Source organism: Lygodium microphyllum, chromosome 7, assembly GCF_053477565.2.
Source record: "Lygodium microphyllum isolate KBCC chromosome 7, Lygodium_microphyllum_v1.1.10, whole genome shotgun sequence".
NCBI lineage: Eukaryota > Viridiplantae > Streptophyta > Polypodiopsida > Schizaeales > Lygodiaceae > Lygodium > Lygodium microphyllum.
This window is the reverse complement of record NC_141141.1, coordinates 107,596,321-107,668,409: the sequence shown is the minus strand read 5'-3', so window position 1 is coordinate 107,668,409 and position 72,089 is coordinate 107,596,321. Positions and strand designations below refer to the sequence as shown.

Sequence of the window (72,089 nt, the reverse complement as noted above, 5' to 3'; positions counted from 1 at the left end):
TCCCTTCATTTTGGTTCCATTTTCGGGACCGATAGAATCGAGCCTCGAGCGTCGCGCGCATCAAATCGAGTATAGAAGTAGGGTTTGCAGCCCGAACCGGTGCTCGAGATAGTTAGGAGATTAAGGAGGTTTTAATCCTTGGAGCAAGTAAGTATTTTGATTTGTTGTTGAATATTAGAGTAGGACAATCCATCTCCATCTCTGTTTTTTATTTTTGTTGCATTAGGTTAAGATTAGGATAGGAAAAAGAAGGAAAACAGAAAGGATTCTGCTGCTACTGGAAATAGGGACACAAATTCAAATTTCTGGTTGGAAGAGTGTGAGGGATTAGCTTCTGAGGTTACAACAGGCTAGAATGGGGCAATAAGATGCCCAGGGAACCAAGAAAGACCACACTTGACATTCTGCTTTGTGAGAGAGAGTGAGCTTGAGAGCCAGGGCGAGAGAGAGAGAGAGAGAGCTGCAGGGAGATCCTTGGAGTGCCGTTCGATTCGAGCACCATAGTGATTCCAGGTATGTTTGGCATTTCCTTGTAGTGTTTTGCACCTATCTGGAAGGCACTGGATGATTCCATGGAGTAGATGCTGAGCTTGAGTCATCGCGCGCAACCCGCGGGCTGTTGTCTGCACAGTTGAACCAAGTTGTCTGGGTCCGATTTCCAAAATCGGACCACCCGATTTCTGGAGTCGGACCGTCTGACTACGAGGATCAGACCATCCGACTACGAGAATCAGACCATCCTACTACGAGAATCGGACCACCTTGTCTGATCCGATTCCAGTAGTCGAACCCAGTGCCAAAATCGGACCACGTGTCCTAGTCTCAAAATTGGACCAACTGCAAGGATCGGACCACTTTTCCTAGTGTGAGAATTGGACCACTGGTCCTAGCACCACAATCGGACCACTCGTCCTATCGCAGGAGTCGGACCCCTCTGACTGACTAGGGAAATCAAACCAAAGTAGAAATCAAACTGTCCGATTTTCACAATCGAACCATCCTGTCCGAGTCTCAAAATCGGACGAGCCCGTGCGATTCCCAAAATCGGACGGTCCGATTCTGAGAATCAGACCACTTCACCAGAACTTAAAATAGAGGATTTTTAAACCTGTCTGACAGTCTTGGCCACCCTTTTTGCATCTCTGACCCCCTGGAAACCCAATTTAGCCCTTAGAAGCCAGAGACTAGACAGGATAACCGAGGATTCACCCCAAATAGCTAGACACTGAGCAGACCAAATTTAGAACTTGACTTTACTTTCGGTAACCAACCAACCAACCCTGAGCAGAATAGAGAACGCAGCATGGACTTTCAGTAAGACCTTAGATCAGCTAGAACCTGCACTTAGAGCCATATAAAGCTACGAACGTGAGGGGAAGAGTGGAGTTTGCATTGAGCATTTCCTGCATCCGCACCTCACTTTTGATTTTATCACCAAAGGTGCACTATAAGAAAAGAAAAAGCATGTTTTTGCACTGAGCACTAGAAAGCACGAAGCACAACTTGTGAATAAGATTGACAACTGGTTTCAATAACAAGGAACTCATCAGGAGATATAATAACATCAAGGAACCCACTATTAGGAGAAGATCCCAAAACATAATTGGGTGCTTGAGAGCCCCATCAATAGGACCTTAAGAGGACATGAAGATCCAAAAGGCGACAACATAGAGGATTACTTGAATTGATCGATGATCTTGTGGAGCTGGAAGCGAGAGCAATGTCAGGATCACGAGGCGGACAAGGAGAGGACCGACTGGACTTGGGAGAATTCCCAGTCTTAGTACAGGAGTTAGTCAATGAGTATGACTTGTTGACTAGGACAGTAGTTCAGGGCAGACTAGTAGAGGAAGTGGTAGCAAGCCTAGAAGAGGAAAGAAAGGCGATTAGAAAGGCGCTAGAGAGCATAATTGCCTATAACCACGAGAAAAAGGCTAGGAAACTCCAACAAGATATTTGGCTGGTGCGGCCAAACCAGGGCCAAATGCAAAGAGTGAACATGCAGCAGAGGCTGACTTATTGTTGAGTGAACTTGTAGCCAAGCGGCTCATGGATAATACGTCCGTTGAGCAAAGCGCAACAGCCTTAGCCACCGCATTACTCTCAGGATTAGGGGTCACGCAAGGGACAAAGGGGCAATCTAGAATCCCTACTGTAGCAAAGCAACTAGACAAGTATGAACCTATCAATGACCCATATAGCTTTGTGGAGAAATTTGAACAAGTTTGCAAAGCAAACGGTCTCACGGACCTTGAACAACGCTCTCAAGCTTTCAGTCTATGCTTAGGTAATAAGGGGAGAATTTGGTACACTAGTCTAGATGCAGCTTAGCGCACGAACTTTGCCCGTCTTAAGGACCTCTTTATCAAGAGATTCTCTGAGGCAGGGTACTCTGACAATCTCATCATCCAGTTGATGAATGTTAGTCAGAGGGAAAAGGAAGATGTTATGTCACTCATGTGCGTAGCCTCTTCAAGAGGATCCCTATAAATGAGCAACCTAACGAGAAGGCTGTGTCTACCGTATTTATAAATGGAATTCTAAGCGAGGAGCTCTACAAGGCTTTGGCTAGTAACTCCACTCTACACTGAGACATGTTAGCTAGAGTCTTTGAAGAGGCAATAAGGGTGGAAGATTAGCTTAGGGAGTGAAGCATGAGGAACACCAGTCGAGACAATACAAGTCAGAGAGCTCCAGAGCGGTCAACAGTTTCAGGAGAGAGAGAGAACTCGAGCATACAGGATAAGGGAAAGAGTGTTGACCAAGGCCAGGAGCTGGCTGAGGTGAGAATGGAGCTTGCATGATTGCAAGACCAAATGAGGAAACATGTGCAGTTGCATATGCAGTGTATACACTGTGGTGGTAACCACCTCCCAGCAGGGTGCCAAGATCCTAGATCTAGGCCGTGCTCGAACTGCAGTAGGTTCAGTCATGACGCTTTACATTGCAGACTGCCAAGGAGATTCCCATATGCGCAACAATACAACCCTCCATACTTAGGAAATAGGCCACCTAACCTCTTTGGCAGGGGAGCCCAGTTGGCGCTTCTAGCACCAAATGATGCAAGGCTGGCCATCCCTAGGCTAGAGATGAACCCAACAGGCATACCCAGACCACCAGGGCCCTATGTAACCCATCCACCGAATGACGCTCCTATTCACTATGTGGAAGAACCTAGTGAAGAGGAGACCTACGTGAACCCATACATATCCTATGATGAGGAAGGCAATCCAGTCTTGATGGACTACGGACCAGTACCAGTGATGGAATAGGTAGAGGAAGAGGTAGTAGCTTTGGAGGACCAAGCCAAGATCCAATCTCATGTTGGACTTGCAGTCGTCCAGGTCATATTTCATCACACTGCCCGGAAAGGGAATAGGAAAACAAGGACAAAGCTGACCTTCGATGCACCGAGTGTGAATCACACACCTATTTCCTGACTGCCCTAGATAGAAGCCATCAACTAGTTCTGCCAACGTGCCCTCCAGTACCCTTGGGACTGTTCGGTGTGGAGACCTTTGACAGTGAGGATACGCCCATCCCACTACATGTCATGACGTGAGCATAGACAAAACATGCATGCATCTCATTGCCTGGGCCAAGTAACCTGGATGCAGCCTCGTTGGGAAAGAAAAGCCGGAGGAGAAGAGGAAGCTACAATGCTAGTGACAGGAAAGAGGGTCACTGATGCAGAGGCAGAGACCTCAACTCCTAAGATAGCAGAACTAGGGAGTGCCAAGGTAGGGGAATATCCCCACCCCAAATGGCAACTCGAGGCTATAGCCAAAGTCAAGGAGTGGGTCAAGGATGCCCAGTAACACCTTAAGGACATAGAGCCCATGCTGGAAGACCAAACTGAATAACTCTCTAGTGTGAGTACACCCGTTTCACCATCGCGACCTCAATCGGGGAACGCACCCACACCACATGAGATGCCACAGAGGCAAGACCAGGAAGAAGCATGTTAGCAAGCTAACCAAGACATATGGACAAAGAGTGCTGACTAAGGAGGAAGGCAACCTCCTCACCACTTTAGTAACCACGCCAATAACCTTGAGCCTAGGAGATCTGCTTCGGCAGCACCCTTCCTTATGGCAAGAATTAAAGCACTGGGTGGAGGAAAAAGAGAAGCACACTGCCGCTGACTTGCAAGAGCAAGATGCAATCACGTAGATTCCAAGCCTAACGCTACACTCAGTTCCAAGGTCACTGCACATCAATGCTTTCTGGGAAGGCACTGAGATGCATGCAGTCTTACCTATCTTAGCCTTGGGGGATGTAACACGAAAAAGAATCGTAGACACATGCACCAATGTCAGTGTCTTGAGCCACGTAGTTCTATAGGCCTGGGGAAACCCACCCGTGGAAACGGCTAGGTTCAATTTCACATTGGCCAACAGAATGAAGGTCAGACCATTCAAGGTCCTAAAGAACTAGCCAATGAAGGTCGTAGGGATGCAGTTTTCCGTGAACTTCATTGTCATGAAGGGAGTGGACTACGACATACTGCTAGGCCGACCCTGGATGAAGAACGCTCGAGTTATTGAAGATTGGGGTAACAATCTCATCTTCTTGGGGAATAGAACAGAAGCGGTAAGGGTTGAGATGGATACCTGGAAGACAACCCCAGCCGACCTTGATGCTATCTCAACCATGCTAAAAGGTGATGCACAGGCAAGCAAACCCTATGGGTCATTGACCAAGTACATCCCTTGCCTTGAGGATGAGCGGGATTGGATGTACATCTTGGCAACCATTGACCCACCATTCTCAGCTAAGGAAGAGCTATATAGGTAAGCTGCTAAATCCCCAAGCATGCCAGCAAGGGAGCCCATCGTGCCACTCTGCATGATGGCAGGAAGCTCACGTAACCCAGGGAAACCGATCTCATTCCATATCCCCACCAACAAGCTCGAGCTTTAGGAAATCATAGAGTACCTGACCGATAAACTAAAGGGCAACATGGCTACCAATCTAACACCCCTAAGTGATCTTTTGGCTAAGCCTGAGTGGAAATGGACCAAAATTCATGATCTGAACCTATTATACAATTAGGCCTTAGTCACTAACGAAAAGGAGATTGGAGAGGAAAGCCTGGGGGATAACGAGCAATCAGAGGGGCAAGACTCTGATGATGAGGAGTACGAGGATTGCCGCTCTATTGGAGATGAGAGTGAAGAAGAGTTAGACACGATAGAATATGACACTGAAGGGAGAACGATCGAACAGATCAAGGCATACTCTAGGCCCGAAAGGGAAAGGGCAGGCTGGAATGAAAGAGGAGTCATGCGGATGGAGTGCGATAGATCCTAGTTGGAGCATAGGAGCCATGGATTACGAGCAGGCAAGAGTGGCGCAACCATTGGTAGTTCCAATGCTTAAGATGGTTACACCTATTGAATTACGACCCCTTGATGAAACTCCTTCCTCAAGCGAGGGATGTGAGTTTAACTTGGAGTCAGAAGTCAGTACGGAGAGTGATCCCGAAATACCCCAACCCTCTAAGGTCAGACGCACCAAAGTGGACTTGCCAGTCCAGCTAAGGCACAGACGGCTAAAGGAGGAGGCCAAGAAGCGAACTAAGGACTCAAAAGCAAAGAGGCAAAAGAAGCTGTAGGATCTCCCCAAAGGCTTCACAAAGTTTAAGAAGGGTGATAGAGTGGTGATTCTACTAGGAGCAAAGAGACAAGGGCAAACCAGTGAGCCAATTGAGGGACCCGCCAAGGTCAAGGGAGTCAATTTGGCAGGGGAAGGTGAGAAGCCTCGACCTGTGTTCATTGCTGACGACTTGACCAAGGATGAGGAGGCTAAACTTGTTGCTCTCCTACGAGAGTATGTCGACGTGTTTGCCTGGTCCTTGGATGAACTTAAAGGAGTCGATCCTAGGGTTGTGACCCATAATATCCCAATGGTTCCAGATGCAGTGCCAACAAAGCAACGACCTTACTCTATGAATCCCAAACACACCTATGCAGTGAAGGAGGAAATCGATAAGCTTCTGAAGGCAGGATTTATATATGAGATTGAGCACACGGATTGGGTATCACCTATAGTGATCGTTATGAAAAAGAATGGTAAAATTCGAGTGTGCATGAATTACAAGAAAGTTAATGCTGCTACAAAGAGGGACAACTACCCCTTACCATATATCGAGCACATGCTGGAGAGGGTAGTAGGCAAAGAAGCCTACATCTTCCTGGATGGCTTCTCTGACTATAATCAAGTGCAAATGCACCCTGACAATAGGCACAAGACTTCCTTTGCCACGGAGTGGGGTGTATTCGCCTTCATCGTTATGTCCTTTGGGCTAATGAATGCACGTGCGACCTTTCAACAATTAATGTACACCATCTTCAAGGATATGCTTAGACGCGAGCTAGAGGTGTTCGTAGACGACTTATGCGTACACTCTAGTTGGGCCAAGCACTTAGAAAAGTTGAGAGCTGTCTTTGAACGGTATCGGTTATACAACCTCTTGTTGAACCCCTTAAAGTGCCAGTTCTAGGTGAAGCACCGATGTATCCTAGGGCACACAGTGTTAAGGAACGGCATTGCCATTGACTTCCTCAAAAGTTAGGGTCATTATCGACCTACCATCACCCATTAACTACAAGGGCATTCAGTGTTTCTTAGGCCATACGGGATACTATCGACGCTTTGCACTGAATTACGCACTGATTGCTAGACCATTGTACAAGCTGCTGATCGTATTCGAGTGGACTGAGGAATGCCAGCGTGCATATGAAGAGTTGAAGAAGGCTCTCACCACTGCACCAATCTTACGAGCCCCAAACTGGAGCATAATGTTTCATGTATACATAGATGCCTCTAAGTTTGCTATTAGAGTTGTTCTATGCCAGCCTGGTGAGTGTAACCTAGATTACCCCATGAGTTTTGCTAGCAGGCAGCTCACTAAAACGAAGATGAACTATTCCATTACAGAAAGGGAAGGGTTAGCCATGGTGTTTGTTGTAAAGAAATTTAGGCATTATTTGTTGGCCACCCCCTTCGTCTTTTTCGTTGACCATCAAGCCTTGCTTTATCTCCTGAACAAGCCGTGAGCTACAGGTCGCATAGCTAGATGGTTACTTCTCTTGTTGGAATTCGATTTCTCTGTGGTTGTACATAAGGGAAAGCAGCACTACATGGCTGATCACATGTCCCGCATACCCATAGGAGAAGCTGCTGGACAAGGCATACCTGACGACCTACCAGATGCTCATCTCTTTAGCTTGTCTAGCGAAAGAGACTTGTTTAGAGCCGATCTGACACCATACAAGCTCAAAAGAGAGTATCCTATTTTAATCTAAAATAGAATGTCCAGGTCATATTGCATCAAGAGAAGGCATGAAAGTTGATCCAAATAAGGTTGAAGTGATTTCAACTTGGCCAAGATCTAAAATGTTCATGGAGTTAGATCTTTGTTTGGGTTTGCAAGTTTTTAATACAAGTTTGTTCGTAATTTTTGCTCACCTTACTTTTGACAACTTTACTAAAGAATGAAATTGTTTTTTGTTGAAGAGAAAGCCAACAAAATCTTTTGATTTAGTAAAGCATGCAATAGCCATGCATTTTATAACTAATTTTAGTCAACCATCATTTTAGTTGATATTGATGTAAGTGGTTCTGATTTTTGTACTACTTTAATACAAGACTCACATCCAAATGCCTTTTTCAAATCATGTTAGAATAAGGAAGTTTTGTTTATAGTTCATATATTATGCACGTGGAAACAACATTTAATGAGCTGTGAATTTATGACTGAAATTGACCAACAAATTTTGAAGTATCTTCTCATCAATTCTCAAATTCTTGATCATCATATTCGATAGACTTCATTTATTCATTATTTTCATTCACTCATTTAATATCAACCTAATCATGAGAATGTTGATTATATTTTGAGTCATCAACCTTCTATGCATAATATTTATGTTCTTTCTTGTATTTCATTAGATCCAATGAAAGATACATACTTGAATGATCCCAATATTCATGACCCTTGGATTTGAATTTCTATCAATGATTGGATTCTAATTGATAATTTTTCCACATAATCCTCCTTTTATGGGCCACCATGGTATGACTTCTACTCTCTCCGCAATTTGAAGGATGAATTCTATTGGCCTTATCTGGATAAGGATCCCATAAGGATGTTGGTTCCAGTGTTTCTAAATGCCAAATTCGACAAATTTGAAGGGAACCTTACCTATTCAACCATTGTCCTTACTTGATCATAAAACCTAAAGCTATCATAGACACAAATTATACAAACTATATGGCTAGGCATATCGGTAATATCAGTATTATAGATAACCTGTGAAATTTAAGCATCATTCAATTGAGGAATCCCAATGGATAAATACACATGTTTTGTGCTCATGTCCCACCTTACTATGTGCACATTGTATCACTACCAACTAAGGACAATTAATTGATTTTCCACCGTGAGGGTGTGTAAAGCATTATCTTCTTACTAGAGGGATGATGGTCTTAAAATAGCCCTCCTCCATATATTGTAGCACATTCTCAAGGGGATCACAATCATTTGATTGCTCTCCCTTGAGTAGAAATTTGATAGAGACATCTATTCTTTTTTGGCATTACATTCGAGTGTATGTGGGTGTTGATTTTGTAATATACACATCGACCAATATTAGCATCTACATGTGTTAAGAGTCCTTGCATGCACTTTTTTATAGTTGAGTACATGTGGAATATCCCTTGAATATTCATTTTTAACCAAAAAAATATTAATTAATATTTTAGGATTGATGAAAATGATTTATTCTATTCATTCTCTCACTAATTATATTTAATTAGTTTGATTGATGTATAGAGATAGGTGAAGGATATATTTGCATTGCTAAGTTGAGCATTCATTCAATTTTTTTAACTATTTTATATTTATGTGTACTACAAATGGTGCATTCAAGATTATTTATTTGGAGGCATGCTAATGGATTTATTATTATTTTTGTTGTTAGGCATTTAGCCTTGAAATTCAATCAGTTATTCTATGTTTTATATGAAATTGCCATTTGTTGATATTTATGAAGTGCCTAATGACAAATTATTATTTTTATTTTTAGGCATTTAACCTTGAAATTCAATAAGTTATTCTATATTTTATATGAAATTTCAAAGCCTTAGATCAATTAGCAAGCATGTTATAAATGCTTAGTTACTATTTTTGTAAACATGCTATCTTGAGGCACGAGCTTTATTAATCCAAAAAATACATACATCAATGAGATCCCTCTCAATACATGGGGGGAGATTCTATGTGTGTCATGCTCTTGTCTCTTTTTAGTCTCTTTTTATAGAGAGAGAGAGAGAGAGAGAGAGAGAGAGAGAGAGAGAGAGAGAGAGAGAGAGAGAGAGAGAGAGAGAGAGAGAGAGAGAGAGAGAGAGAGAGAGAGTGTGTGTGTGTGTGTGTGTGTGTGTGTGTGTGTGTGCGTGTGCGTGTGCGTGTGCGTGTGTGCGTGCTTCTAACATTCCTATGCTCTACAATTTATCAATATGTAATTTTTGGATGGCATTAATTGGCATAAGAGAGTAGTTTCATTTTATTTATTTTCTCTTCAATGTGTAGGTGGCATAACTCTTTCTATAGATCATTCATTGTAATGTCTTTAACTGATACAATATATTTTTACTTGAATTACTAGATGTTTCATTTTTTTAATGCAAATGATAACTTCAAATATTAGAGGGGTGAGAAAGTGGAGTGGATATATTATTTGAGTGCTTGTTATCTTATGGGAAATATTATATCAGTAACTATTTATTATCATCTTCTATTTCTTTTCTTACATTAATATGTGCCATCATAGTTTTCATTAAGGCTTGCTATTTATTTTTGAGCCTAAGGCTAGTTGACTTAAAGATTGAGTGATGGCAAAATGGAAAAAGAATAAAGTGAACTATTTTTTGTCCAACTGGAGATTAATGCAAATAAATGCAAGCATACGGAAGAGGAGCCATGTAGGCTTGGGTAGAGATTGTATCCAACCTTGTATAGTGCACTCTCTTTTTGCATGATGGTAGTTTTTTTTCATTATTTCTTGTACAAGAAGTTAGTTTTTTGCAATAACACTATAATTCAATTTGTGAGACACCTAAATTTTAATTGTCTAACACCCTACCTTTGGTCGTAACTCTTCAATTATTTAAGCTAACATGCTTTTATGAGTTCCTCCCCGTTTATTCATTGAAAGGAGCGATTGATTATGAGAACGTAAGAGCAATTGTTTCAATCAAACAAGAAAACATAAATAATTATTTTGAATACTAAGCATATCTTTTCAAAAAATATTGATTGAAAAAAATAGTTAAATTATAAATTCATTTTCAATCAAAAATATCTTTTAAATAATTTTTTGAGAGTCAAGTTTTAAAGTTCATTATACAACACGAAATTTTGTATTTGTTGTAGCAATAACTATAAATGGTACAATCAATCACTTGGTGCAAACATAATTACATCCTAAACCATAATTATGTCCTAGTTTTAGGAACTTTGATATATGGCATCACTTATGTGAAGCATAAGTATAGCCAATGATAGTGGGGAAAGGGTTGGCCTCCCCCTCTTAGGAACATATTGCAAATATTTTTGTATTCTCTTCAAGAACACAATATATTAGGAAGATGTATGCAACCTAATCACTATAATCTATGTTAGGTTCAACATGATTTTTACACTGAACCAAGATTGTAGCAAATATTTCTAGCACAAGATTATTGTTAGGTATATCTACATGAATTTTAAACATAATGATAGTTAGATACATAGAAGGAAAGATGCATCATCATCATTGGACTCTAATCCTAGTTTACAAAAAGGAAAACCCTTATTCAAGTGCATACAATAGAAATTTAATCCAATTGGCATCTTTTCATAGACAAGGGAGAGAGAGAGAGAGAGAGAGAGAGAGAGAGAGAGAGAGAGAGAGAGAGAGAGAGAGAGAGAGAGAGAGAGAGAGAGAGAGAGAGACAGAGAGAGAGAGAGACAGAGAGAGAGAGATGAAATGATGTATTAATGTCTATGAAAGGCCAAAGTGACCTATGAGACCATGAGTTAAAACCATCTAAACAATGATACAATTGTCTCAAAAAAATAATTTATGTAAATGAAAAGTAAATCAAAGCTAAAAGTTATATAGCTAAAAGCTAAAACAAGATCCTAGCTAATACAATCATGACTAATAAAGCCTAATCTACATGGACCAAGATTGGTAAGATCATGGATATACATGGCACCTCAAGCAATAATCTCATGTATCCTTATATACATGTGTCACACCGAGACATGGGTTTGGATCTAAGGCATGTGGATCAGCCAAGCTAGATTGCTTGATCAATGAATGTCTCTCCAATAGCTACAGATTGTGGCTATGTTTGGGCCTCCTCAATGTTCCTCTGAATGTAGACTAAAGCTAGGACTACTCTAAAGCCCCCTAGATCTCCCTCATAAAGAAATTTGTAAGCTACTTCTTGATAGGTCCTCAGTGCATTGGAGCTCAACTCTTGAGGAGAGTCTTTCTAAGCTATCATATCTCAAGGAGAAAGAAGAAAAGACATTGTTAATTCATGTAATCCATGACTTTCAATAGTAGCCCAAACCAATCTCTAAAGAGACAATGAAAGGCCCACCAATCTCATAGTAGGCTAGGTAGCAGCGAATGTAGTGCTCCTCTATCTCTGGCTCTAACTAACATCTTTGACATATGTGCTCCTCTGGGGATATGGATCTATATTTACCAGTCAATCTCTAAACTAATGTGAAGAGGTGCGCAACTAGCAAATAGCACATCTAATCCCATGGGAAAGGTGGGTATCCGTGTACCTTGAACCAACAATAAAGCCATCATCTATGTTATGGAGAACATACTCTTGGTAGAAAGTCATCTTTGTCCCCACCTCATGTACCGGTGCTAACCATGTCCACTTTGTATCCAATTGAATGAGGTCCACTTTGATGATTCTACCAATCTTTGAATGGCTCAACATAAGAGATGGTGAATCAAGATAATATTGGAAGGGAGATAGTCTATCCATGTTAAAGCAATGTAGCTCAAACTAGGCTAACATCTATGCATACCAACATGAGCTATCTACCTCTCTAGCATGTTATTGAGAGGATTCAAGAGCCAATCATGCAAATATGTGTCTAGCTAGATCCCGTTGGCTATGTATGAATGAGATTAGTCAAGTGAGGACCTCTACTATGATCAATGTAGCCTCTAACTCCACTTTAATGATCTCATGTGGGACAAAGGTCTTACATCTAATCAATCATGGATACCAAGGGCCTCTCCATCGATCTCCATCCATCATATTGTGACCTAATTGGCTGCAATGATCAACTATTCCCCATATCTACACTCCATAGAGTAATGTGGACGTGACCAATATATCAAATAGCTATAGCTTAGTGTAAAATTCTTGGAACTATATCTATGAGCACATCCTTTGCAAACTGCTCAACATTGTGTACCCTCATGTCAATCTAGTATCTACAGCCTCTCTTATAGAGAAAGTGTGGCTTATGAATAAAACTACTAGATATGTATAGGGATCCGCATACTCCATTTCCTCTTGCCCCTAAGTAAACATAGGTGTTGATCTCCTAACCCACTATGATGTAGTGTGAAATGAGATAACCTTGGTTTTACCAAGGCTCACTGAAGCCCCACTCTCTAGTGCATAAGAGTGTATTGCATCCAAATGTCTTTGTAATCCAAGTACTAAGTAGTGAAGCTCCTATATCTCCTCCATGAGAGATGTAATCTAAAATCTCATCAATGTTGTATAGGCTAAATAGTATCAGAGAAAGAACACATCCCTACTTCACATCCCTACATCACCCCAATGGTGGAATGAAAGGCCTTCGGGTGTTTGCACTTTACCGAAAACCCCTCATACAATGCCTGAATCCCCCAAATGAGCTCCTAGGCACTCCCATATCATGTTTCCAGTGCAACAATCTATCTAACTGTACTATATCAAAAGCTTAAATGTAAAAAGCCTTTCCTAAAATTGGCTTGTCCATGTGTTGGGCATTTGACTTGCCCAATGTGTGACCAATCATGATAGCTTGATATAAGGTATAATCACCTAACTTGAGGATAGGTATAATAGTGTTAGTGCTCTAGCTCTCTAGAAAGCGTCCACACATGGCTCTATTAAATATGTATGCTAGTAAGGCCCCCATGTATTTAGTAGATGTAATGGGTGTGACTAGAAAATGCTCTTTGAAAAGCTTCCAAGCCTCTCTGGAGTCCTAGCTCAAGAACAGTTCGATACAAGTCTCTCTCCAATTGGGCTAAGAATGCTCTCTTCTTTCACCATGTGAGGTGTCTAAGGAGTATTTGTACATGTCTGTGGGTAGTGGATCTCAATGTTACCCCTCTCTATAAATGAACCCTAGTCTCATGAAACACCATCATATCCATTGTTCCAAGGTATCACCTATGAGGGAGCTCTCTATGTGGCTATGAATGTGGAAAGGATCCATATGTTGATATGTATAGAGCTTACATATGAGCATAGGGGTCAACATCCTATTATAGTTTGAAGGTCTCCACTAAAAGTAGATATCATCGTTTCTCTAGAGAAGTAATACCTTAGGTGTTGATGAGCCACATGAGCTACTTATGCATGGGTAAATGAGAGACCTAATTTGAATGATGGGTAAGCATGACTCCAATGAAGTTTAGTGAGAATGTGAGGCCCTAAATATGAGGTATAAGTATCAAAGGGGCACGTACATTGTCTACAATACTAGCACCATGTCAATGAGGATAACATATGAATACACTTATAAAGGATATCTATCATTAAGGGAGATTTAGACTCAAGTTTGGGCCTTGTAAGAAATTCCACCTCAATATAGAGAGAGGTAATTCAAAAATCAATAAAAATGGCTAAATGTTTAAAATTTTCAAGATTTTTTTCCTTTTTTCAAAATACAAAAATAGCATTAATTAAGATTTTAGAGCTCAGTTCTTGGAATTAAGTGCCCAATGCTCAAAACTTGATGGCTCGTATCTGAATCGATTGGAATTAATGACATAGTACCTTTTCATCAAATGATGAGCCAATCGTGAAGCCCTGAGTAGTGCCTTCCATACTACATTTGAAAGATTTCCATGTATTCTCCCTCATTTTTTTGAAAGCAACTTCACAAACATCGCAAACAAGGATGGATGAAGCTAAATCAACCTCACAAATGGAGATGGCTGGGGTAGAATCAATAGGGACGGCTGGGGCAGAATCAAGACCACGAATGGAGATGGTTAGGGTGGAATCAATATCACAAAGGGAGACAGAGGTGTCCAAATCATCATCAAAGAGATACAAGAGAGAGGCATATCACATCCATGTCAAGCTTGATCATGAGTATGAGCCATTAAGTAAGAACAACAAACCTGATCTCATGTCTTCTACATCCAAAGAACTTTGTAGGTTGTAAGGAAAGAGAAATATAGATCTATGGACTGATGGGAAACCATATCCAAAACATCTTTTGCGTAACTCGGTGCCTCCATTTAGGGATATTACATCCTTAGTAAGCTTCATTGGAAATGGTTATAATGGCCTCTTAGGATACACTCAACATTTGGATGCCACTAGCAATGTACACAAGTTAGAAAGAGATTTGTTAGAGAAGAACAATGCCACTTTGAGGCAAGCATTAGAGCAATGTAAGCACAAAGTACTGCAAAACAAGGAGACTATTTTAGAGCTAGAGAAACAAATAGATCAATCAAGGTTCAAAGAAACAATATTGGGGGTTCACAAATGATGCAGGAAACTTTGAAATATTCAAGAGATGAAGCTACGAAGCGATGGTATTAAGAAAAGAATACATGTAGTGAAGTAAGTAAGCTCTTTGTTACTTTTTTCTCAATCTCATAAAGTATTTGTAAAATAATTTATGATAACATAACATTTTTTATTATGAATACAAGGATATCCTACAACCCAATGAAGAAACGACTTCAAGCATGGAGGCATCAATTCAACACTTTAAAATGCTTCTACATAAGGAAGCTATCAAAGCAATCTTGAAGGATCCAAAGTATTGAAATCTTTCAAAACGGGAGATTGACATTTTCCTAAGAGGGAGTCAACTTAGCTCAAGTGATATGCAAGGTTTATTGGATGAGGCAGGTATATCTAGTAGGGGATACATAGCTATTTACAAATCTCTTTACAGGAAGATGAAGGAATCTAAGCTACGAGGATCGATATTGCCAAACCCAACATCACTCAAAAGAATGTGAAAACAAGAAAATGATCAAGTTCTACAACTCATGGGAGCTCCATTTCATATCAAAGATACGTATCATTTGGCACAAAGGGAGGTGATGGTTTACAACAAATACAACAATATATTTTACAAATTGGAGGCTCTACAATCGTACATTGTTCAATTATTTGAGGTGACTCTAAATGAATGTGATGGTCTCCTAAAATTTGTACTCAATCTCAATGAGTGCCAAATTGTGAAGGATAAAAAGTTAGAATGAGTAGGTAACCCAATCCAACAATTTCAAAGCACAATCCAAAATGGTTTAGTGTCCAATCTGAGAACAATATATTCTCTCTAGGGTCGATTGAGGTGAGCAAAATATTCATCTCCCTGAGATGAATAGAAAACCCAATCCAACAATTTCAAAGCACAATCCAAAATGGTTTAGTGTCTAATCTGAGAGCAATATATTATCTCTGGGGTCGGTTGAGGTGAGCAAAATATTTTAAATTGAAAGTTTACTTATGCTAATATTGTTGTTGTGTCACATGATTATAATATGTGTGTATTCCAGGTTATGTCTGAGAATTTTGAAACCTTGCATTGGATTTTCCACAAGACAAATATGTCCCAAATCATTAGTGAGCAAAGGAATGGGAGAATCTTAGATGTGGAAGGATTTGGAAGATTCAAAGTAGAGTGGCATCTAGTAGGTGATTTAAAGACCCTAAAGTGCATGTACAATGTCTCAAAACCAATTCGAAGAGCCCATGTATATATTGCATGCATCATGCGAAGGAACTTGACAAAAGGAATAGGAAAAAGGCACCCAATAGGCACCTCAAAGATCCAAGTTTAAGAACAATTTTAGATATTCCCTTGTCTCGAGTCCCTATCTACACAATGCATGGTCTATGCATGATCATTGAGAAATTACTTTTCTTGAATATATTTTTTGCTTGCACAATGTGACCTAGGTCTATCCAGGTCAAGGAAATTGTAGCACTTGAGAAGGCATTATCAGACATTGGTTTACATGGTGGAAACATGAAGATTGAAAGAAGGGACGAGAAAAGGTTAAAGGATGGTCGAGATATGCCAAAGAAACTCTCCGTTGGGGGGATGTGAAAGCACGGAGATTTTTATCTCCACCACTCTTACATAATCCTAGTCAAGTAAAACATTCCACTCAAAGAATTCAATTCACAACATGTGGAAGTGTATTCACAATGCAATTGTGTACCATTCTAACAACGGTGAAGCATGATCACACAAGGTCAACATTTAGAAGTCTTTAGATACAATCTTTAGGTTTTGTGACATGAAAGCATGGAACTCAGATGACTACCAGGCCTTTGAAATAGCATTGGAAGAATTTAAAAAGTCAATGGTTAGTGCATGGACAGATCAACACATTACCCAGTACATGGTATGTTATCTTCATAATATCTGATAAAGTATAATTCCTTAATCACAGGTGCATGAAGCATTAATCTGGCATCCTTTCTTATGCTTTGATAGCACATTATATATAACCACATCCCTTGGTTTGCCAAGGAATATGGCAGTTTATCAATGTGGTCAATTGAAGGTATGGAGAAAACCCATTATCAAGTACATACTAGCTATTTCAACCATACAAGACATGGTGGAGTAGAGAAAGCCAAAAGTTTAGAAGAATTACACCAATGGGCATACAGAAAGCTTGTCCATAGAGCTAATAGAAAAGAAGCACTAAGAACATCTGAAATCAACAATGCAATGCAACATTTGGAGAGACAAAGAAGAAAAGAATCATGGGAGATGCATCAATCAAACATATTATGTGGCGACAAACTAGACAAAGGCAAGGAAAAACTTGGATACTCATAACCGACAATTCCTCATAAATACTTGAGGTATTTGTTGGAATTTTGATACAGAGGAACACTTATCGATTATCTATTTTTGAAAGAAACATTTTACATAGTAAATATACAACTCACTTTTTCTGAAAAACCACTATTCTTGAATATACAATAATGAAGCTCACTCCTCTACTCATGGCATCTTTGAAGATGGCCTAGCTTCTTCTTGTAGTTGTTGCTCTAGGTCATTTAAAGAGTGTTGATCAATTTTTGGAATTTATCTACTTCTAAGCAAGCACCTTTTTCCATATTCTGCAAGCATATTGGGATCCTTGATCCCACTCACATCAGCCTGAATCATCCATATGCTAGGTGGTATTTGGCACATAGTTTCTGGAAACTAGGGCCTTGACCAAAAATTCTCATAGTTTCTTGTTTTTCCAAAAACATTATCTTGTCTGCATTCCACCTAATAGGATACCCTCCATTATATCTTGACAGGGTCTTCATTACAAAAAGAGGGAACTCTGCATTGTCCCTTGAGAATTTGTGGGGTGGAAAGCAATGAACTTTGGAAAGGTGAGGTCTTTGATGTAATGGCCCAATGCAGAGTCCTTGCCTAAACCTCCCTTCTGTTTGCTACCTGCATGGCCAATGAAACCATCTTCATATACGACAAGTTGAAAAATAGCAAAGATACCTAGTGATTCTTAGGAAAATTTTTATGGAAATCAATATGGGATTCAAGTGAACATAGTTTGTGAAACAAACCTTATAATTTTCATCTGAAACAAGCAACTCCTCACTCCATATTTGAATGGATGTTTGGATGATTTGCAAGAACTTAGGAGTCAATTCCTTGTTTGATCTGCCCAAGTGAGAAACATTCAATTTTTTTTGTATTGCCTCAAACTCTTCCTCTGAAGGAATAGATGACTCGTATCAAAGTGCATCCTTGTATATCATAGTCAAAGTCTTTTGCTGCAGAGAGGTATTCTAGAAGATAAAGAAATTTCCATTACTGACAAACAAAGAATTTTCCATAATGGATCTCCCTTAGTGGATCTTGTTTTCCAAAGTGAATTTTGTAAAAACCCTTACCAAAATGTAAAGTTTCAAGCCTTAACTTGACTAGGCTTGCCAAAGAGCCAGTCTCCCGGGCCATGTCATCATGTGGGGGGGGGGGGGGGGGGGGCGGAGGCAAAAGCCAACAAGGGTAGAGACTCATCATTTGAGGGGGGTGTTGAGAATAGCAAATGATGCTTGCCCATAAGTGGCTTTGTATGAGAGATATGACAAAGGTATATGCTCTAGAAGCTCTAGGAAGAGATGTCCAAAATCCCATAAGCATGGTGAGGAACAATGGTACTACCCAAAAGCTCTATAAGCATGTACTTGACACTCATTTCAATGTAATGGTGCTATCAGGTTGAGTCACTCAAGATTGTGTTTATGAGTCCAAGCTAAGTTATCTTGGAACCTAATTCACTTGAGTTACAATTTCTCATTCTGATAATGTATCGTGTGTCCACCATAGCTGATCTAGCTCTAGATCCATGTTTCTTTACATATTGTGTATTTTCTAGGTCTTGGATAGGCTCTTTCCCTTCATCCCCTAGCAACACATGTAGAAAACATACAAGCCCGTGAAAGTACTCAATGAGATGGCACTTTTGATTGTGTGCATGGCACTATAGATCTGCCTTCTTCATGCCCTCAGGAACCCTTAGCATTGCTCTATAGAACCTTTTCCTTTGGGGCTTAATTATCAACAAAGGAAACATTCATATGTACATATTGTAGACCCTTGATAGGAACCTCTCTAGCAGACGTCCGGCTCCAAAAAAGTGGCCTCATGTTCCTCAAGGTAGACTCGCAAGGCCTTGATCCATTTCTACACAAAGATAGTGATAGAAAACACCTGGGATACTTGTGGCCAGAGCGCTAGGAGTGCCTTCAATACTAGCATCCTCTTGTGTTGAAGCATTAGGGACTAACTTCACTCCTCAGAGGAGGCTCAGGAGTCCCTTCCATATGTTGCACCTATGTAGCATCCATATCTGTAAACACAACTATATGAGAAACACCAATCAGCAAAGGGGGACCCGAACAACGTGAGGAGGGGGAGAGGGGGTCTCCAAATCTCAAGGCCCTCCCCTCGCGTCGTGCTAGTCCTTGGTGGTTGTTTTGGGAGGGGAGACCACATAACGCAAGGGGAGGGGCCTCAAGATTTTGAAATCTCCCTCTTCGTGTTGTGTGGTTCCAACACTCTAGGAAGGGGGAGGAGGGGGATAGAAGTCCAAAAGAGAGTGCAACGAGGGCCGCACCTTAGGACAAAGAGTGAGAATGGACCTTTGATCGAGCAACACGAGCTGAAGGGGAGGGAGGAAGAGAGAGAGAGAGAGAGAGAGAGAGAGAGAGAGAGAGAGAGAGAGAGAGAGAGAGAGAGAGAGAGAGAGAGAGAGAGAGAGAGAGAGAGAGCAGAGTGATAGAGAGGGAGCAAGTGAGCACAAAAATAGGGGGTGAATCTACTCCTGGCTCGGCTCTTTATAGCCTCCAGTATTTCACACGTGGTGACTACGTGTGCATTCACTATAGCATGTGCGAGGATCCTCGGTGGTGGACACATGGCGTCTTACTCATTTCTTCACATGCAAAGGGACCACAGTGGTAGCAGACGCGTGTTCTCACATGTGTGAGCACACGTTCTTGATGATGTAGCATTGAGTGACATTAGCACATGTAAGCATTATATATAGCACAAAATTTGATAGTCAATTGATTTTCATTTTTCACATTGCAAGTCTCTTGAACCCGCATAGCTCTCGGCGCTCATCTACAGCAGTGAGTCTCTCCCCCTGCTGCAAAGCCCACACAACGCAATATGGCCGTAATGAGCTAAAAGAGCACCCTCCCCTCAAATTGTGTGGGCCCAGGTCTTGCACAATGCAAGGGGGGTGTGAAAACCTCTTGACCCCCCCCGGGCGTTGTACCGTCCCCCCCAAGACAAGAGCCACACAATGCGAGGGGGGGCCCTCCCAATCTTGCGACCCCCCACCTTTGCATTGTGCAATCCTCCCCCGCCTCATCAGGAGCCACATAACACGAGGGGGGGGACCTCCTAATGTTGTGACCCCCCTCCCTCTCATTGTCTGGTTCTCCCCAGCGGGGCCAGAAGTTGCACAACACGAGGGTGGGGGTTGTTTCCTCCAGCCCCGCACAACATGGGGGGAGGAGGGTCCTAATTTTGGAAACCCTCCCCCCACATTCTACAATTCCCCCCACCTCGCACAACACAAGGGGAGGGGGCTCCTAATTTTGGGACCCCCTTCCCTTGCATTATGCAATTTTGGTCTTGTTTATCCCATTTCTCTAGTTTTTTCCCCTTTCCTCATTAGAAGTTATAATACTATGTTTGTACTCTTTCGTAGACATGGCGAGAACAAAGTAGACCATGAGGGTAGTATCATCCCAGAGACCCACACATTGCACAGCAGGGAGGAGCATCCTCTGGATAGAATGTGCAAGATGATGCATCACCCAAGCTCCCAGAGCAGGGATCCGATTCTAGGAAGAGGATAACCCCCTTGTAGCCAAGAGCTCATCATAAGTGGTACGAGCAACATGCCTCAGTCCTTAAAGAGCTAAGGAGGATCATGAACTACCATGAGCCTACAATTGCAAAGATGACATTTACCAAGATCATTAAAGATACATGCGAAACAAACAATCTGGACTTCCGCTAGCATGCCTCACCACATAGATTGCCTGCATGAAGCTGTTGATGACTTATGGTAGAATTTTTTCAGGCCTCGTACATTTTGGCAGCTCATGCCCATAGGACAATTGTGAGACACTTGAGATGCTGGGTCCATTTTTTGATGTTGTGCTACCTCTAAGAATGCCATACCAACAACAGCTCAATGCCATCCACTTTAATAAGGAGAATATTCGAGTCCAGACCTTCAAAAGGAGGTCAACATCGCGTAATAACCACAGTCTTAAGGTATTGTGAAACTCTGAAAAATTTGCATGTTTTCCTCATATGCATATGGCCTAAATTTTACTGTTTATTTACTTTTTTAGCTTAATTCTTGTAAACCTTTCCTCTAATGTTCAAGAGAATATTTTCGTTAGACTCTCTCCTATTGACAGTTTTGTCCTAGGAGAGAAAATTGTATGTGGATGTGTACCCGTGGTATTGAGATTGCAATTTGGATCTCATACAATGTCTAGTTATGGCATACCACGAAAGGTAAGGCATTCTTGGTTTTTTTTTTTTTAAGTTATCTCAAATATTTTTTTTATTGCCAAAATGTATTGTCCTCCTTGCCTTGTAAATCTCATTGGAGCCTGATTGTTTATTATATTCCCAAACAGAGATGCTTTCTAGCCAACTCAACTGAAGGATACCATGACAATGTAAAGCACTAAGTTCCATGAGAGGGAGAGGGGGAGGGGGAGGGGGAGGGGGAGGGAGAGAAAGAAAAGCACTAATTGTGTTTTCCTTTACCAAAACGGTTTTCTAAAAATTTTAGTAAAGGGCTTCGAGGCAATGGTTCAAGACCACGAAATGTTGGACAACACAAGAATTATTCTTTGCAGAGTATCGGAGCAGGGTGACGACCATAGCTATGGATGGAGAGTTTGCTACAATGAAAAACTCCTCTTGGAACATCTACTTGGCAAAAAACAAGTGATGTAAGTTTACTTTTTGTTAATTTAACCCCGTATAGCCTTAACAATTTTATACTTGGTCTCATTTCTACGATTTTATGCAGGGTGAACACTTAGCAACTTATACATATGATGACCTTCGATTTAGATTAGAGATTGTTGAAACTCTAATCAGCTGTATTTCTCATTGAAATCTCTCAATACCACGCCTGTGTATGACCCTCCAGCTCCACGCCCAGAACCCCAAGCCGGAATGCCATATCCCCATCCTAATGCCATTAACTTAGATTATCTATACTCGACTAATGACATTGACTATTTGGACACTTCAAATATAGAGAGGATGCAAAGATTGTAAATATGCCAAAATTATAGTATTCAAATCAAAAAATTTCCTCTTGTACATAATCCAAAGCTTTTGTAATCAAATTGCCATCATTGGAAATGGAATTCAAATAGTTTTTGTATCGCTTTTGGTCCTCCTTACAATTTTGCATATATATTTCCATTTGTACTATTCGATAGGTTGAAGCAAGAGGAAAACTTGTAAAGTGTGAATGTCCTTACATAAAGTATTTCTCTCTTTTCTCTGGGGCACTTGCACATAAGGTTCACTGTGATTCACATTATTTGCAAATAGGAAAAATGTATCTTAGACAATGTATCACACTTTTGGATTACATGTTCTATTTACATTGTAACCATTGCACTTGAACAAATAAGCAGCATGGATATTTAGGTCCTCATTTGTTAGGTCCATTCGCACTTGATGTAAAGAGACATTTTCCCTTACATTGAGCATCATTAAGAGCTCATCCTCCAACCAAACCTCTAACATCATCATAGGATTGTTAGCATCATCTATAAGTCTTGATAAATGGCCACGATATTTCCATTCACATAATGCCATCTCGTGTAATATAAAGTCAGAATCAAATTTTACGATGCAATCATATATTTGCAGACAATAAATTTATGTTTCACTTTGGACATAATCTTGTGCAAAAATGATTACATGCACTTTGCTGAACTATTTGAGTTTTTTGGAAAAAGGGAGGGATACTACACTAGAGGGAAAACGTTTGGGTGTATTATTCAAGAATTTCAAGAAAACGACCAGGATATTACAAGGTTATGCGGGATTGAGAAGAAATGTCTCCATCTACTGTCTTTAATTGTGCCAATACCTCTTGTTTCTTGTGCCTCCACGAATTTATGCTCCAAAAATACCTAAAAATGCTTATTTTCAAAAATCTGCAAAAATGAGATAAAAGACTTCAAATTTGAAAAAACCCTATTTTACTGTAACGGTGGCTCCCTCCTATTGGTTGAGAGGCTTCCGCTCTCTAAAACTAAAAGGCCCAAACTTGAGTCCAAATCTTCCCTAATGCTAGACCATTGAGTATGACTAGTCCATGTGTTATGCCCATCTCTACAAGATACTCCTCATACTCTATGAATTCACCCATATCCTGTGAAATTTGCTCCAACTCCAACTTCTCCACATCCTACTCTTGTAGCATCTCCTCAGATGCATCAAAGAAAGATACCTGGAGTGTGGAGATTAGCATCATATAATAGTATGAAGATCTTGTTGAGTAGATATCATGTCTCTCTAGAGAAGTAACACCTCAAGTGTCAATGAGCGACATGAGGGGTCCATGGGTGAACTAGAGATTTATTTTCAATGATCAATAAGCATGATATGCTACAACTCTAATGAGGTGTGGTGGGAGTATGAGATCCAAAATATGAGATATAAGCATCAAAGGGGCAAATACATAGTTTACACTTCTAGCACCATGTTGACGAGGGTAATATGTGAATGCATTTAATAGTGGATATCTAGCTAGACCATTGAGTATGGATAGTCCATGTGCCGTGCCCATCTTTACAAGATACCTTTCATACTTTTTGAATGTTGCTCCATCTCCATCTCCTCCACATCCTACTTCTATAGCGTCTCCTCAAACGTATCAAAGAAAGATACCTGGTGGCAAGTTGTCCTAGCACTAAAGTCTCCTTGTAGAATGACATCTCGCTCTCTCGAATACTCCAAGATGTCCTCGTCCAAGGCCATGCATGGTGTTCCCCCTTGGGTGGGGCGTATCCAAATATCGAGGGGGGGGAGGAAGCAACTACCTGGTAATGTACTATGTATACTTCTTACCTCACAATCTCAACCACACTAGCATGCTCATCCCTTTGGATTACCTAGATCATCAGGTGTAGCTCCTCTCCAAACAAAATTGCCCCTCCACTTGAACCATGGCTAGTGTGATCTATGCATGTCTCCATCTTATATGCCAACTCCCATTTATATCCTACCAAATTTGGGAGTGTGGTGTGTGGACCTTGATGTGTCTCCAAATAGAATATTATGTCTTCCACTGAATGTCTCCTCAAATGCCCCCACATCTAATTGCAAGGCTCCATTGCAATTGCGAACTATTGTTGTAAAGACGATCCCATAAGTTTCTCACCATCATTCAGGGCATCTCTCCATGATCACAACTTTCCCCCCTCTATAGAAGGCCAACTTGTCCCCAACCCTAGTTGCCCTAATTATTGGCATACATTCCCTTATGTGAGCCTACTAAGTCAATGTGAGGTCGTCTCCTAGGAACAAATATGTGCCTTTCACTATTTAACATTCATGGTGGTGAAGCAAAGGATGGCACTCTCTTTTGAACTCTCCCCCACCATAATGTGGATAGCCTTCTTACCCACACTCCACGTAGACATGTCGATTATCCTTGATGTTCATCTTATATATAGCTCGTTGGTGTCCTTTTCCACCCCATGTATTTTCAACCCAACCACCTATACCTAAAGTGCTCTCATTTTCCTCCTTTATTCTTCTTCCGATGTGTCATTTATGATAGTTGTTGTGGATGTAGAAGCGTCTTGGCCATTTGGATCCATTACTCTGCTACTTCCACTTGTTTTTGGGTTTTCTTGAGCATCTCTACCCAAGAAGTGAGTTCCTTTGTCATTTCTTCCTCTTTTCTTTTGGAGCTAATGCATCTCTTTGATCCAAAAGATCTCTACCACTTTGGTTTTGATTTCTCCTCTCTGATCCAAGAGAGCTCTATAGCATTGCTTTGGATTCCAACCTCCAACCTAGATCACACTAGTTGGGACGAGCCTAGAACTAATTTGTGTCTCCTCCAACTCCTTGAGCAATGCAATCTCTTCGTCCTAGGCCTCTATTTTAAATTCAATATCCTTGATCCTTTCATTCAACTACCTATTCAATGTGCTCAATCCATTGCCAAACTATTTCTGCACTTTGTCCAAACTAGACCACACTAGTTGGGACAAGCCTAGAACTAATTTGTGTCTCCTCCAACTCCTTGAGCAATGCAATCTCTTCGTCCTAGCCCTCTATTTTAAATTCAAGATCCTTGATCCTTTCATTCAACTACCTATTCAATGTGTTCAATCCATTGCCAAACTATTTCTGCACTTTGTTAATGGCATTGGCAACTAGCAATTTGATATCAATGAATTGCTGTATGAGCTAGTGAGTATGTGAGCATGTCAATCGTTCTAATAGCATACCCATACCAACAATACCAATAAACTTGTGGAGAATGTCATCATCTAGGAAACCTGTTTCCTTAGAAAATAGACTAGATGGGAAAGGCCAAGCCATCTTAACAAGTCTCTTGGCTGAAGTTCCATGGAGCTAAAGGTTTATACAGTGCGGAGGAAAGCTAGAGAGACTGAAATTTGTACATAAATGATAAACGGCCTTGGAAACTGTTGAGTATTCTTCCCAACTATTCCAGCTGAAAAGAAACAATGTGGCATTTCAATTTGGTGGTCCTAAACCAAATGTTTCCCTAACAAGTTCAAAGAGAGGATTTCAGTTGTGACCTATTTGTATCACCAAGGCAGCATCACAAGGAGCTTGTTCCAAACACCATTCAAAAACATATGTACATCAAACGTAAGCAAAACCTACTAAACATACAATTGCCAAGGAATTGATCGAAGTATCTATTCCAAAGGCAACAAAACATTTTGGTACTTGCCAATATACATGAATTCAAAGCACATTAGCATTTCCAAAGAATAGCTCTGTTTTAAGGCATTTTACTTTTCTAATTCTGCTAGACCACCACCAAATTGATGACATGAATATGTGCTCTGGTGTATTCATATGCTAGTCAACCGAGTCTACAAGTATATCCTGCCTATAAATCTTGATTGAACATGTATACTGCAACTATGGGTATCTTGCTATCTCTCCCATTCTCTATCTGTATCTAAAGAGTTTTAAGGGATGGCCTGAATTGCTGCAAAAGTGCTCCTTATAAATCCGACAAGCGGGCCACAGATGCATGTGGAGTTTGTATCTCTTCAAGCATGTAAAGCGCATACCAATATCATTTAGTAAGTCCTCAGTCTAGCTGATCGCATTTTCCCCGCCCGCCCGGCGCACACCCCCCCCCCCCCCCCCCCCCCCCCCCGCCCCGGTCCGGTGCCCTTCTGCCCAGAAAAAAAGAAACCTGTCTCCCACACAATTTCACATGACACAAAACTCTCTTCAAGTTATGTTTTTCAAACAAATGGATGCACACAATCTCCATGTTTTTAAAGGATTCAAAGGCACAAAAATCTCCACACTGAAGCTAATTTTCCTAATTTCATGTATAATGTTAGTACTCAAAACCTCACCATCATGCAACAAACCACAATACCAGTAGTCCATATTTCTGTTTATATCAATCAAAAATTTTGCAAAACAATGTACATGTAAGCTTCGAACTCCTGCTGCTCACAACTTTAGTCTAATAAGGGGTCCACAATATGACATTCAGCATCTGATATGTGTCCCTTTACTCTATACAAAAAGTAGCTGTCCAAATCAAAAGATACTGATTTAGAACCCAAAGCCGCATAATGATTGTCCAAAGCTCTCAGCATTAATTATGTTCACCATGCTCAGTTAGAAAATTAAGAACATGAGATCCGTTACAGCCCTCCACCACAATGTTGGGCTATATCTGCACTACCCAAGAAGATAAAAAGGGGGCATAAATAATGGTACACAGAAACAATGCTTCGAGAAAACTGCATTGTTTCATGAGGAAAGGCAAGAAAAGAAAACCCCAAGAGAGACAAGAACGTTAAAAAGTGTTCATGCATCATGTACTCAATGCTTCAACTGCTGGTACTCTTGAATCCAAGTCTTGTAGCCTCAAAGTCACAGCACGCATGTGTGCATCAAGGCCCTCCACTTCTGCCATTTTAGCCACACTTGGACCAAGGGCCTTAAGACCTTCCACAGTCAATGATTGCACAGTCATCATCTTCATAAACGAGTCTAAAGAGACCCCCCCGTACATGCGTGCATAGCCATACGTTGGTAGCACATGATTTGTCCCACTAGCATAATCACCAACACTCTCGGGAGTCCACCTCCCCAAGAAAACCGAGCCTGCCAAAACAATGAACTAGAACTCTAGTCGACAAAAAAAATGGCATAAGAATAAATCAAAGAAAACATGTAAAAAGTTTACCAGCATTTTGAATGTGATCCAGCCATTGCTCAGCATTCTCAACATTCACTATCAGATGCTCTGGAGCATAGAGATTGGAAAAAGTACAAGCCTATTTCCAAAAACAAAGACAATGTTTACATTAGGCATATTTTGTGCATCCCCCAAAGCTGGCCAATTGAAAAACCCCAATTTTCCTAACTAAAAAACATACATATAAGACAATGTATAAATTACTCAGATTCTGTATAATCATGGAAGCATGCCTATGCCCACAAACAATGGTGAAGACTCCTTAAGTTTTGACAACTTTGGACTACCATGCTTGCTATAGCCTTTGATGATATGCAGACCTACCTTGAGCAGTGGCCAGAATTAAGATATGCAACCTGGTCCAATAACCCTTTACAGATAAACATGACTATCGGAAAAAGTCAAAGAAGCAATTGCACAAGCTGTTCTAAATTAATCTGCTCTGAATGAAATAAGTTTGCAGGTCCTAAGATGTTTCAAATATGACACAGAGGGGCTAGAAATAAGAACCCAGCATTTTACCTCTGCCATATCAGAGACAAGAAGAGTGTAACTGTGTGTAAGGGCCTTAGCGGCTATTTCTCCTCGAGGCAAATCCTTGCATTGTTTCTTCAATTCAACTTCAATAGCTGCCAAGTCTATATCTCCGATGCCAACTAGTACAACTTGACTGTCAGGTCCATGTTCAGCCTGAGAAACCACCAGCAGTACTGAGTAAGTACGTGCACAATGGCAACTACAACAAATAGAGCTTTGCCAAAAAAAACTTGGATAACAGAGGAAAATATTCTCTTCACCACATATAAATCACCTGAGAGAGGAGGTCAGCTGCTACATGTGTTGGGTTTGCTGCTGCATCAGCGATTACTAAAACTTCGGATGGACCAGCAGGCATATCAATAGATATCATCGCCTCACTGTTCTGAACAAAAAAAGTAAACTGTTACAAGGAACAATCATAAAAATTTCTGCACAGATTGGAATGAACTTACAAGTGAAACCAGTAAAACTTATCAGCATAGTGTCATGACAGAGTGCAGCGATGCAGAAGCGTGGGACCAAGACTGAGAGAGAGTGAACACAGAGAGAAGAGAGAGAGAGAGAAAAGGAGACAGTGAAACGCAGAAAATCTGCAGTGTAGAATGCTGTATAGAAATGCAGAAATATACAAGGGTGCAGAGAAAATATCTGCGTATGTCTCTACCTTGAGGACCTCAATCTCCATCAGCCCGCGTGCTCTCAGTCTCAGCAGGCTGTCTCTGTCAGATGCAAGTGACCAGAGTGCGCTGGAGGATTGCTATAAATAGCAGAAAAATACCATGAAAAAATGGCGAGAATCAGGTCGGCTGCATTTAATGCAGCCAATCAATTGCATAAAAACTGTCCGCCAACTGCTGCTGTGCCACATGGCAACTGGTCTGACTGCACTGCGACTGCTGACGTGGCTCCTCCTGCACTGTCCATACTGCCTGCTGCAGCACAGCTGTCCAGGGAATGATACCTCTAACACCCCCTCTCAGATCCTAGACAGGTCAAAAGACTGAGGGATCTTGCATGTCTCCAAAGAATAGCCTAGAGAAGCACCTTCGTGAACAAATCTGCAAGATTATCCTCCGTCTTGCAGTACTCCACATCAATGGTCCCATCTAGAAGCTTCTCCTGAATGAAGTGATATTGGATCTGAAACCGGCCTGTTCACTGAAAAGGGCGGTAGTGTACAACCAAAATATATAAATGCTTTCACCCAATTCACAGTCGCCCACTTTACCTGAACTTAAAGACATAGAACCAAGAAGAAACACAGGAAGTTAGAATGCTCCTATTGCGACACAAACACCCTGTTGGCCCCTAAGTCAAGCGCCCCTTGCGGTATTTCTTTATTCATTAACAAAGGGATAATCCCACAATAACCTGCCTACAAGCTGTCCCTGTACAAAGTGGAGAAGGAAACACAGCTCCAACCCGATTTCGACACCATAACGGCAGTACAACTTGACCTGGTCATTATCCCTACTCAATAGGTGCCTCCATACACCTAAACACACTCAATGAAGTGCCTGGTAAGAAATTCAGCACGCTGAATTTTCTGGTTTTTGTCTTTAAACTGCTCCAAAATACATGTACAGTGTCCCTGGAGCTTCCTTGAAGCTTCTAAAGCAAATAGACACCAAAAATGTCCAAAAACCTAAACCTGCAAAAATATACAGCAGGCTGTAATTTCCTGTTTTGGGCCCTGTTTTACTTGCCAATCACTTGTGTGCGTAGCCAATGGGCTCCTGCACCTTATGGGCCACTTGCCCTTTGAATCCTGCGAGATTTCATGCGAGAAATCTCAGGAAAACAGCATTTTCCACACAAGTATCTGCTTGGGAATGCAATTAGCAAACCCTGTACCTGTTCAAGAGGCTCTTGCCTCGGCAATTATGCATAAACCCACAACACTGTACATGATCCATCGGATTAGCCCACAACACTGTACATAATCCATCTGCTCAGATAAGGAGAGAGTGACCTAGGAGGAGCAAGCTCAACCTTTGTACATGAGTCAGGGATGAAGAAGTACCCTCCATAGCTGATGTATTTGCAGCAATCTGCCCTCAGCCCCATGAGTTCCATGCTCCAATCTGACCCTCATGCATTGAAACTCGTTTTTGTGCTGCTCTCTCTCTCTTTTGGGAATTTATGCCCAAATCGTGACACATGGCATACACGTAACAATTTTCCTATTTAAACCTTTCGGTCTAAAATTCTCTATGATCCGTGCAAAATTTGACCTCGGCACAGACCAGAAAATTAATCCTCCTGCAAAAATGAAGATAATGACGCGAACAAATTCTGGGGTCCAAAAATAGTAACTCCCTAAATTTTAGGAGCTGCTTCCATTGCATCCCCACTAGTCTTCTGACCATCTTTGCAGACTATGGCTACATCCAAATTTGCAATGTAGCTCAACTGAAAGTGAATTTCCACTTATGACCCCACATGGACTAATCTCTTGCAGATTTGTCCATCTTCACTTTGAACTAGTCTCTTCCAAGCTAGTTCTTCAACACACTTGTCCATATACACTTTCACAAGTCTCTTCCAGGCTTGTCAATCTACAGTGCCATTAGTCTCTTCCAGACTTGTACTGGACCTTAACTGTCCAGTCTTGATTCATTGGACATTCCTGTCCGTTTCACTTACTGGCCATGCAACTTAGGCGTTTAGATTTCAAGAGGGATCCTTCCAAAAAGACAAAACCAAATAAAGTAGTAATAAAGAAATCAGCAAAAAAGTAATAGTTGTCACAGTCTTGAGACAGGACTTCAATGTGCTTCATCCGGGCATGAAATACAAGATTCCGTACCAAGGCAATACAACTCTCATTGTCACACAGCAAAAGAGTAGGACGAGTTTGGGGGCAGCCAAGCTCCTCCAATAAACTCCGAATCCACACAACCTCACATGCGGTGGAAGAGCGGCCCGATACTCCACCTCAGTAGAAGAAAGGGCTACTGTGGGCTGCTTCTTACTACTCCAAGAGATAACACCTGTACCCAAGGTAAAACAGTAGCATGTAGTAGACCGCCGGCGGTCCACATTGCCAGCCCAATCTGAGTTGCTCCAACTTACAAGAATAAGATCTGAAGTCTCTATACTTGCTAGATAGGAAATCCCCAAGTCAAAGGTCCCCCTCAAATATTGAAGAATCCCCAAGGCACCCTGCCAATGCACCTATTTGGGTTCACTCATGAAACCCGCCAAAAGACCCACAACAAAACAAAGATCAACACAAGTATTGAGTAGCCAAATCAAGGATCCAATCAACTGACGGTAGCGGGAAGCATCCGTCAAGGGAGAATTTGAGTGTAAAGTGGCCTTCCAATTTGGATCCATAGGAGTAGAAATGGTCCGGCAAGTCTCCATCTCAAACGTCACCAAGAGTTCCTGAATGTATCTTGCTGAGAGATGAAAATCCCCCTCTGAGACTAATAAATCTCAAGACCCAAGAAGAAATGAAGAAGCCCCAAATCCATCATCTCGAACGTCTAATATAAAGTTGTCTTGGTCGCTTGGACCTTTTGTGCATGGGTACCTATAAGAATCGAATCAACATACAATACAAACAACACATGACTAGCCTCGGAAGTGTGCACATAAAGTTGCGGATCGGCCTTGGAGCGCCGATATCCCAACTTTGATTGAAGAAACGAATTAATCTTCTCGTTCCATGCATGCAGAGCCTGCTTGAAGCCATACAAGGCCTTCTTCAACCTGTAAACTTTCCCGTCCGAGGATCCAAAGCCAGGAGGCTGCTCTACATAGATCTCCTCCTACAAGTCACCATTGAGAAAGGCCGATTTCACATCCAACTGATAGACAGGCCATCTCCTATGGCCAGCCAAGGCAAGAACAGCTCGAATAGTCGCTACATGAGCAGTGGGAGCAAAAGTATCATGAAAGTCAATGCTGGGGCGTTGAGCAAAACCTTTAGCAACAAGGCGAGCCTTATCATTGTCATCACTAAGGTACTTGGTCTTGAAAACCCACTTAACGCCAATCACCTTCTTGTGAGAGAGACGAGGCACAAGGTACCAAGTGCCATTCCTCTCAATAGCCTCCAACTCGACTTCCATAGCCTTCCGCCAATGGTCAGACTGCAAAGCCTCCTTCACAGAAGTGGGCTCTCAATCGTGCATAACACGGGTCATCAAACAATAGTTAGAGCAAACAAGCTCCATAGAATGTGTCTAATTCCTTCGTGATCTCAACGATCCATCTTGCGGTTCCCACTCCTCAGCGACCCCCTCGATCCCTAAATCTCGAAGGTGTCACAGGCCCAACGAGGAGGAGGCCGGGCGGGCCGTCGCTCTCCATCTGCTGAAGACTCGAGTACATCCATTGGCGGAAGCTCCACTAGGGTGGCCGGTGGAAGTGAAGAAGAATCTCCATCAAGAGGCTCTGGCTCCAAAGGAACTATCTCGGGAGCCCAACGCTCCCCTGGATCTCCAAGGACGGGGTGCTCCCCACCCCCCTCTGTGGCCTGAACTTCCACGAACCGCACATCTCGGCTCGTGTAGACATCCCACTTGATGGGATCAAACAACCGATAACCTTGGGACTAGGAACTATAACCAACCAAAACCTGTCGTTGGGAAGCCGCCTCAAACTTGTCAAGCTGTGTCTTCGGGATGTGCACATAGGCATCACACCCAAAGATCCTGAAATAAGAGACATCATGCTTAATCCCAAAGTAAGCCTCAAAAGGTGTCATCCTGTCGAAGTGGGAGAGCAATTGAGGATGCGAACTGCAGTAGGCACTGCCTTGGCCCACACAAACTGAGGTGTCTGTCAGTGCTCCATCATGTGCGCGCCATCTCGATCACACTTCGGTTCTTCCGTTCCAAAATGTCATTCTCTTGAGGAGTGTTGGTGTTAGCAAACTCTTGGTGAATGCCCCTATCTGCACAAAAATAAGCAAACTCATTAGACACAAATTCACCACCCTCGTCTAAGCGCAAGGTCTTCAGTCTCCAGCCAGATCGGGTCTCCTCAAAGAAAACCCAATCCTTGAAGTGGGAGAAAGCCTCCGACTTCAACGTCAAGAAATAAGTCCATGTCATCCTGTTGTAGTCATCTACGATCAACATGAAGTACAAGCTTCCCTTCAGGGACTCGGTCCTCGACCACAAAGATCCATAGATACAAGCTCCATAGGTAAAGTAGACCGCCGTGAAGCTTTGTTGGGAATCGCATCTCAATGCAGTTTCCCACGAATGCAAGAGACACATGGCTATTGGCTCGGCAAACCTAACACAAACGATCGCGACGCCTTCCGAAGATACTCATAGTTCAAGTGGCCAAACCGAGCATGCCATAGTTCAGACTATGTCTAAGAGGTAAGAAGAAGAGAGGTAAGAGCTATAGAAGACTTCAATGTTTAGATGCCATTCTCCTCATATCCTGAAGAAAGAACCTTCCTCGATCCACGATCAAGAACTTGAACAACATCACTGTCAAACTCCACCAAGAGACCAAGAGAACAAATCTTATGGACCGAAAGCAAATGATACCTCAAGATTGATACATGCAACACCTCAGAAGTGTGGGTACCACCACGTCCATCTGGAATCAGCTGCATCTCACCCCGCGTAGCAATAGACACATAAGAGCTGTCTCCAATGAAAATCTGCCCACGCGAAGGTCGCAAATGGGTAACACCAATGGGAGAAGGAGTCATGTGCCGTGAGGCACCACTGTCCACGATCCACTCTCGATCCTGGGGAGCTGTCATTGCAACATCAGAAGTCTTCAATGTAGAGTCCTCAATGACCGCTAAGTGTAGAAAAGCAGCTGATGAGGATGCAACCACCGCTCCAGAATCCTTCGGGTCCTTCTTGGTGTCCTTCTTATCTTTGTGGAGGCAATCCTTCTTCCAATGACCAGTCTTACCACAAATATGGCAGATCGATTCCTTCTCCTTGTCCTTCTTGGATTTGTTGTCCTCCTTTTGGTCCTTCACCTTCTTCTGAGAGGCTTGACCAACCAAAGCCTCCGATTTGGAAGCATTCTGTCTCTTCAACTGTTCCTCTTGGTCCAAGACCATAGGAATCATCTCTTCCCAGCACGAAGAGTCGACTCCCACCCTAAGACAATAAAAGCGGGATAAAAGGTACTAAATCGTGGGGGCAACTGGGACAATAAAGTGATCGCCATGCCTTCGGAGAAAATAGGCTTCCCCGCATTTTAAACCTGCATCAGAAGTTGCCGAAGCTTGTTGATGTGTTCCTAAAGCGAAGAAGACTTATTCACGAACAAGGTCCGCATCTGCACCTCCAAAGAAACCCTCTTCATCAGGGTCATCTGGTTATACATCTAGTCGAGCTCTAGCCATATCTCTCGAGCCACCGTCAAGTGCTCGATGTGGGCTATCACGGCTATAGTACAAGACAGAAAAAGAAAAGAACGAATCCTCGCATTCAGTTTGTCCCAATGAGACTGTGTCACAACTCTATAGAAACAGAATTTGTATCCTTTTTCATTAATTTGACTATATAATTATTTATTAAATTTGTTTCCTTTGCACTAATTAGATATAAAGAAAAGTGCATTGGAGCTGGCCACTGATGAGTAGTCACAGGTTATGGTGGACCCACGCGATGGGTTAGAGAAAAGATAGTTCACACTTCCACCTATATGGCCGATTGGGCGCCTGTGACCAGAACTCACGCATATCAGGGTTAGACTCGCACACAAAAAGGATTGATGCCTTGAAGTATGGGCTAGATCCGCCAGAACACACTGTTACAATCAACAAGATGGCATGATCATGAAATGCTTGTACAATGTGCATGTGTGGGTTGAAAGCTTGAAATGCACATTTCTTTGCATAGGAAAGTCACATGAAGATTCTGATACCGTTTTTGCGATATACACGGAAAAAGCTTTCATATGACACCCATATTGGGAGGTCCCTAAATTTTAGGAGCCTCGAATTAGCCTAAAAATGCTAGTCCTAAAAAATAGGGATGACATTCTAAAAATAGTAAATTCTGTACCCTGACTGTGCTTACTAAATTTGGTTGTTTCTATTCTTGACAGTATTCAGCCCAAAAAGGAAGGCCATAGAGAAGAGACAAGTGTCAAGATACTTGTCACACAAGTTTCCAAGTGTCCCACCACTTGTCACATCTCATGACATGTGGCTGGACACTTGTCTTGTGCTACTCCACTTTCCCCTTTTGTACTAGCTCTTCCCTCTCCTATAAATAAGAGCTCGTTTTTCTTCATTCAGTATCATTTTTCTTTGCTGTAAACTCATGTACAGCACCCACAAATAGCCAGAAACTGGCCCCATCCATCCCCATCATCATCCCCCACTTCTCCATTATCAAATTCCTCCATATTCCCTCTTCTATCACTGCTGTTTTACAAGACAACAAGCCTGTAAATTCATTACAGCACCTCCTTCTCAAGCTCTTTCTTCCATTTTAGCAACAAGAAGCAAGCCCTATCCATGTACTGCTGATCAACGATGGAGAAAGGCTGATTTCCCCTCTTTCTTCTCTCATACTGTAAAGAAATCAGTTCTTATCATTGCATAATAGATAATGCATGTGTGTTTGTACATCTTTGCATGATCTTGTGAGAGTGAGAATTACTTCTCCTCACTCTCAGGTTGATTGTAACTAAGCTCTTTCCTAAGGGACTTGGACTGAGCAGAAATACATTTCCTTCGGGGGGGTGGGGGGGGGGGGGGGGGGGGGGGTTGCCTATCTTCAACCCTCAATCTTGTCTCCATTACTTTTACATTTTCATGGCTGTAATTTTGTGAGTAATTTTCATTTTCAGCTTTAAGTATTTATTCTCTTTTATATTAAATCTCGAAAACAAGCGAATATCATAATTGTTAAGCATACTACGTTGTTTGGGGCGTTTACAGTGGTATCAGAGCTTTGGCTCGGTCCTCACCCCAACACTGGTAGTGCTTACAATTATAAGTTTGTTTGTTTTTAGCCCTTGCATTGAGTGCTTGAGCATATTTTTAGAGTCTCAATGGATCAGTCGAGTGCTATCCTTCAAGCCATTCAAAGTCTTAGAGAGGAGAATCGGCAAATTCGTGAGCAACTTCTCAAACTAGAAAAAGTTGAGAATCCCAAAGAATTCAAGAAAAGAAGCCCATCTGCTTCAAGGAGACAAAGCCATACCAATGAAAGAAGCCAATCAAGAAGTCCAAAGAGGCAGTCCCATTCTACTTCAAGACAAAGAAAGAGATTGCGTCGAAGCTCATCCTCTTCTTCAAAGTCATCTGGCGCCTACTCTGATGGACCCTCTTCTAGTGACGAAGAGTCACACCCTTCTCGAGAAAGACCTCATCATCGTCAAAGGCGTCAACATTCTTCACCCTTGTCTCCATCTTCATCCCCATCAAGCACTTCATCATCTTCAACCTCAAGATCCGGACATGGACGAAGGCATAAGAAGAAAAAGAAGACTAAGTCACTATCTCAACTTGAAAAGAAGATCAAGTTCAGTATGTATGATGGTTCCTCAAATCCTGATCTTCTTCTGAAGTTTATTCGTCAATTTCAAATTTTGTATGGTCGTGACAAGTATAAAGAAAAAGAAAAGATTAAGTGTGCAGCTTTACATTTGACCGACTTAGCCCATACTTGGTGGACGGGGTTGGAATATGATCATGCTGCCCCAAAATCATGGCGGTCCTTTGTTCGCTTGATACAAAGCCAACTTCGTCCTGTTCATTTCAAAAGAGATGTAAAAATGGAATGGGATCGGCTTTGGCAAAGGAAAAATGAGTCACTTGGTGACTATAACAAGAGATTTTGGGAGCTACTTTTGAAGGTCCAACATTTCAAGAAGATCAGCAGTTCGAAAAAGCTTAGGAAGTTTCAAGGAGGTTTGCATTTTAAACTTCGTACTGCTCTTAATCATTATCATTGTTCTAGTCTCAGGGAACTCATTGACCATGCTGAGACATGGGAAATGGAGCACAATGGTAACAAATCATTCCAAAAGAATGATAAGAAGCGAGTAGCTGATGATGAGGAGTATTCAGGCCCAAATGAAGGACAAAAACAGCGGCAAAAGCAGCCATCAAATCAAAAGAAGATGAAGCCCTATGCACCTCCTAATGCTCCTCAATTTCGCTCCAATCTATACCCACAAGCAAAGCAACTTTCCAAAGAAGAAAAGCAGCACTTCATGAAAGAAGGGAAGTGCTTTAAATGTGGACAAACAAGCCACATAGCGAAGCAATGTCCAAACAAAAGACAAAGCAAGGTTTCTGACACAAGCCTAAGTCACCAGTGAAAATCAATGCTATCAGTGATGTAGTTGCAAACACAACTCACACTCCAGAGATGCGCAAATTATTAAAAGCTTGGGGACAGTTGCAAGGTAAGCAAGCACTATTCTTGATAGATCTTGGGACGAATGAAAATGTCATTTCCTTGCAATCAACTAAAGAGCTTGGATTAAAGAATGAAGAGATGGACACTCCGCCAAAAGTTCGCCAAGCTTTAAATGCCGATGAAGGTGACACAGTGAAGACTGTGACACTTTACATTGGCAAGCTCAAGTTTCAAATTCAAGGCTACAGTGACGAAGATACCTTCTGTATCGGAGACCTTGATGGTTGCGATGTGAATCTTGGCATGCCCTGGAATCATAGAGTAGATTCAACCATCTTCTCTCAAAAAAAGAAGGTAGAACTCACCAACAAAGGCAAGAAGTACGAGATCCAAGCTGGAGTTTCTGGAGACACCATACCTATGGTAAGCCATATGCAAGTCTCTAGAGCAATTAAGGATTGTGTTAAATGTTGTTTGCTTTATGTCACTGATGTAAAAGATAATATGAATGCTGAAAACCAAGAGCGACTTCAGCTCTTGGAAAAGTATAAAGATTGTTTTTCGGAAGATCTTCCTTATCAACTTCCCCCAGAAAGGCCAAAAGACCATCATATTGATATTATTCCAGGCAGTTCTCCTCCTAATATAGCACCATACCGTGTGAGCCATCCTCAACATAAGAAATCAAAAAGCAAGTTGAAGACCTACTCAACCGTGGGCTAATTAGGTCAAGTAGCTCACCATTTTGTTCACCGGTTCTTCTTGTTCAAAAGAAAGATGGCACATTCAGGATGTGCATTGATTATCGAGCCCTCAACAAAATCACTGTGAAGAATCGGTTTCCTATTCCCAAAATTGACGACATTTTGGATCGTCTAGGAGGCTCAAAGGTTTTCAGCCCCATTGATCTAAAGAGTGGTTATCATCAAATTAAGGTAATACCACAAGATGTACACAAAACTGCTTTCCGCACTTCATACGGTCTTTATGAATTCTTGGTGGTTCCTTTCGGATTAACCAATGCACCAGCCACCTTTAATCGAATGATGGAGCGCATCTTTAGAGAGCATCGACAATATGTCGGTACTTTCTTTGATGATATTATTGTCTTTAGCAAGAATGAAGAGGAGCATTATCAGCACCTGGAGATTGTTCTACAATTACTTCAACAAAATCAACTCTTGGTAAATGGTAAAAAGAGTGAATTTTTCATGCATAAAATAAATTACCTTGGGCATGTCATCTCTTCTGAAGGGATTCAGATGGATCCTGAAAAGATCAGGATAATCCAAGAATGGCCTCATCTTCATGATGTACATGAAGTGCGATCGTTTCTTGGCTTATGCTCTTATTACCGCCGCTTCATCAAGCATTTTGCACATATGGCTTCTCCACTTCATGACCTTACAAAGAAGAAGACCTCTTTCCAATGAAAGGAAAAAGAGAAGGCAGCCTTCACAAGGCTGAAAACAGCTCTTACTTTTGGACCTGTTCTTATCATTCTAGATTTGGTAAAACCATTTGTGGTGGAAGCAGATGCTTGCGGTGATTGTATTGGTGCAGTGCTAAATCAAGAAGGCCATGCCGTAGCCTTTGAAAGCCGCCGTCTAAATGATGTGGAGAAAAGGTATGACATTTATGAAAAGGAGCTCTTAGCAATGGTTCATGCTTTAAAGATATGGAAACATTATCTTTTAGGCAATGAATTCCTTATTAAAACTGATCATCAGAGCTTGAAGTATTTCAAGACTCAAAAGCATTTGCAAGAGAAACATGCAAGATGGGAAAATTTCTTGTCTATGTTTCATTTTCAAATTATGTACACTCCAGGGAAACAAAATGTAGTTGCTGATGCACTTTCTAGAGTGCCTCGCATTGCAACTATTACAGCGGCTCATCATGAAGATTTTCAAACGATGAAGAATACTTATGATGAAGATATTGATTTTGCAGCAATTTGGTCAAATTTACAGCAAGGAGATTCTCATCCAGATTATTCCATCAAAGACGGTTACCTTCTCATGAACAATCCCCTTTGTGTCACTCTTCCTGTTCGACAAAAGGTGCTTAAAGAAAGTCATGAACCCCCTTACGCAGGGCATAGAGGGAGGGCAGCCACTCTAAGTGCAATTGAGCGCTACTTTTATTGGCCAACATTACGAAGAGATACACATAACTTCATTGAGGCTTGTCTAGTATGCCAAAAATCCAAGTATGATAGGCAGAAGACTCCAGGATTGTTGCAACCTCTTCCAGTGCCCAAAGATCCATGGGAATCTATCACAATGGATTTCATCTTAGGTATTCCAAGAACACCTCAAGGTCATGATATGATTTGGGTCATAATTGATCGATTCAGCAAGCAATCACATTTTATTCCATGTCATAAAACATTGAAATCCGCACAAGCTGCAAGACTTTTCATTCAATATATCTTCAGATTACATGGTATGCCTTCTGAGATCATTTCAGATAGAGACTCCAAATTCACAAGTAACTTTTTGCGTGCTTTATTTGAGAATTTGGGAACCACTTTAAAGGTCTCCTCAGCTTTTCATCCTCAAACTGATGGCCAAACAAAGGTGATGAATCTCACTCTTTTGGATATGTTGAAAGCTTATGTTAGTGAACATAAGTCACAATGGGAAAAATATCTTCCATTATTGGAGTTTGCTTACAACAATACAGTGCACTCATCCACAGGGAAAGCTCCAAATGAAATAGTACAAGGTAAAGTGATTCCTTCTCCAATTATTCGCACTAAAGATAAGATTTTTGCTGCTGATGAGTTTGCTTCAGATTTAAAAACAACAATGGATCAAGTTCGAGCCACTATCAAAGTTGCCCAAGAGCAACAAAAGAAGCAAGCAGATAAACGAAGAAGACCTTTAACTTTTGAAAAAGGTCAATATGTCTTGCTAAAGTTTGATAAAAGCAGACTCAAACAAGGTTCCGGTCAAAATTCATCTTTTCAAAAGCTCTCCAGTAGATACTTTGGACCCTTCAAAGTGATTGAGAAAATAAATGAAGTTTCTTATCAACTTGAGCTTCCTGCTCATTGGAAAATACACAATGCTTTTCATGTAAGTTTACTAAAACCTTACATAGGACCAGAACCAAAGGAACCCATTACTGAAGATCCCCCAGAAGTTGAAGAAACAAAGCAACTCTTGGAACCTGAACAGATTTTATTTCACAAGGATCGAACCACGAGAAGTGGCCTTGTGACACGAAATTCTTACTAAAATTCAAGAATCTACCTACAACAGATGCGCAGTGGATAGATGAAAAATTCATGAAGGATTACCCAAACATTCTTCAGCCATATCAAGAAACTTTTCAGCTGAGAATAGCTGAATAAAAGCCAGAGGACTGTCACAACTCTATAGAAACAGAATTTGTATCCTTTTTCATTAATTTGACTATATAATGATTTATTAAATTTGTTTCCTTTGCACTAATTAGATATAAAGAAAAGTGCATTGGAGCTGGCCACTGATGAGTGGTCATAGGTTATGGTGGACCCACGCGGTGGGTTAGAGAAAAGATAGTTCACACTTCCACCTATATGGCCGATTGGGCGCCTGTGACCAGAACTCACGCATATCACGGTTAGACTCGCACACAGAAAGGATTGACACCTTGAAGTGTGGGCTAGATCCGCCAGAACAGACAGTTACAATCAACAAGATGGCATAATCATGAAATGCTTGTACAATGTGCATGTGTGGGCTGAAAGCTTGAAATGCACATTTCTTTGCATAGAAAAGTCACATGAAGATTCTGATACCGTTTTGGCGATGTACACGGAAAAAGCTTTCATATGACACCCATATTGGGAGGTCCCTAAATTTTAGGAGCCTCGAATTAGCCTAAAAATACTAGTCCTAAAAAATAGAGATGACATTCTAAAAATAGTAAATTCTGTACCCAAACTGTGCTTACTAAATTTGGTTGTTTCTATTCTTGACAGTATTCAGCCCAAAAAGGAAGGCCATAGAGAAGAGACAAGTGTCAAGACACTTGTCACACAAGTTTCCAAGTGTCCCACCACTTGTCACATCTCATGACATGTGGCTGGACACTTGTCTTGTGCTACTCCACTTTCCCCTTTTGTACTAGCTCTTCCCTCTCCTATAAATAAGAGCTCGTTTTTCTTCATTCAGCATCATTTTTCTTTGCTGTAAACTCATGTACAGCACCCACAAATAGCCAGAAACTGGCCCCATCCATCCCCATCATCATCCCCCACTTCTCCATTATCAAATTCCTCCATATTCCCTCTTCTATCACTGCTGTTTTACAGGACAGTAAGCCTGTAAATTCATTACAGCACCTCCTTCTCGAGCTCTTTCTTCCATTTTAGCAACAAGAAGCAAGCCCTATCCATGTACTGCTGATCAACGATGGAGAAAGGCTGATTTCCCCTCTTTCTTCTCTCATACTGTAAAGAAATCAGTTCTTATCATTGCATAATAGATAATGCATGTGTGTTTGTATATCTTTGCATGATCTTGTGAGAGTGAGAATTACTTCTCCTCACTCTCAGGTTGATTGTAACTGAGCTCTTCCCTAAGGGACTTGGGCTGAGCAGAAATACATTTCCTTCGGGAGGGGGGGGGGGAGGGGTTGCCCATCTTCAACCCTCAATCTTGTCTCCATTACTTTTACATTTTCATGGCTGTAATTTTGTGAGTAATTTTCATTTTCAGCTTTAAGTGTTTATTCTCTTTTATATTAAATCTCGAAAACAAGCGAATATCATAATTGTTAAGCATACTACATTGTTCGGGGCGTTTACAGACTAGGCCTTAGTCAACTCCGCACGAGCATTGGAAGAGAGTTTGGACTCATCTCTCACGAAGGGCCGCTTAATCTCCTCCACCACACACTCCACCAAATCATAAGACTCTAGAATCCAACATTACGTGCCAGATGCGGTAATGTCACCATCAAGCTTCTGATCTGATGGAAGAGCCGGTAGGATAAACACTTTCCTGTCCATGATCACCTGGAACTCCAAATCAGTCTCTATAGACATGTTCACCTGCAATGCCTGCACAAATGCAAAATCAGTCTCCCCTATGATTGTGAAAACACAGCCTCTTAGGGCTCTTTCCTCGGCTTCCCGAACCTTCTTTAGCCACCGAAGGCGATGAAAAAGTAAAATCTGCAATGGAAGGCCTGAAACACAGCCTTCCTTCCCTTCAAACAGCAACAACCTGCAACGAATTCACCAACTCGACTCCTTTCCCGCACTCCCACACTGACTTCAGCCTAGTTCCGATGCGCAGTCCCCCCCGCTCGCTCTCGAATGCTGGAAATGCAACCTTGTGTCGCGCTGAAATCTCCTCTTCAGGTAGGTTCTTCAATCAGTCAGTCCGATTTCACCACTCTGATACCATGTCAGAGTGCAGTGATGTGGAAGCGTGGGACCAAGACTGACAGAGAGTGAACACAGAGAGGGGAGAGAGAGAGAGAGAGAGAGAAGGAGACAGTGAAAAACAGAAAATCTGCAGTGTAGAATGCTGTATAGAAATGCAGAAATATACACGGGTGTAGAGAAAATATCTGTGTATGTCTCTGCCTTGAAGACCTCGATCTCGTCAGCCTGCATGCTGTCAGTCTCAGCAGGCTGTCTCTGTCAGATGCAAGTGACTAGAGTGTACTGGAGGACTGCTATAAATAGCAGAAAAATACCACGAAAAAATGGCCAGAATCAGGTCGGCTGCATTTAATGCAGTCGACTGCATAAAAACTGTCCGACTGCTGCTGTGCCACATGGCAACTGGTCCGACTGCACTGCGACTGCTGACGTGGCTCCTCCTGCACTGTCCGTACTGCCTGCTGCAGCACAGCTGTCCAGGGAATGATACCTCTAACACATAGCATCTCTAAAACCTCACAGCCACATATTGTGGTGGAATAACCCAACACTAAACACAACAAAAACAAGTCAGAAAATAAATGGACTGAGATAAACATGACTCTGATATGGAGCAAAGCAAACATAGCAATAAACCGTGCAAATATGTGAGCCAAATGTAGTGGAAATATGATAGAAATCACCATACATGGCACTAAGGGGAATGGAACTACATGGCCAATACACCTCACTGACACTACGGTAGCCTACACCAATGGCATTCAATCGGCCAATACCAATGGATGGAATGTGCTGGAGACTCACCTCCAAGCAAGGTGGACTGGGCACAAAGCTCATGACACTTATCGTGTTCGGGTGTGAACACCCCCTACAACCCTAAGGTTTAAGGATTGTACTTTGTACTTTCAGGTTACACTCTTTCAATCCATTGCATTGGGTGTCGTGCTTCACTCTCCACACTGTCTATTGCACTCTCAGTTGAGCTTTGATCCTCTCTCTCTCTCTCTCTCTCTCTCTCTCTCTCTCACACACACACACCTACACACACAATTTTGGGGCTTCCCATCAATTTTGCCTAAATTCATCATCGAATCGAAGGAATCCGATGAGTCATAGACTGGTTTCATGGTTCCATCCCAAAGATTTGAATTCTTTTCTGTAACAATTTAAGCTCGGACAGTTTTGGGTGAAATGGCCATACACACAGGTTTTATAGAGATTACAAGTGAGAGACTACGAGATTTTTTTTTCCTTGGATATAGTATTTGTTGGATACAGGACTAGAGCAATGGCAGACATGGACAAAGGCAAAGGAAAACTCATGTGCAACCCAATGGTGGAGGTGCACCAGTGGTGGGGGTTTATTCCCCCAAACCAAGCACCTTCAAGATTTAGTCACAAGGAACTCAAGCATACCCACCCCCAATGTTGCATTTCAGAATTTGTTCAGAGTACGACATATTCTCTAGCTCATCTCTGCCCCAGTCCAGCCAAGACATGGAGGTTTGAGGTTCAAAGTATTCGTATTAGCATAGTATGTTCCTTCATTTTCATTATCTCTGAGTTACTCTTCACCTTTGAGTTCTGCTGTTTTCATTGTGTTACAGTCGTACACTTTGAGTTTATCTTCTTTGTTCAAGTATTTATTTACATCCTAAAGCAAACTTGGCCAAGACCTCCCCAACTTCCTTCTTTTCTAGATCTCCATGTAGGCTCAAAGGGTAATCTCTTGATTGACACCTAAACAGTATCACATCAAAGGCATTACAAAGGTGGAAAGGACCAACCACCTATATCAGCTTTGCATTACAATATTCAATGGAATGTGCACACACTTTGTGTATAACATTTATTTGAATGCTCCAATCCAGGCATTGACTGTCTTAGAACCTATGCATGGATGGAACTCACCTCTCCTTGGTGAAAGCAAGGTGACTAAGTATCTTTGGAACTCACCTCTCCTTGGTGAAAGCAAAGTGACTATCTTTCCTATGTTGCTGTCGAGAGCTGGGCAGCAGCAAAAACCCAAATTTCTGCTCACTCCTAGACCTTCAATAACAGCCTGAGCATGCCCTCCAAGAACTGCATAAAAACCTCCCATCAGAGTGAACTCCCACTACTACACCAGCTGAATCAAAACTGGTCTGAACCTCCATCTTATTTGGCCTTGCCTGGACACGTCTTAGAGTACGGTTTTTATCATACTCGTATGCTTGAGCCTTGGCCATGCAAACGTTTGGAAACATGAAGAATGTTTGGCCTAAACATACTTGACTTTTTCAGGGCCTTAAAGAGAACCGTGCCTTTCTAAGAAGAGAATTTTACCTAGCCTTTTCGCCTTTGCCTGGGCTCTATACATATTCATGTTTAACAGTGGAAGTTCTTAGTGCAACTCCGTTACTACTTACTACATACTTATTGCTAAAACTACCAAATGGTGCCTAGTATGTTTTGGCTCAAGGCAGCCAAACATACTTGAAACATGCTTCCATACTCATATACATAGCATCTGCATTTGATAAAAACCATGACCTCAAGGTGCCACACAACAATCCTGCAAGCAGTCGCCAACTGCCATCTGCTCTGAAGTCCAGTGACCTGTTGAAAAACTGCTGTCCTTGCACCTCTTTTATGTCCAACAAATTCTAAAACCTGCTGTTCCTGCATCTGTTTATGGCCATCAAATCCAAACCTATCTGTGTACAAAAAGGCAAACACAACACTCTCATGCAGCAGTCATAACAAGTGTAAGATCAATCTAGCAAGCTGGAAAACCTTGATCCTTACAAAGAAACCATCTTTATAACCCCTCTACATGGCAAGTTTGTGTTTAATTTCTCTAGGATTGACAAGTGTAATTGGAGAACATCAAACATTTCTAACTGGCGCATCAATTGCTACCCAACAATGTCGTCCTTCATACAAATCTGCACTGCAGCTACTCTACGATCAGTATATAATAGATGTCCATATAGCTACTTCTGCATAGGGATGTTTCAGACATTGAATGCTTCCCCAAAGGCCTAGATATGCAGGCAAACTGTCATTTGCAGCTAGCAAAATCTAATCATAAACTTGGGCTTTGCAAACCTGAACTATGAAGTTAAGTTGGTTAACAACTAGCATAAGATCGTAAAATTCCAGATACTCCTCGTCAGAACTTTAAGCCCTCTTAAACAGACACGGTGAGCGTAAAGCAAATGCATCACTTACAATGGTATGAGTATCTATTCACCACCACTATACCTTGGGCTTGCTAACCTTGAGTAAGGTTGGTTAACAAGCTAGCGCGAAACATAACATTATACTTTCCCTATTCAAACCTTGAGAAACATACCGAGCATAAGGCAGAGATGCAACTTGCAGTACTTGGAAGTATTTGTTCACCTGAAGTAGCATCTTTGCAGCTGTCACATATTGGTTCCCTGGGCCAAGAATCTTATCAACCTGTCACAAGCAGGCACATCATTGTCTCCAAGTTGCAAAATTATTGTCCCTGTCCAGAGCCTGAAGAATAGAATCTACTGGCCATTTTAAGATTTACCCGTACCTTTGGACAGGTTTGTGTTCCCCAAGCCATTGCTGCAACAGCCTAAAGCAACTAACATAAACTGCTTGTAAATACACAACTTTCCTGATAATGCACACATGCAACCACACACACATCATGCCCCACATCCACACCAAAAAATCGCAGCCACCTCTCAAATACACCGCAAGCAGCATGTGAAAGAAAAATGACTAGAGTCTAAAAACTTGCCTGAGCACCACCGGCTTTCAAAATATGAGTGACACCAGCCTTTTTGGCACAATATAGCACTTCCTGCATGACACAAACACCTATCAAACATATGTGCATACATCATTTTCTTAACTGAGATATGCAGCTCATAACAATAAGTATTGCACAAACTAATTTTGTCCTATCAATAAGGCAGCCAGCACTTCAAATTCAACTTGCTTCTAAACTGCAACACTTAACAGGACAAATTGATCCATCACGTGTAGGTGGTGTTGCAATAACCACAATCTTACACCCTGCAATCTGGGCAGGCTGCAATAAGAACTTGCAAATATCAGTTTGCATCCTGTATAAAGATGGCTTAAAAAGTCCTTCATGCATCTTCAAGCCATCTAGGCATTTATACCACAGCAAGCATTAAGGCTGTTGATGGCAAAACTGCTGTCCCTCCAGGCACATAGAGGCCAACAGTATCAATGGCCCTAGCAACTCTTCTGCACTTTACCCCCTGTTTTGACCAGACATCGTGATTGAGAATTCATGTAGATGGAAATAAATCTTAACAATTAAGAACTTTGCTCAAATAAGCACAGCAACATACTGGCATGTTTTCTACTTGAAGCTGGTGAGTCTTCTTCTGAGCTGCATGGAATGCATAGATATTTCCATAAGCAACATCAAATGCTGCCTTTACATCTCCTGCAATCTATTTTGATTCACATTAAATAATGTCAGCACTGTATCCAAGCATGGATGTGTTTTATACATTTGAAGAGTTTGAAATCATTAATCAAATGACAAAGCATTGCACTTAAATGTGGTACACTACAATAAGAATTCCAGACCAATTGTAAAAAGCATTGGCATGTGTAAGGTTGTTAGAAAGCCTAAGCTGGTAATGAGTACCTCAGGATCTGGTAGATCAGCAACTCGTTCAACGATCTGAGTCAGGGTTACTCCATCAAATCGAGAAGTATAACTAACCCAGGCAGAAGATAACCCCACAGAAATGACAGGATGTTAGAAATGGCTTTGCATGTCACTTCCCATTTGATTGAGCTCATTAATCACTCACTCAATTACTGCAGCATCCCCACGTTCATGGACATCATCTACGATAGGGCTAACCTGCAATAAATCATCAGAAATCCCACCTGAGAGTTTGGAACAAAGCCAATCACTGCATCGACCAGAATCAAAATACAAAATTCACAACAACAACAACAAAACAAAAACAAAATCAACAATTAGAATAGATGGCATACAATATTGAAAATAGAAGAAAAATCAATGCGTGGCCGGGCTTTCAAGGAATCCAGTTCGGTTATGCTGAGTTCAGAAAGCTTGTATACCCTCAAGGTTGTTCCAGTAGGACTGATTGCAGCAGCTGCAAACATGAGTCATGAATACAGTCAGTCTGTCGGATCATCTACTAACAACTAATGAACAAGCACACACTAAAAATGATGTTTTGAGGGTATAAATTTATTGCTTAAATCCAAACAGTGGTACCAACTGGCTACTACCAAATACGCTAGTGCAAAAAAATGCAGCCACTCTTGACCAATGACATAGATGGGACAGGGTGATATTTGAACCATGGAGAAGGGTTGATATTTGAAATAAAACACTAATTCAGAAACTTTATATATCGGTCAGTAGTTGACCGCCGAGTTCATATAGGATCGTATAGAGAATGACTTGTTAGGAAGCTTGAAAGACCTTGAAAAACTGAGCTGTTTATGATAAAGCAGTGATTCAAAAAACTTTATCCATTTGTCAGTAGTTGACCTCTGAATTTATGTATGAACTTGTAGAAAATGACGTGTGAGGAAGCCTGAAAGACCCTGAAAGACTGGGGTCGTTCATGATAACATTGGGCGATTTGAGTTACACAGGTAGTTCGGAATGCGAGTGCACTACTGTAATGTGACTGCTGCCAAGACTGGTACTGCATAATGCTAGATGTGCAGTATTCCGCCCATCCGAATATAGTTCAAGCATCAGGTTCTACATGCAACTTCTGCTACATGTAATCAGGTTGCCAAAATTGTCCATGCATCTACCGTGCTCGACCCAAAGGGCGCAACACTATGTACCGTTGTGAAACATCATTATGCTACTTGAGAGAGAGAGAGAGGAGCGGGTGGGGGGGCGAATTGTACCCATGGGTAAGTAACTGATCGCAGCAGATGATGGCGCTGATCGTGTCTGCAGTCGCAGGCGGGGGAGCCGACACAATTGGCAGCGATTGGACGCAAATCGATGAAGCGCTGGGAGGCAGGATTGACGGAGGGTAGGCAGCACAAGAGCAGACGGAGGAGGAGAGGCAGGAGGAGGCGTGAGACAATTGGAAGGCGAACCGACCACTGTTGTCGCTGAAGAACAGGAAGCCATTCACGGGAGACAGAGAGGTTTCGGAGTGGCTCCGTGCAGCAACAAATTGAAAAATCGGGAATGCTTTGGCCCGGACAGAGAGAGAGAGAGAGAGAGAGAGAGAGAGACTTTTGGGCGGGGTAGGGGGCATGGAGCTAGTCCCACACCTCGCAAACCAAGATTTGTCTATCACTACGCCTCTAGCTTATTATCATCATGTGCATAGTTTCTTGCTCTGAATGGTAACTTTTATCCTCAAGATCAGACATTATGTAGACTAGTGTTCTCTCTTGTGTGCTAAGTGCACTCAAAGTAATTTGTGCCTTGGAGTGTGAGTGCTTACCAGGGTGAAATCACAATGGAGTGTAGCACGTCGCGAGCTCACTTAGAGTCTTCTATGAACCGTGGGTGTGCATTGCAATGGATTTGAAGGCTTGGACCATTACACTTGGAATCAAAGCCACCTTCATAGGTGGCATGCACAACCACTCATGTTAGAGACAAGTCAATGCATGATGTACCTATTCCAATGAAGTCCCTTGCAATGGTGCATGCTGAAGCAAATATTTGAGGCTACATGTGGTGGAAAATTAACTTGAAATAGAGTATGATAGAAGGGAGGATAAACATGTGAAATGGATGAAAGGAAGGGGAAAGCCTTTGTCATAAAGTGGATGAAGAGCTTATTAGAAGAATTCAAGCTCTAATGGAAAAACAAGATTCTTTGGAGTTGAACCTATATGCTTTGAATGGGAAATTTGAGGGTTGGGTTGAATTAGTGATTGTAGAGAGCAAGTGGGATGCTCTAGATGTGGAAAATAGATTGAAAGCAAAGCTTGTGGGTGATTATAGCGTGTCAATTGCCACAGGTGGAATGCTAGGGACATGGAAATTTGAACAAACCAAGTGTTGCTACCATGGATGCCAAGGTGACCAAGGGTGAATTGGGGCCAAGTCAAGTGAAGATGCCGCCGAGGTGGCATGTGCCAAGTCAAGTGAGGGTGTTGCAAGGGTGACTTGTGCCAACTAATCTGATCAAGTTGAGTTCAATCAAAGATGATTAGCCAAGTTCGAGCTCAAGTGGGAGTAAGGATGATGAGGAAAGCAAGGCAAGTTCTAGTGATGACGAGTCTATTCTAAAGATACAATGGGTCAAGTGTCAATCTAATTATGAATAATGCCATAATGGCTTTAACATAGATGGAGTTGATGAAGGCAAAGAAGAGGTTGGACGAGGAGAGTGAGTTTGAGTCCAATTCTAATAATGGGCAAGTGCAAATGAAGATTTGGATGACAAGTCAAGTGACTATAGCACTAAGCAAAGACAAAGCCAATGGGCTCAACAATGTACATTGATGGAAACCCTTGTGGAAGCTGTGGAGTGCTCATTTGGCCCAATGAACTTAAACCAAGTGGGACCACATGCAACTGCCTATGTGTATGACACCAATGGGCCAAGTGTTGAGTTGGACTGAGGTGGAGTGCTGACCTACCCCAACAAGCTTAAACATAGCGAGACCATGTGCTACATATATGATGAGGTTAATGGGCCATGTATGGATCAAGTTGAAGATTCATGCCCCTACTACAAGTATAAGAAACTAGGTCGGATTCTTTGCATGAGGAGTTAGTTGAAGGCTCTTGGATCTAGGAGGATAATCTAATGGTCAACCATGATGAGATGTGTGTAGATTGAATTGAAGACTCCTAGAGGTGGGAGAATAATCTGAATGCCTACTATTATGAAATGTGTGTGGATTGGATGGAAGACTCATGGAGCTAGGAGGATTATTTAATAGCCAATTATTGTGACAAAATGTGTGTGAATGATCGGGTTGAAGACTCCTATGTTGGAAGATAGAACAAATGACGTATGCTCGAGGAGAAAGGCTCAGGATCCCATAAGCACAATGAGGAAAGTGGAACTATCCAAAGGCTATAAAAACATGTACTTGGCTCTCATTTCAAAGCAATATATAGTGCTTCTCTTTTGTGTCAACTCAAGATTGTGTTGATGAGTCCAAGCTAATCAATCTTGGAACCTAATTCACTTGAGTTACAATCTCTCATTCCAATCATGTATCATGTTTATGACTTAAGTCCACTATAGCCAATCTAGCTCTAGATTTGTGTTTCCTAACATGGTATCAAAGCTAGCCGATCTAGGTAGCTAGTGGGCATACTCTCTCAACCATTCCCTCTCTTATCCTCTTCTCTACTCAACTCATCAAACCATCTACTCCCCATCTCAACCTCCCAAGCTACATGCGGTGATTTCTAGTTCAATCATTCAAGAAGCTTGGTTCGAAGCTTGTATTGGAGGTGCTAAGCAAGGGGTGTGCTTTCGTTTTTATGAGAGAGAGAGAGAGAGAGAGAGAGAAAGAAAGAGAGTTTGATCAACTTGGGTAGCCTCCACAAATCCATCATCTACTACCAAGAGGATGCCCTTCCACGGATTGAGTACAATGAGTTTATACCGAGAGACGCAGAAATTTGCACCGTCATGTTCATGCCTTTCAGCTCATGAAAAGATTTAAAAACTTTTCTTTACCTAAGGTAAGGTAAAGCCTTATCTAATTGAGCCTTTCGTTCAAGCCTCTTTCACACTTAACTTCTCAATTTAGTTCAGCTTAAACCACATTCACACCCTCTCCCTCACACTCAAAACCTTGTTCACATTGCTAGTTAAATTCTCTTCCTCCTCACAAATTGGATGTAATTGATCTTGATCCCAAAAGTGATTCACATTCTTGTGGAAATCTATTATGTGCGAATGCTCCATTGATTAAACCTTTGTAAACTCTCAATTTTGTTGTAAAAGGATAGACACTGTCCGAGTGTGCCATAAACTCGCGGTAAGACCTCCTTATCTAAAAATGATGGATCTTGAGAAAATAGCCAAATTTAATGGTAAAGGTTTCCATGCATAAAAAGAGAAGACCATGTATCATCTCATGCACAGATACCTATGGGATCTATTTGAAGATGATGTAGGAGATGGAGATGGTAGGAAAGAAGATGCAAGAGAGGCAGGACCTTTGACAAAGTCCAAGCAAAGACAAAAGAATGGAAGAGAATGAACTACAAGGCTCTAGGCATCATTGCTTGGGGATTGACCAATGATGTTTTGCATCATAACTCTAGCATCAGGGATGTCGAAGCTGCATGGGGTGAACTTGATAAATTCTTTGGGTCACAAGCTAAAAACTCCAAGGTAAAACTACTCATGCCATTCTACAAATTGGATGTAAAATATAGTTATTCTATGACCATGCACATTAATAAGTTTAAGAGCCTAAAAACTCAACTTGCCACTCTAAATAAGAACATTGATGAAGATGAAGCCATAGCAATATTACTAGCAAGTGTAAATTAAGAGCCATGTGAGAACCTTGTATCTACCTTAAGTAATGTTCAAAATCTCTCACTTAAGGACATTGAGCACTCTCTACCGGATGAAGAAAACAAACATAAAAACAAGAATGCAAAGGGAGTTGTCTCAACACCTAGAGATAATCTCTTGTACACTAAAGGAGCTTATGGAGCAAAAGGCAAAGGCAGAGGATTTAACACCAACAAGAAAGATCGGATGACATGTCATTATCATGGTAAGATTGGCCACATAGCCAGTGAATGTTTCCATCGTAAAAGAGCACAAGAAGTGCAAAATGGCAACCATCAAAATCAGTTCGTGGATGAAGAAGATGCTTCCGCTACTAACAACAACTCAAACAAATTGTTCAAAAGAAATTTCCATTGTATCTCCCATAGTGGATCTTTGTTTTCCATAGTGGATGTTACTTTGTAAAAACCCTTGCCAAAGATGTAAAGTTTTAAGCTTTAACTTGACGAGGCTACCTATGAGCTACTCTCCCCGGAAATGTATTCATGTAGGGGGGGTAAAAGCCAGCAAGTGTAGGAACTCGTCATTTGAGGTTGGGTGTTGGAAGATAGAACAAATGATGTATGCTCGAGGAGAAAGGCTCAGGATCCCATAAGCACAATGAGGAAAGTGGAACTATCCAAAGGCTATAAAAACATGTACTTGGCTCTCATTTCAAAGCAATATATAGTGCTTCTCTTTTGTGTCAACTCAGGACTGTGTTGATGAGTCCAAGCTAATCAATATTGGAACCTAATTCACTTGAGTTACTATCTCTCATTCCAATCATGTATCATGTTTATGACTTGAGTCCACTATAGCCAATCTAGCTCTAGATTTGTGTTTCCTAACATGGTATCAGAGCTAGCCGATCTAGGTAGCTAGTGGGCATACTCTCTCAACCATTCCCTCTCTTATCCTCTTCTCTACTCAACTCATCAAACCATCTACTCCCCATCTCAACCTCCCAAGCTACATGCGGTGATTTCTAGTTCAATCATTCAAGAAGCTTGGTTCGAAGCTTGTATTGGAGGTGCTAAGCAAGGGGTGTGCTTTCGTTTCTATGAGAGAGAGAGAGAGAGAGAGAGAGAGAGAGAGAGAGAGAGAGAGAGAGAGAGAGAGAGAGTTTGAGCAACTTGTGTAGCCTCCACAAATCTATCACCTACTCCCAAGAGGATGTCCTTGCACGGATTGAGTACAATGAGTTTATATCGAGAGACGCAAAAATTTGCACCATCAGATTCATGCCTTTCAGCTCATGAGAATATTTAAAAGCTATTCTTTACCTAAGGTAAGGTAAAGCCTTATCTAACTGAGCCTTTCATTCAAGCCTCTTTCACGCTTACTCACTTCTCAATCTAGTTCAACTTAAACCCCGTTCACACCCTCTCCCTCACACTCAAAACCTTGTTCACATTGCTAGTTAAATTCTCTTCCTCCTCACAAATTGGATGTAATTGATCTTGATCCCAAAAGTGATTCACATTCTTGTGGAAATCTATTATGTGCAAATGCTCCATTGATTAAACCTTTGTAAACTCTCAATTTTGTTGTAAAAGGATAGACACTGTTCGAGTGTGCCATAAACTCGCGGTAAGACCTCCTTATCTAAAAATGACGGATCTTGAGAAAATAGCCAAATTTAATGGTAAAGGTTTCCATGCATAAAAAGAGAAGACCATGTATCATCTCATGCAAACGTAGCTATGGGATCTATTTGAAGATGATGCAGGAGATGGAGATGGTAGGAAAGAAGATGCATGAGAGCTAGGACCTTTGACGAAGTCCAAGCAAAGACAAAAGAATGGAAGAGAATGAACTACAAGGCTCTAGGTATCATTGCTTGGGGATTGACCAATGATGTTTCGCAGCATAACTCTAGCATCAGGGATGTCGAAGCTGCACGGGGTGAACTTGATAAAATCTTTGGGTCACAAGCTAAAAACTCCAAGGTAAAACTACTCATGCCATTCTACAAATTGGATGTAAAATATAGTTTTTCTATGACCATGCACATTAATAAGTTTAAGAGCCTAAAAACTCAACTTGTCACTCTAAATGAGAACATTGATGAAGATGAAGCCATAGCAATATTACTAGCAAGTGTAAATTAAGAGCCATATGAGAACCTTGTATCTACCTTAAGTAATGCTCCAAATCTCTCACTTAAGGACATTGAGCACTCTCTACCTCCATCATGCTTATTTTCTAAGTTGAATATTATGCTTTTTATGAGTATTTCCAATTATCAAAAGCCTAATGGGTTATGTGGAGAATGCTAATCATACTTTAGAAGACATGCTAAGAGCCTACATTGGGTAGAAGTACCTGATTAGAATGATTATCTCCCAATCAATGAATTTTCAATAAAACATGTTATCATCGATAAGGCCAAAGGCCCACTAACTAAGGACCAATCTAATCATTGATTCTTGTAGCATGAAGAACTTATCGATTAAAAAATGCCATAAAACGCAAAAACTAAATGCCATAGAACATAAGAACAACAAGGTGTTTGGAAAGCACCATATCTTGGAATGCAAAAATGACAAGATGCTTAAAAAGCTAATTATGCTTGCTTTTATCATGCTCACGTCCATTATGCTATTTATTTTATTAACTGTTGAATTGATTTGGCATAGAGTGTGTTTTACCATCCAATTCTCTCAACAAGGTCAATATTGCACTAAAGAGTAGGTTTAATATTTATACAAATGTTCTCATAGACTTCAGTAAATTTGATATTTTTTTAACATTCTTTAATAAGTTGAATATGGATTAGATCTTGTTACTTGTTTCAAATGATAAAATGAAGACATGCTAAGAGCCTATTTTGGGTAGAAGTAATCGGATTAGAATGATTATCTCCCAATCAATGAAATTTCTTATAATGATGCTACTGACTTACCCATCATCCCATCCCAACCCCATGATTATAGATACTAGTGTACCAACCCCAAGCCATGAGCCTTGAGACACCATCTTGAATATCATTTATTGTCATTGCTTGTAGTTATTATCTTTATCATAATTGCTTTTCCATGTGATTAGCAGTGCTACCATCCACAAAAGCACCACATAGAAACTTGTGAGCATGCAACCCAAGCTACAAGTCTTAAGGCACCACCTTGAATAGCATGACTAATCATTGACATCTTTCTTTTCATCACGATTACATTTCATTTCCAACTTGTGATTGATTCCCAGGAGGCATCATTGCCCACAATTGCTTTTAGGTATATGAGTGCTCTTTTCAAGAAAAGTCTACTATTGCTATAAATAGAATCTATCAAAATGCTAGCCATGACTAGAGGATAGGTGGCCTATTTGCAATTGAAAATATCCCATGATCGAATGCATTCTCATTGAATTGTCAACAACATGGCCATCTTCACAAGCATGATTCCCTATTGCTAATGTCGCCTTCATCATCTTGGCCATATCATAATTGTCTACTCCAACATCCAATTCTTTCATCATCATGACCCATCTTCATGTTTCCCATCACCATGATCTTCTTCATCACTATCTAGAGGTTGCCCATAGTAATCTTGAGGTCCAACATAGAGGGACTAGAGTGTACTTCCTCATGATGTGATCCAAGCTCCCACAAAGACCTATCTAGTAGACATGACTCAAAGCAAGCTTACCCACAAGGGAGCTAGAGGTACTACCATAGCCACTCGTCTACACCATTAGCAATAAGATCAAAGTCCTTTTTTACACGAGGATAGAAGAAGGCATATTTATCTACAAGGGCTTGGGATTTGTAAATGTAGATGGGCGGTGGAAAGGAAGCTAGGAAGATAGAAGGAAAATGGGAAAAAGGGCATGGGCTACGGCCGGCCATGTAAAAAGGGGAAAAGGGGATGACCGCCCAAAAGGGATTTAGGGTTTTGTATATAAAGTTGAAAAGTGAATGAGAAGCTCATTCTTGTGTGTGGCCAAAAGTAGCTCTCTTCTTCTTCTTCTTGCTTGCTTGAGCTTGTGCTTGAGAGAGGGAGTGTGAGAGTGTGAGGGAGTGAGTGTGTGAGGGTGAGGGACCGAGGAGGAGAAGCTCTCCATCTTCTCCTCTGAATCAAGGTGAGAAAGGAGAAAGAAAGAGAAAGAGAATCACACAAACTGCTAGAGCAAGAAGGAAATCAACTAATATACATTGAAGTATAACTACACAAGAATAATCATGTGAGGATCTTAGAAAGGATAAAACCAAACTACCCAAGCAAAAGTAAGATTTGCAAGAACAAGTTGGATGAAGTCATGGAGGGTTACCTTGAGACAAAATTCACAACAATATTAGGACCTTGATGGCCAATCAAACCTTACCTATCTTGAGCTTAAGCCTACCTACATGGAACTAGCCTAAGAGTACACTCTATCTACCTAAGTTTGCTTACACCAAGCTTGCCTATCTTGGAGCTTAAGCCTACCTACCTAGAATTAGCCTAAGAGCACCCTCCATCTACATTCTTCTAAGCGTACTTGCATAAGCTTGCTTGTGGATAGTTGGCCTACCTTCCTTGGCTAAATGTGCCTCACAAAATTTATTATTCTTAAGAGTGCTTGTTGAAACTTAAGGCTACCCCCACATAGGTTTTCTTACACATTCTCAAGCTCAACCATCTAACTTAAGCCTATCTAATCAAAGTCACTAACAACAAAGGCACTACTCTCTTGAGCCTAGGTAAAGGAGCCCACAAGTCTATCACAGTTAGACTCAAGCTTGCATCACTTGAGATTAAGTCCATTCAACTTGAAATTCATATTGAAACACCTAGATTTGAGATTCTAAGCTTGCCTATCTATCTACAATTGAACTCAAACTTACCTACCTTAGCTAGTTAAGCCTAATTATTGGGCCTAGGTATACTATGCTTGTTGGAGCTTAAGTCTATCCTACTTGAACTTACCTCTCAAGCTTAACCATGATTGAGCAAGCCTACCCACTCTCAAGCTTAACCATGACTAAGCAAGTCTACCCATCCTTATGCCCCGCCCCTATTTGGCTTACCTATAACTAAACTACCCTACCTTGTCAATGTCCAGTCTATCCTACTTGGACTAGCCTAGGATTACATCTAGTCTACTCCCATGACTTGACCACCTAAGCTTGCCTAGCCTAGGACTACATCTATTCTAACCCCCATGACTTAAACCACCTAACCTTGCCTAGCCTATGACTACATCTAGTCTAGCCTCCATGACTTAACCATGTAAGACTAGCCTAGGATTACATCTTGTCTACCCCATCACAACTACCTAAGCTTGCCTACACAAGCTTACTTATGAGTGAGAAGCTTGCTTGTAGTTGAGCTTGCCAATGTCACCATGTGATAACAACTAATCACACCTACTTGGGCTTGTTAGATATGATCAATACCCCACCCTCATTAGGTGCTACCAATGATCCATGGTGCTCAAAGTTGTAAGGCCCCCATTATGAGGAGAAGCCAAATGTGAGCTTGAACATTGGTTGAGCCCTGACTTGTATATCAGATGAGGTCTATGTGACCGGATGGCAAAAAGGTGACTGTTGTGGGTCTAATCTTTGGGTTAGATGGAGTGGTTAAGCTGGTAGCAACTCGAGGTGCATTGCATCGAGTTGCGGTGTAAGGGAGTTAAAAGGGGCCCCTATTGTGGGGTCCGGGGGCCGCGGAAGCAACCCCTGGCTGGGGGGTCCCAGGGGGGCTAGCGGCCCCCCTGGCGGGGGTTCGGGGGTAGCGCCCCCGACCCGATGGTAAAGGGAATATTTCATGGCCGACTAGTGGAGGCTCATATGGTAGGTCGGGTCAGCAGGCCGACCTAACGACCTTCGCGGGCTATAAAAGCTAAACCCCTTCGCAGCCATCTCTCACTTATCTTTCACCCAGTCAGAGTTGTTGTTCTAGCTAGCCTTAAGCACTTCACCTATCTTCTGTCTAGATCGCCATCTAAGCTTCACACTGTGGAAGCGCACGGGTGGACAGAGCCATCTTTGTATCAGTTGTTTGGAGTTAAAGAATTTACTGATTCTCCTCTTATCTGTTGTGTACTCTCTCTATCTCTTTCTCAGATTCTGTTCGCTGCGCCGTGTAATATTTTACAGGGTTAACCCACATCTGCCAAGGTTAGCTAAGCTTGCCTACTTGCCAATATAATTTCCTAACTTGCTAAAGCTTTCTTGCAACTATTTTAAAAAAAACCACTCTCATGCAAGGTAGACTGGTCTACCTACACTCATATAAGTTTGCCTACCCAAGCACTTAGATTCCTAAGTCCATCAAACTTGCTTGCCCTAGTGCCCTAAAAACCCAAACAAGCCTACCCACTAGCTTACCCATTGAATCCAACTCAAGCAAGCTTGCCTACCCACTCTTATCTTAAGCTTATTTGAGCTTCTCCACTTGACTTGACCCAAGATTCCACACTAAGCTTGCCATTTGAACTTTTGCTTATATAGATTTTGACTTGAGTTTGCGCGCTTCTCTAATTGTAACCTTGCCTTATGTGATTCAAAATGGACACACAACCCAAGCTTGCATGCATTGGGACAAGAGCCCAACCACTTATTATCAACTTGCCTTTTTGAGCTAGTGATCTTGCTTAGCTTCTAAAGATTTTTTAATTGGCATTTAGTAAAGATTTCTTACTTGATCTTGGTTTAAGTTGCCTACACAAGTAACTTTACTTGCTTGATATACTTGACTTAAGCTTGCTCACCTAAACTTGTGGACCAAACCAACATACTTACCCTTTCGAGACATGCTCACCAAAGCTTATTAGACTTAAGCAAAATTGATAGAAGCTAGAAGTAGTGCCTACTACAAAGCTATTGCTCTAGGTGAAGCTATCTTGTTAGCATATTTGATGCTTGATCATGAGAACTACACTTGAAAGAGTGGATTGATAAGGATAACCAATTGGATGGATGAGTTGCAAAAACAAAAAGAGGCCACATGTAGTGTACCAACCATAACAAATTGCCTTTATAAAGAGGCACCAAGTAATGCAATAATGATATTTTCTTCTTACCAATAATGAATGTCTCTTTAACTCTTCCTCCATAATCTCTTCATGTGGTATCAAAGCAATACATACCCTCTTCTCTTTGCGTTGCACCTTCTCCATCTTTGAAGCATCTCAACCATAACCTTCACTTGAACTATAGAACCTACTCTTCTATCTCTAGCCATAACTCTTAGCTCGTGCATTCAATCCACAAGCTCTTGTGCTCAAAATGAAGGTCACACTTCTAGACTCAAAGAGAGTATAAAGATCCTAGGTCATCTTAGCAATAAGGCCACTACATTTACTCCAATTAGTTTAGATTGTTGTGTGGCAGCCATAGCCAAGTAAGACCCCCCTTTTATAACTCTATGTTATCTTCACTAATAGAGCATCATTTTTTAGAATTTTTGATTCAAAAGAGAGATGGATATAAGGTATTTATTTGCTTTAATAAAGTGTGACGTTGTCTAGCACCAAGGTTGACATTAGAGATGAAAGAAGTTGCTATCCCAAACTACATATTTTTTAGTGAACGGCTCTAGATAGTAGCATTAGGCATCAAAACCAATGACTACATAGCAAGCTACGTCTTGAAGTACTCTAAAAGTATATAGGAGAAGACATGACTTGAAAAGCCCTCCATCAAGAGTTATACCCTATTTTATAAAGGAATATTGCTTGCACAACCATTCAAGATTGGGGAGCTTATGTACATCTCCATGAATGTGCTCTAGTAGCTCATATTACTAATATCTCATTTGATTGTTGCTAACATTAAATGGTTTTACTTGTGAGAATCCAATCAGTTGTTGCTAGACTAGATTAGGACTAAGCCTCACTGTTTATAAATTAAAGTCTTTGTATAAGTTGAGAGTACTAACTTTATACTCAAACTCTTATTTGCTTCTTTCAAGGTGTATTGGATGTATTTATAATTAATATTGAGTGGTAATATGTGTTGTAGTGAGGGTTTAGATAGGGTCACATGATTTAGATTCCATGGAAATCCAATATAATGTATCTAATCATGTGAAATAATATTTGGGACATCATAATTTAAAGATATATGATGCCAAGGTTGGGCAACAACTATAAAGAAAGCAATGAAAAAGTATTGGGATACATAGCTACATGCTCGGGAGATGTGTGGTTACATCAAGTCAATGGCATTTCAAGTGCAAAAGACCACATGGGAGGAGATGAACAAGATGTTTGGAACCAACTCCAAGATCTTACTCATGCAACTCTATAACTTGAATTACAATCCAAAGGATGATCATACTAGTCACATATTTGACAACAATTAGCTATTCTAAAACACATACTTGATGAAGATGAGGCCATAGGTATTCTTTTGGCAAGTTGTGACATAAAAGGATATGAAATCTTAGTTCAAACATTTTCTAACATGGATGATCTAAAGCTACATGACATTGGGGCATGCTTATTAGAAAGATAGAGAAAAATTCAACTCATTAGAATCACTTTTAGCAATACATGGGACACTATCTTCATAAGTACAAGAATAATTAATTCGATGATTAAATGTAATCATTTTGGATTAACCAATCATGAAGAAAAGGATTGCAAGATAAAAGGGAAACATTAATGTACACTTTGCAAAATGTTTGATCATTTTGAACAACATTGTTATTCCAACCAAGAAAATTTTGCGAGAAGCCACTCCAAAATCACAATGTACTTATGTGAATCTCATGATATATATTTGTCCAATCGACACCTCTTCTAAATTAAAAAGTAAAATTGAATTGTCCACCATTGGAACTAATTGTGGAGCCAATGGGACTAATTCCAAATCAATCCAATATCATTTTCTTGGACCTTGATAGTTATATCACATGCTTATGAGCATGATAGGGAACTGGCAAGGGGGTCAACATATCCTTGTAATCACATCACATCTCTAATGATAGTGGTAATCTGTAATGACCAACCACACATTTGGGGGGGGCATATTTTTATGCTTGAGCTTGAGAACTAGACTTAGAAGAGTGGATGGATAAGGATAACCAAGTGGATGGATGAGTTGGTATCAAAAAGAGGCCAAATGCAATGTATGAGTCGTTCTATAGTTATTGTTTTTTATGTTAGTGCATGTACATTTAAATTGGCTAGTTGTTTATTTGGTGTAGGTGGTTAAGAGGCCTCTTGGCTAGTGGATTCATTGTGGTTGTTCCTCATCTACTAGAGAACTGGCTTGACCTTCATAGTGATAGCTGCATAGGAGTGCCATGAGTGCCCATTGTGGTTGGAGTACCCATTTGGTGATATACACAAGTATGAGATTGAACTTTGGGAAATGAAGTACGAGTCCATGCTTTGGTTTCTTATTATGTTGAGTTATGGTGTTGTGATTGTGCTTTGACAAATGTATTGATACAAATTAGAGACAAGTCAGCACATCGTGCCTCATGACACAATAAGGTCCAGAGACAAATGTGTTGGAGGTAAAGGTACCTATGCTTAGCTGCCCATATTTACTCAATGTACACTGTAATCCACACATGTATATTGCAGGTGGTGGGTGCTCATCACTATCATTTCATTCTTTATTCTTTCAGTGACTATTGAATAAGGAAGGCCGACCACACATTGTGATTGTTGGAGTTCCTACATCTCTCTCTATCTCTTTGTCTCTCTCTCTCTCTCGCTCCATCTGGCACCATTACTCTTACCTCTGGTTGTGTGGTTCCACTTGAGCTTTATCTTTCAATTAGTATTAGAGCTTGGAATCGAGGAGCTTCATCAATCATTTGCTTCAACATGTAAAGAAGCTTTAGCAACCATTTTTTCTTCCTCCCAAGGTATACATTGAATCTTCCCTTCTCTCAGCTTCTTTTACTCGCTCTTGGCTTGTCGAGGATCTTCCTAGGGCTTAACTGAACCATGTCGAGTACTTATTAAGTTAATAAGTAGCCATTCTATCCATTCTGAGTAGATATAGAGCATGTTGCAGAAGTTGTGGGAAATTATGGCAACTTGATAGCACTTATGTATTTTAGCCGTAACTTTTGCATGCAATATCAGAGATTTAGGTGTTCTTTAGCTAAAATGAAGATGTGATGAGAGCTACAAATCTGAGAACTCATAGAGCTCATTATGCGTAGTTTTTAGTTCTTTGTTTTACTCCAAACAAAACATTTTTGGTTTGGACATCAAGCATTTGATTGGTTTATGTTCTATTGATGCTTATAGGGAATATTTGTAATGCCTAGATTATGCATTGATGTTTGAAAAGGCTTTTGGGCTGATTAGAGCTTGATTAGCTCAGTCATTGAAGTATTTATTACTATAATAATAGTTTGGGCAGCAAGTATACAATAGTGAGCTTCATGCTTTGAATGCCTAATCTGCTTACATGGTATTTCGAGTATGCTACATGTCTACGACAATGCCTGGATTGATGTATTAGCCCAAATATGGTTATGACATACTTTGGCACTAGCCTAGTCATTGAAGTTTTTATTGCTATAATAATAGTTTGGATAGTAAGTATACAATAGTGAGCTTCATGATATGGTATTTCATGTATGCTACATGTCTATAGTGATGTCTAACATTGATCTATGAGCTTGAATATGGTTATGACATGCTTTGGCACTTAGATTTGAGCTACGTTTGATGTACTTGGGCTTTGGTCACTTGCTTTGAGCTTCTGTGCTCACTCACTTATGGATATTGAAGCTTTATTAGACACTTATGCTCTCTAATGTATTTGTGATGCACTTGGGCTTCTCGGATGCTTTGATGTATATGTCTTGAGCTTTGCTTGCTCACTTTGCATTCCAAAATTGATTCTAGTGGGAGACACTTATACTTGATAGAGCTTAGTTCTTTGAGACAATGGGACTCTTGGTTTGTGTATATACAACTATTGGATGTAGTTTCCTCTGCATATGAGCTGCTTTGATTTTTCATATGCTTTGAACATCAAAACTTACCTCTGTCAGTAGTTTATCAATGATGTATACATGAATATTGGTTATATACTGAGCGCAATTGCTCTTTGTAGTCAATTGTACATTTGACTGATCTTTGTAGTTACTCTTGAGATTGGGATGTATGGTTTACTTACACTTTAAGTTCATATCGTCTTTGGCACCAATGATCTGTGCTTAGTCTAGTTGCATTCTTAGTATCCTAGTTGCTATCCAGATATCCTTGGCAGTGGAAGCTTGCTTTCTTGGCTAGTTGCCTATCGTTATATTGACATATACTACTATCTTTATTTTAGCATTACTGTAATGACAACTTTTGTAATAGAGTAAAAATGCCTTAATACCTTAGCCAATATTTAGCCTACTAGGGTTAAGTATAAAAGGCTAAGTTGTAGCTAGCTAAGGATTTTTTTTGTCATTTTCTAACATTTCATATTTGAGGTCTCAACCTCCCACCATCTAAGAGGGTGCATACTCTTGGCCACCATAGCTTGGGGTGCATACCATGCTACAACCTCTCATCAACTGATTCTCAGCCATTAATGGTAATATCATTTCAACCTAGCCACCTTGTCTATGGTTTCGTGGCAATTGAGTTTATTTCTTTGTATTTCCGATTTAATTGTTTCTTGTGGGAATTAGCTTCTTTACATTGGTATCACAGCATAAGGATTGGATCCATGACATTCAAGAAGAGTATTTGCTTGATGAGCAAGCATCGAAAATGATGAAGGAATTGCAGCGAGGCAAAGGAGAAGAGTATCCAAATTATAAATGGCACAATGGTCTTTTATGATATCAAGGATGAGTTTTCTTGACTCCTCAATCATCTTTCAAAGACCACATTTTGTGAGAGATGCACTCTTAACCTTTAGCGGGCATCATGTTTGTTCAAAACATTTGATAATATTTATAAGAGCTTTTATTGGAAGGGTATTTGGAGAGATGCTAAAGATTATGTCATGAGTTGTCTTCTATGTCAACAAAATAAGGATTCCACGCTTCTACTTGGTGATTTACTTCAACCACTACCTATTCCTCATGGGAGTTGATTGATATTAGCATGGATTTCATAACGGGATTGCCTACAACAAAACATGGGTGGAATAGCATTTATGTGGTGGTAGACTAGTTGACTAAATCAGCCTATTTCATTCCAACAAAGGCTCAATTTATAGTAAAGTAATTGGCTGATGAGTTTATGGAATGTGTCTTTAAGCTTCATGGAATGCCAATGAAGATTGTGTTTGATCGTGACACTAAATTTATGGGCAGTTTTTGGAGGAGTTTGTTCTCTTCTATGGTGACTATTTTGACTCCTAGTATATCTTATCATCCACAAAGTGATGGGCAAACCAAAAGTATTGTCTAGAAAACCTCTGTCAACCTCTGTCATATGCTCATTTGAGGGTCTTTGGATGTGAGGCTTTCTATTATGTTCCCTAAGACAAATGCAACAAGGTGGATACAAAGTTTATCAAATGCATCTTTCTTGGATATGGTGATGCATGTGGGATGGGCTATTGCCTTTGGGATCCACAAGCTTAGAAGGTTATCCACAACTATGATATTGTGTTTCATGAAGAGAGGATGCATAAGTAGCCCGATTGAGATACGTAGGGTGGTCTTTTGAGAGGAGCTTCTTGTTACAATATATCTAGTTAGAGCCCCTATAGTTGATGATTGTACTATTAGATAGAGAGGACATGCTGTACAATCCCCATAGCCAGCTTTGAGGTGCTGCATTAGAGCTTCATGTCCTCTTGATTGCTATGAGCCCTCTATGGATTATGTCATGGTGACAAACTTTGTTGAGTCAAATATGAGGAGGCTATGCACATAGATGATTCTTATTCTTGGGAGAGGGCTATGCAATCTAAGCTTGATTCACTACAGAAGAACCATACATGAAATTTAGCTTCCTTGCTTAATGGAAAACATGCATTGCCATGCAAATTGATGTACAAGTTGAAGAGTACCTTTGATAATCCAAAGCTAGCATATAAGGCTAGATTGGCTATAAAAGGGCTTTAAGCATGAGCATGGGGTTGACTTTGATGAAGTTGTTTTCTCTTGTAGTTATGATGACTACCCTATACTTGGTGTTGGCCTTAGTTGCCCAGTTGGATTTGGATCTTTATTAGATGGATGTTAAGATGGCTTTCTTACATGGGGACTTGCATGGTGAGAGTTATATGTAGTAGCGTAAAGGTAGCAAGCACCTAGTGTGCAAAGTGAAGAAGAGTCTTTATGGGCTTAAGTAGGCACCTAGGGAGTGGTACCATAATTTTGATGATTTTATGCATTCACATGGGTATTTTTGTAGTGGTATGGATCCGGGTTTATACATGAAGAAGGCCCATGATGCTAGACTTATTACCTTGGTGGTTTATGTTGATCATATGCTTATAACTAGGAGTGCTAATGTTGAGATGGATGCTTTAAAGACTTAGCTCAAGGAGATATTTGAGATGAAGGACATGGGAGAGACCTCACATATACTTGGCATACACATTACATGCAATCACTCTAAGGGACTTCTCTACTTGTTTCATAAGGAGTATATACATAGAGGACGTGAGTGATTCCATATACTAGATGGTATGCCTATTGGCAGTCCTTTACCATCTCATGTGAAGGTTAGTTAGGCCGATTGTCCATAGTCAGATGATGAGAGGGATGAGATGGCCAATATTCTGTCATGTATGCAACTGCAGTGGGTAGTTTGATGTATACCATGATAGCCACTCATTGTGAAATAGCATTTACAATGGGAGTTGTGGCATACTATATGGCTACACTTGGCAGGAAACATTGGGATACTATGAAGTGTATCATGAGATACATGAAAGGCACAATAAATATGTGCATTTGCTATGGTGGCTAGGATACAAGAGTAGTAGGCTACATTGACTTTGACTATGTTAGGACATGCAGATAATAGAAAGTCTACCTCTACGAATATCTTCATTTTTGGTAGAGGTACTGTTTCTTGGATATCCACGGTGCAAAAATGCACGTCCTTATCTAGTAATGAAGTAGAGTATATTATAGCCATTAAGACTCACTAGGAGGCATTGTGGTTAGGTTATCTAGTAATAGACCTTAGTATTATTGTTACTCCTATACTGCATTTGGATTCTATGAGTGCCATTCAGTTGGCTTGTAATCTGATCTTCTATGAGAAGACTAAGCACATTGAGTGCACTATCACTTCATTAGAAAGGTATTAGAGGACAAGTTAGTTGAGCTTATCAAGATCTTGAGCGATAAAATTCTTGTAGATTTTCTTATTAAAAGTCTCTTGAAGGGGGAAGCCTTGAGTAGAAGTATGCGAGCGCAAGCAAGAGCTATGGTGGAAAAAGAAAGAGAGTAAGAGCAAGCGACACATGATGTGGGAACTCTAATAGTCACAATGTGTTACTAGCCTTTCCTTATTCAAATGTCACTGAAAGAATAAAGAATGAAGAATAAAGTGGTAGTGACGAGCGCCTGGTACTTGCAATGTACAAATATGTGGGTACTGTTACTGTAATGAATACATGGGCGATTAGGCACATGAACATTTATCCCTAGCAACCTCCCACTTAAAGGTAAATATGCCCCTAGTGAGGAGAGAAGAAGAAAAAAAGTGACAAAGTATAAATGTACATAAAGTACAACCGGATGAGGAAATAGATAATCTCATCTAATGTCCATAAGCTTCCTAAGGAAGGAAAAATGCTCCGCTGAGAGACTTTTAGTGGGTAGATCTATAGGATTTCGATCAATTGAGATCTTGACAAGCTCAATGGACTTATCCTCAATGACCTCTCGGATAAAGTGGTCATGCACCTCAAGGTGCTTTGTCTTCACATGGAAGACCGATGGATTCTTGGCCAACTAAATAGCACTCATAGAATCCGAATGCAATGTAAGGACCACATTAGTAACACCAAGGTTTGCAACTAGATGGCCTAATCAAAGAGCTTCTTGTAAACCTCAGTGGCTCCAACATACTCTACTTGTGTAGTGGATAGGGCTATGCATTTCTGCACCATGGACATTCAAGAAACAACACCTTTAGCAAAGGTAAAGGCATAGCTAGAGGTGGACTTCCTACAGCCTACATGTCCTGCATAACTAGAGTTAGTGTATCCCAAGACTCCTATATCCTGGCAATCATAACATATGCCCATATTTGCAATGTCCTTAAGGTATCTCATAATACCCTTCATGGTATCCTAATGCCGCCATCACGTGCCACAACTTCCATTGGAAATGCTATGTCAATACGAGTGGCTATCATGGCATACATAACATTGCCCATTGTGGATACAAAAGGGATCTTGGTCATCTTGGCCTTTTGTCTATTAGACTGTGGACAATCAATCTGACTAGCCTTCACACAAGAACTAATAGGCTTAACATCTTGCATGCGAAACAGCTCAAGGAACTTTTGGATGTACTCCTTCTGTGACAAGTAAAGAAGCCCCTTAGAGCGATTGCACATGATGTGCATCCCAATAATATGTGAGACCTATCCCATGTCCATCGTCTTGAAGCTCTTCTTGAGTTGACCTTTCAAGGCATACAGCTCATCGTGGGCACTCCTAGCAATCAACATACCATCCATGTAGAGTACCAAAATCATAAGGCTACCATCATGAGCCTTCTTTATGTATAAACACAGATCCATATCACTGTGGACGTATCCCTATGAATGCATGAAAGCATCAAACTTGTGGTACCATTCCCTAGGTGCCTGTTTAAGGCTATGAAGAATCTTTCTCAAGTTGCATACTAGGTGTTCTTTTTTTTCAAATCCCTTAGTTTGCTACATATAAATTTCATCATGCAAGTTCCTATCTAAGAAAGATGTCTTGATATCCATCTAATAGAGGTTCAGATCTAGTTGTGCAACCAAAGCCAATACCAAGCGCAGGGGAGCCATCTTGACTACAGGAGAGAAAACTTCATCAAAGTCAACATGATGCTCTTGCTTAAAACCATTAGCAACCAATCTGGCCTCATAGGTTGGCTTGGGGTGTTTAGGCATACTTTTCAACTTGTACACCCACTTGCATGGCAAAACATATTTTCCACTAGGCAAAGGAATCAAATTCCATGTATGATTTTTTTGCAATGAGTTATACTTTGACTATATGGCCCTCTCCCAAGAGTGACTATCACATCTATGGATGGCCTCATCATAGGTAAGAGGCTCATCAGCATCTATCACCATAACATAATCCATAGAGGGTGATGCAAATAGATCGGGTTGATGTCTATCTCTAGTATACCATTGCAAAACAAGCTTTGGGCCCCTCCTATCTAATGTCATGGTCCTAGGTCTTTGGAGCATTAGCTACTGCAAGCTGTCTAGCTAGTCATATAGTAATAGGAGGATCCTCCTGAAATATCACCATGTGTACCTCAACAACCTACTCATACTACTTTTTTTCTCCTTATGGAAACAATATCATGGCTATGGATGACCTTCCCAGCAGCCTCTGTAGATCCTATAAGTGATAACCCATCTCACACTTGGATCTCCATAACCAAGAAAGATGCATTTCATAGGCTTAGAATCTAGATTATTGCACTTTTCCTTGGGAACATGGCAGAAAGCCTCACAACCAAAGACAAAAATAAGAATATAATGGAGGTTTTCCACACCACACCTCCTTTGTAACCTAATAGTTAAGAGCAGTGCATGGAGCATGATTAATCAAGTATATGGTAGTAGTAATTTCCTCAATCCAAAAATATTGCAATAAACCTGCATGGCTAAGCATACTATGAACTTACTCTTGAATCATCCTATTCATGTGCTCAACTTACTCTTGAATCATCCTATTCATGTGCTCAACTACACCATTCTGGGTGGGGTGTATGGGCCTATTAATTGATGCTTAATATCCTCTTATCACAAACTTGCTCAAAGGCTTTAGATACATACTCTCCCTCATTATTAGAACGGTAAGCTTTTTATCCTAGATTGGTTTTTTAAAAAAGGAAGCAAATGTTGAAGGGTAGCCAAGACTTTTGACTTTTGCTTGATGGGATATGCTCATACATTATGTGAGTAATCATCAATGAAAGTAAATTAATACTTCATGCCACTTACCGACTTGTAGGGTATAGGTTCACAAACATTAGAATGAAAAAGAGCCAGGGGCTCCCATGCATGTAATGCTAGACTTCTTATGTGAACTATGGGTATGTCTACCATAATAACAATTATCACAAGAATCAAAATACTTATAGTCAAGGGTGAAAGATACTGTAAATGGGTAAGCATTTTCATTCCCTTTAGTGGCATGTGCCCAAGGTGACAATGCTATAACGATACATTTGGTATTGCAGCCACTGCCTAAACATGGTCAATGGAGTTAGATACAAATAAGGTATAAAGAGTGCTAGACTTGGCACCTTGTGCCACAACAAGATTCCCATGGGTAAGCTTCCATGAGGAATCACCAAAAGATACAACACAACCTACATCATCCAACTATCCAGGCTTTTAGTCAAAGTTGGAACATGGTGTACATCATGCAAAGTAAACATACTGCCTGAAGGAAACTACAACTAGATATCTCCAATACCAACAATATCCCAATGCCAAGTCATTGCCTGATCTGATAGAACCTGTCATGCTATGATAGGAGTAAAACCACTCTCAATGAGTGTGGTGGTATGAAATGGAGCCCCTAAATCAATTAGCTAGCACCATTGAGCATAGGAGAAGAGACACCAATCAATTGCGAAACATTAAGAGAAGAAGTTGTGAGTACATAATCATCATCAAAATTAGTATGCACGACATTAATCTCTTTAATCTCAACACTCAATTTGCTAGGGACAATGATGCGATCATCATTCTTTTCCTGCACTTTACCATTTTCCCTTTCCTCATGCTTCTCTCATCACACATTTTATGGCTTTGTGGTCAAATATGACCCTGTTTCCCACAATATTGACAAGTCAATACAGACTTATTGCCACGTGACTTACTATGAGATTGTTCACATGATTGAGTATGAGACTTCTAAGAGTCTCTCTCGCGATGGTCATTACCACTCCTACCATTATTGCCTCTAACTATCAAAGCATGAGAGGTGTAGGAAGCATCTATATTCTTTCGTTTAATCTCTTCAATCAAGAGCATATCCTCTACATCTTGCATATTTTAGCCCATTAACATGTATATTTGCACATATAGCAATACCGAATGTGTCCCAAGCAAGGGAGGAAGATTGTCCATAAACTCAATTCCCTTTGAAGATAAGTGGCTAAAAATATAATGAAACTCATTTAAGTGGGCAAACATGGAAGGCCCCTCCTTCATACAAAGATCCATGAGTTACTTCGGCCAAATACATTTGAGAGGAAGTCCCCTCCTTCATACAAAGATCCATGAGTTACTTCGGCCAAATACATTTGAGAGGCAGGGCTCTACTTATCATAGTCATTATATGAATCTTATCCCATAACTACTAGGTGATTTGCCCATTAGAGACAACATTATAGTAGACATACTTAGAGATTGATAAAATGATTATAGATTTACATAGCTCATCCTATTTAGCCCAATCCTCTACATCAAAGTGTTGGGCTTGACACACTCATGTCTCAGTGGCTTAATATGCAATTTTTGTACTAGAACCTATCAAATTTGTGCCCAATAATAGCTCTAGTTGGTGCCATCCAACTTCTCAATATTAAAGACAGCATAGCCATTTGACCCACCAGCCATAGTGTAAGAAATGAAAGCACAATAAGTCCAAAAGCATAGCCAAGTTAATGTCTAATAGAGGACAAACTGCAAAGAGTAGGGCTGTCCAGTAACTGCCAAAGAATGATGGTCAAGTTAAAGCATCTACCCTCATAAATGATGCTTACACATGAAATTATAGAAAGCTAAAAATTGGGATAGTAGTAAAAACCAAAGCCAAATGTGAGAAATAAGCTGATAAAATCCAATGTGTAGTTGTCAAATATATCCTGCAAGAAGTGGGGTATATACAAACCACTAGCAATCTCATTGAGCATGTAACTGGTACCAAGAATTGTCAAACTCAATGGGTCAAAGAGAGACACATCCAATAGGCATGTTTCAAGTACATAGTAGGTCTCAAAGATAGTGGAAGAGAAGTGTTGAATACAGAACATATTGAGCAAGTGTAAAGAAGGTTAATACATAGCCAAGTAGGATGAATACATAAATGATAAACAACCTAACAAAGGTAAGTGCTAACAGCTCAAAGCATGAATCAAATCAGCCCACTAGGCAACACTTGCTTCCAAGTAGTATCCAGAGAGCATATACATAACTCAAATGATTCCCAAGGTCTCACTAAAGTAAGCTCAATTGCATAAACCCAAAGCTTTGCTCAAATATAAAGTATCCAAGTAGTGCAAGTAACTCCCACATGAAAAAATTGAATACCAAATGAGCAATGCAAGCTCAAAACATCAAGTATATGGCCATTCGAGCATCCAAGTTACATGTCACAGCTCAAATTTGAAGCTCAAAAGGTTTCAATAGTATATTTGGGTGTAGACCATTAATGGCATATATCAATAGACTGAATAAAGCATCAGAATAACATCCAAGAGCAATAGGCATCATTTGTTGCCATGTCATTATTGCACTTAAATGATAATGAAATTTGAGCTATTTTGAGCTCAAATTAGGCCCAAAAGCATTCCAAGAAGTCAACATAACATGCTTGAATGATCCCAACACCAAGAAGGCATTAGAGTGAGTATGAATGAGTGTTAAATATACTAAGAGTATGTTGTCCTCCTAGACATGTGAATAGTAGGTCTACTATGTATTACAATAAACACAAAGATTGGGAACTTCAAATGGTATCCAACACTTGCAATATTGATATCATGGGGTTGGGAGAAGACTGACAAAGTAATTTGGAGCTCATAGGAGCTAGAGGAGATGACAAATATGGTTAGGGAGAGTGGGCAACAGTAGTAGGGGCAAATCACATTGCTACTACTAGCCTTGTTATTTGCTTGAATGGTTGAAATGGATTGGAAGGGGTAGTTAGGAATGCTCAAGGGAGCCTTTGCAG

General features: G+C 40.8%; 1 protein-coding gene across 2 annotated transcripts; it reads right to left on the bottom strand.

The window, feature by feature from the left end:
* Positions 1-26,487: 26,487 nt before the first annotated feature.
* On the bottom strand, positions 26,488-48,801 carry HDH (histidinol dehydrogenase). 2 transcript variants are annotated; one of them, XM_087681806.1, is made up of 14 exons: positions 48,477-48,801; positions 47,577-47,698; positions 47,387-47,439; positions 47,218-47,290; positions 46,913-47,017; positions 46,718-46,819; positions 46,552-46,623; positions 46,330-46,392; positions 46,120-46,161; positions 45,907-46,016; positions 28,141-28,246; positions 27,852-28,019; positions 27,318-27,408; positions 26,488-27,235 (listed from the first exon to the last, which is right to left on the bottom strand). In XM_087681806.1, the coding sequence occupies exons 1-14, from the start codon at positions 48,706-48,708 to the stop codon at positions 26,943-26,945; spliced, it is 1,632 nt and encodes a 543-aa protein (XP_087537932.1). In that variant the 5' UTR covers positions 48,709-48,801; the 3' UTR covers positions 26,488-26,942. The 2 variants fall into 2 exon arrangements, with proteins under 2 accessions (XP_087537932.1, XP_087537933.1); XM_087681807.1 differs by having other exon boundaries at positions 26,489-27,235; positions 28,141-28,251; positions 45,957-46,016.
* Between the last annotated feature and the right edge of the window lie 23,288 nt (positions 48,802-72,089).

Bases quoted from the DNA above. Each gene is read 5' to 3' on its own strand.
- HDH (XM_087681806.1), bottom strand. From the start codon at position 48,708: ATGGCTTCCTGTTCTTCAGCGACAACAGTGGTCGGTTCGCCTTCCAAT. The intron at 28,247-45,906 runs GTATGTTTCTCA...TGTTCAGAACAG, and splicing joins GCATCTCTGCCTTATGCTCG to TGAGGCGATGATATCTATTG. The intron at 27,236-27,317 runs GTAAACTTTTTA...TTGTTTTGGCAG, and splicing joins GGATCACATTCAAAATGCTG to GCTCGGTTTTCTTGGGGAGG.